This window comes from Cucumis melo, chromosome 2 (genome assembly GCF_025177605.1).
Source record: "Cucumis melo cultivar AY chromosome 2, USDA_Cmelo_AY_1.0, whole genome shotgun sequence".
Lineage (NCBI taxonomy): Eukaryota > Viridiplantae > Streptophyta > Magnoliopsida > Cucurbitales > Cucurbitaceae > Cucumis > Cucumis melo.
Genome location: NC_066858.1, coordinates 8,038,747 through 8,110,835, shown reverse-complemented (window position 1 = coordinate 8,110,835; position 72,089 = coordinate 8,038,747). Strand labels below are relative to the sequence as shown.

At 32.2% G+C, this 72,089-nt stretch overlaps 3 protein-coding genes across 4 annotated transcripts; all 3 read left to right on the top strand.

Annotated features, from left to right (window-relative positions):
- Window positions 1-19,072: 19,072 nt before the first annotated feature.
- On the top strand, window positions 19,073-22,737 carry LOC103491957 (IQ domain-containing protein IQM2-like). The gene is made up of 9 exons (XM_008452086.3): window positions 19,073-19,254; window positions 19,901-20,425; window positions 20,508-20,622; window positions 20,714-20,779; window positions 20,865-20,953; window positions 21,036-21,126; window positions 21,221-21,460; window positions 21,585-21,686; window positions 21,773-22,737. The coding sequence occupies exons 2-9, from the start codon at window positions 19,944-19,946 to the stop codon at window positions 22,508-22,510; spliced, it is 1,923 nt and encodes a 640-aa protein (XP_008450308.2). The 5' UTR covers window positions 19,073-19,254; window positions 19,901-19,943; the 3' UTR covers window positions 22,511-22,737.
- Window positions 22,738-34,591: 11,854 nt separating this feature from the next.
- LOC103491958 (IQ domain-containing protein IQM2-like) lies at window positions 34,592-39,221 on the top strand. Of its 2 annotated transcripts, none has more exons than XM_051080687.1 (9): window positions 34,592-34,853; window positions 35,839-36,365; window positions 36,448-36,562; window positions 36,650-36,715; window positions 36,816-36,904; window positions 37,551-37,641; window positions 37,727-37,966; window positions 38,096-38,197; window positions 38,286-39,221. In XM_051080687.1, the coding sequence occupies exons 2-9, from the start codon at window positions 35,881-35,883 to the stop codon at window positions 38,829-38,831; spliced, it is 1,734 nt and encodes a 577-aa protein (XP_050936644.1). In that variant the 5' UTR covers window positions 34,592-34,853; window positions 35,839-35,880; the 3' UTR covers window positions 38,832-39,221. The 2 variants fall into 2 exon arrangements, with proteins under 2 accessions (XP_050936644.1, XP_016900868.2); XM_017045379.2 differs by having other exon boundaries at window positions 35,823-36,365.
- Window positions 39,222-54,508: 15,287 nt separating this feature from the next.
- On the top strand, window positions 54,509-63,256 carry LOC103491959 (succinate dehydrogenase subunit 6, mitochondrial). Its single transcript, XM_008452092.3, has 3 exons — window positions 54,509-54,863; window positions 56,249-56,351; window positions 62,939-63,256. The coding sequence occupies exons 1-3, from the start codon at window positions 54,678-54,680 to the stop codon at window positions 63,091-63,093; spliced, it is 444 nt and encodes a 147-aa protein (XP_008450314.1). The 5' UTR covers window positions 54,509-54,677; the 3' UTR covers window positions 63,094-63,256.
- The last annotated feature ends 8,833 nt before the right edge of the window (window positions 63,257-72,089 follow it).

Genomic DNA, 72,089 nt, shown 5'->3' with positions numbered 1-72,089 from the left:
CATATTACCTATAGTCTAACATCAATTTTCCTAAATTTTACGCAGAGAAAATTAATAGAAATGTCTCGACTTAAATCCATCCAGAGAGCATAATTCACCTGGTAATATATATGTATTAGTGACCAAAAGATCTATAGTTTAGTCTTTGTTTAAGTGTAAAAAAAAAAAAAAAAAAAAAAAAAAAAACCAAAATTTATTTTTATAAATATTTATTTAACATAAAATAGAGTGAATTTCGATAAATTTTGCGGTTCATATTTGGCTTTAACTTAATTCCTTATAATATTTCAAATTTTCATTCAGTTCATGACCACAACAAATATTATTTGTATGATGAGCATAGAATCGGTAAAAGTGGCTTGGTTGGGCATATTGGTGAAGGATGATAGATCCATAATGGTAAGCAGCCACCTCTTTTTACCTCCAACATTTTTTGGGTCAATAACTCATCATCTTAATTGTGCAATTTATATTGTCACCAACTTCCATGCTGAGAGAGATTGAAGTGACTGGTTTGATTTATATATATCTAAACTTTCAATGCTACCATTTTAGTTTATATAATTTCAATATATCTTAAATTTACTCTTTAATTTATAATTATTTTTTATATAACAAAAGTATTGTTGTCCATTAGTATCTCTACTATAAACTCTAGGAAAATAATAGCATATTACATTTGCTTAAAGATTATTTAATAAATTTGGTAAAATAATGTTTCAATCCCAGATTTATTCAAACTAAAAAGAAAAAACTAAATTTGGACAAATGAAAGTGTTACGAAATCAATTATCAAACAATGCGAAAAATGTAGAGAACGATACATAGATATACGTGATTCACTAACAATATATTAGCTAGTACAAAGGTAGAGAGGAAAAATAAATATTATTAGAGAGGATATTTCATAATAAATACATCACCCCACTAGGTTACAGAGTTCATATATTACGTTCCTCTAAATCTTAAGATCAAAAACATAAATAACTACGACGTATGTTCTCAATTGAGATCCTATACCTAGATTGTTCGTAGTGTCAAATAATGAATGCTTGTATAGTTGCTAAATTTGGAAGAAACTCGGATGAAATGGACCGAATGATATTTAAACCAAAAATATTCAAATGATTCAATAAACAAAATGGATGAGTTTCAATTCTTTTCCAAAAAACGAAAATAAAAAAAGAAATTATCATTAATAATTTGATTAGATACTATTTGAATATTAAATAACATAATTTCTTAATTGAACTGTTAGGTTGGGAACTCAAATATTTAACCTTTCAGATTTTTTTATTCTAAAAAATGTATACTTAAAACAATTAAAGTATATTTGAATTGACATGTAAACTACCTATAAACTTCTTAGTTATAAAATATTTAATTAAGGATAAGATTAAGAATAGATAGTTTGGATGAATTTGAAACAAATTTTTATTTACGTTTTTTTTCCAAGAAAGACACTAAATTAGTCTTAAATGCATACCTTTGATCAATGATAAAACAATAGACAAAATTTAAGGTGTTGAAAAATTCAATATAAATTTTGAATGTTGATGAACACAGCAAACATTTTTTATATGAGTGTTTTAAAAGTATAAAGTTTTCAAAAGCATTGTCAATAAAATAGGTTTTTATTTTTTAGAATAAACTATTCCCTATCCAAAAAAGAAAGGAAAAAACGGGGACGAGAATTTCTTGTAGAGACAGGATAGGAGAGAACCCATCTCCATATCTTGATAATTCCCTATCCACGAACCACAGACCGCACCTTAGTTTCACTTGATCAATTGAAATCTTGATTTTCCAACCAAACTATCAACGAATGGACTATGGTTCAATTACAAAGGAAGGAAGGAGAGTGACCTCTAATAAAAAAAAATCTCAAAATTATCCTAACAAATATCAGTTATGATTAATCCATAAATTATATTAAGAATAAGCAAAAGAAACAATAGTATTTAGAAAGAAAGGCCAACTTAAGATTGGAGCTTGAGTAAGATATTATTCCACACACTATTCATGAAATAAATTATATTAATTACTTCACAAACAAATTCCAAAATGTAGAAATGCACTTTTCCCCCCCCACCAACCATAAATAATAAAGGTAAAATAGCTTGTCAAACTTTCCCAAATTTTCAATGGTTTATAGTCATTTTATGGATAATTGGGGGAGTGGAGATTGCCCCCACCAACCCTAAATGGAGATATAGAGTTTTCTTCTTCATCCTTTGACTCCAAAACCAACAAAATTTGGTCTCACATTTAATTCCTATGAAAATGAATAACTTTTGTGATCAAATAACCTTCAAAAGTCTCCCTTGTTTTCTTTTGACACTGATTTCTTGATGGGACACATTACCCTTTTCTAAAAAAAAAAAAAAAAAGATTATCTTCTTCTTTTCTTTTCTTTTTTCTTTTTTTTTTTTCAAATTAGAAAAATAATCCATAAAAATTGTCTTTTTAATAATAAGAACACTTGGTGGCCGTAATTTAAAAATATATTCTTTACGGTCTTTATAATTTAAGTTTGGAAATTAAAAATATATAAAAAGTTTTTGAATTTTTAATATTATTTTGGAATATGAAATTAAAAAGTGTGGTACCATCTAATCTCTCTCTTGTGATCTCCACTATCATTTCGTCTTTTTTACTCTCCCATTCTACCCTCTTCTTCTTCTTCTTCTTCTTCTTCTTCTTCTTCTTAGTTGATCATTAGTCATTTCCAATGCTTTGCAAAGACCGAGAGAGAAACGTTTCCGTCGGTGGCGATCAAATGAATTTTAAGTCAGTCAACTTCTTTGACACTTTTTTCTAACTAAGTCTACTCTTAATTAACTCTCTACTGCATAGGATAGGTAGTGAGTATTATCTTTTTTTTTTTTACTCTATTTTCTTGTTTGATAATTGTAATGGAGAGTAATAATTAATTATAAGATTACTAATTATAAATATAATAAAATATTTGAATTTGAGATTGAATTTAAATATTAAAACAACTTTGTGTTGGGCTCTTTAGAAAGGATATAGTGGTGCGTGTGTGGTAAGAATGTCTCACCAAATATGAATATAATCTTAACTACCAACACCAAATCAGTTTAGGTGAACCTAAGTAACAAATTTTAATTAATAAGTTTTGGGTTGTTAAATTCAACCTTAAATTTATTGAGAGGTGAACCTACAAACAACTGCATCCCATAAAATTCCAAAAACTTTAATTCATTTATACCCTTAAATTAAATTTCAAATTAAAACTTTCAAGTAATAAATCGAATCAATTTAAATTTAACATAAATTTTCATAAATATAACAAACTATTAAAATATGTATGACCTATCTAACAAAGTCGATAAAGTTAACCATCTTTTAAATATTTCAGGTCTTTCTTCTTCCCTCAATTGCGATTTTGTTCTATCATCTTTTTCTTTTTCTCTCTCTTTTTTACGTCGTTTAGATTTGAGTAACCGAATTTGATTTCTTTATATTGTCTTTTTTTTTTCTTCTTTCTTTCCATCCTCTTTCTTCTCTTCCTCATCTTTTTTTACGTCGTTTAGATTAGGATAACTACATCTAAAAGATCGTGTTTAAAGAATCTCGTTTAGATTAAAGTAGTTAAATTTAAACGATCATATACCAAAGGGAAAATTTTTCGTTTAACCAAATCTAAACGATCATCTACCAAATTTTGAAAAAAAAATCGTTTAGATTTGGGATAGCCAACGATCGCGTAGTCAAATTGACAAAATCTAAACGATACTGTAACCAAATTAAACAATAGAATTGAAAAAATAAATCTAAACGATCAAATCTAAACGATTGTGTAACCAAATTAAACGATAGAACTAAAAAAATAAATCGTTCAAATCTAAATGATCGGCCAAATCTAGACGATCGAGTACCAAATATATTACGTGCGTTGTTGATCAGACATTTTTGGTATTTTTCATCCTGGTCTGTGAGCTTTTTTTCGTTTTTGGAATTGTTATATACAGTATAAATATTTTGTTGTTTTGTTATATTTTTTAAAAGACCACTAAATCTAAGGTATATTCGTTTAATTATTTCATTTTTTCTATTTTATTTAAAAAATAACTAAGGAGATTTATGTTTGAGTTCAACTTTTACGTTGTCATCTTTATAAAAAAGATTAAAAAAACTCATACATCGTCGTTCTTTTTTTTAAGGTTTCATACAACAACTTAGGAGTGGTGGTTTTGAACCGAGACCTCTCATCCATGGATACAAACAAATACCAATTGAATTAAGCTCAAGTAGATAATTTAGATACTTGGTTTTAATATATTTTTTTTTAATTAAAGACTTGAACTCTTAATCAGATTTGAGAGGCAAAAATAAATATTAAAAAACAGTTTTTATAACGTGGTTTGGTTTCTTTTAACCATTCTAAAAGGTAAAAGGTAAAAGTAGTTTTTACAAAGGGTATTTTTTAAATATAGCAAAAAATTAAAACTATTTACAAAATCAAAATTTATCAAATATTCTCCAGCCCATTTGAGTTTTTTTTTTCTTTTAATCTGCTAGCTAGTTTCATTTTTTTTTATTTGCCATATATAGAATTTCTCTTTTATTTTTGAACTTAACTTTAAAACTAAAAATTGAAACTAAATATTTATGGAATGGGGCTTAAAATTTTAATATTTTTGTGTTTCATGTGTTGCTTAATCTTAAAAATTGATTTTACATAAACTTCAATAGTGTGTTTTTGTAATGAGGAAAGTTTTAGAATGGATGAATATGTTAAAGAAAATAACGAAATGTTATATGATTTATTAGTAATTTGATAGTCTAATAAATTTTGCTACATTAATATTTTTTTTATTATATTTTAATAAATATTAATAATTTGAATCTAATTGTTATATTTATAATTTTTTCACTGTTTAATATAAATTCAAATTACTTTTATAATGTCTACATCTAACGTTGCATTAATGACCATTATATCGTATCATCCAACAATTTTTTTAGAGATCGAGATTAAGGTTTTAAATATTATTATTGTTGATAAACATATATATTTTGAGGTCCAATCTTATAAAGCATCGAAAAAGCACGAAATTATTGAAATAACAATCTCGACCCATGTGTTTTTTACAAAATTACAAGTTGTTTCAATTAACAAAAAAAAATAAAAAACTCGTCATTTTGAATAGGTAGAATATTTATTTTATTATTAATATTAGTTCAATAGTGATATCTTTTTCCTTGACAAAAAAAACATTAACGAAGTTCTCTCATTCAAGTTAGCCTCTCGTTGAAATAACATTAGTTCAATAGTGTTATTTTTTATGAAGTTGGCCTCTCATTCAAGTTCTCTCGCTCTTTTTTCTTTTTACACTTTTCTCTAGTATGGACTTGACAATTGAAGTATACTTACAAAAGCACACACATTCATTTGGTGCCGAACTAAGTGGACTATGATGCTACGGTAGACATATATAATGTTTAATTTAACTTAACACGAAAAGAAGTTTTTACACGGTGTGAATCTATTTATCAGATTTGTAGGTTCAATATCGATAACTTTAAGATTGGTCTCACCCACAAGGTTGCATGGTACTTGAACTTCACCCGTTGTCCTAAACTTTGATGTTTAACTTTTTCTTTTATATATGCATAGACCCATAAATACTTTTAAAACTTGGGATTACTCGTTAAGTAAACTTCTGACACATATAATATAATCAAAATTTTAATTCACTCAGATGTAAATATATCATAAGATCAACCAAAATTGAAGGAAGAAGAAAAGAAAAAGTAAAAACATGTAAAGAAAATTCAAAACTCTAATAAACAGGAAAGACGGAGAAAAAGGAAAAATAGAAAATAATGGACTTTTTGAGAATAGATAGAAGTTAGAAGAAGGGAAAAAAAAAGAAGCGTCGGTGACGTTGGGAAAAAGAGGCATAAACAAAAAAAGAAAAAAAGAAGAAGAAGAAAAAACAAACGCGTTCTCTCTAGATGAGTGCAATGGGAGTGTTAGCTGTCTGTCACTCACTTCTCTGACGGTTACTCTGTCTGACAAAACCCATGCGAAAAAGAACAATACGACGTCGTTGACATTTCTCAACCAACCCCCTCTCATTGGACCGTGACCCACCATATACGTGGTTTTATCATATCTACAGCCTACTGCGGCCACCAGATTCTGTTCTCTCCGTATTTTTGTAAACACGTGGTGAGTGATATCCTGACACGTAGATATCCGCTTCACCATTCCCTATACACACTCGGTTCGTACGACTCAAAAGTACCCTTTCGCCACTTCCCTTCTCTACTCTTTTCTTTTTTAATTTTGCATGGGGAGGGGATACCACGTGGTGACAGTTGTATTCCCCTCCCTCCTTTTGAAGTTCGGTGGTAAATGAAAATTATTAAATTTCTTCTTTTTTCATTTATTCATAACACCAAAAAAATATATATATATATATTTTTTTTTTTTTACTAAATTTCCTCACGTGTATTTAATATATTTAATACATACGTTTTTAAATTCGTTCATTTTCTTCCTAATATCATTTTCCTTTTTTTTTTTTTTTAATTTTGAAGTTGATAGAATAAGTATTTAATTGACCACTATACTTCATCTAACTATACTTTAAACTTAAATAATTATACCCATTTATTCTCTTCCACTAATTTTAGTACATAACTATGTAAAAAAATTTCTGGTTTGAATAAAATAATCTTGATTAATGCATAAAATAATGTTGAATAACTTAATCAAAATGTATGGATTTCATAGTAATAACAATAACAATAAATACAAAAGTTATTTTTTTACCCTTTTATTATTTTTAGTTTTTGTATCGTAAATATGTTTATATATTGAATGCATAGATGAAGAATATATATTTTGAAAACTATTTTGAGGATATTTTGTAGAACCATTTATTAGAGGCCATAAATAATTGTAACCCTTTTCAAAGTTTATAGGTAAGGTCGTTACACATTTTTAATTAATTAAGGTAGAATTTAATGAAATTAAAAAAAAATCCCTAAAATTGAAATTATTAACAATTCTATGTTAAAGTTATTTATTTATTTCCCTTAGAAATAAAAGAAATGGTGTGAAATGAACTTAATTACTTTAGGGCATATTTTCTGTGTTTTCTCCCTGATTCCAAATCAAGCTATCGGAATATTTAAAAGGTTTATTTTTTTTCGCTTTAGTAACTTTTTTTATTATTATTATTTTAAAAAGGTAATATAAAAAGAAATATTGGAAGATCATATTTTTAGTAATTGATACATTATATAAAAATTACAAATTAATTTATCTTAGAAATTTTGTAAATATTGAACATTTAAATTGTGTAATATAATGTAAGCTTTTTTTAAAAGGAACCCTAATAACAATAATGAATTAAATTTGACATTTAGGAAGAAGAGTTGTGTTGATTCCATTATGTAAAAGGTGTGGGATCATTTATTTTATGGATTTTTTACTATCTTTTGGTTAAATAAGTAGGTGAAGTTAGGATTTGAAAATTTTACAATTCTATAAATATAACTTGAGAATTTATTATTTTTATTGTAGTAGAAGTTTCTATTTCTTAAAGAGGAAAAGTTATATTTATGTAGTACAATAATATTTGATATTGATTTGTCAAAATTGTGGTACAAGAAAGAAATAGTTGTTGGATTTTTAATATGCATACAAAATATTGCTATTTTGTTGAATATTTGATAATATTAAATTTATATGACCTATGAGTAGTTGCCTAGGTAAAATGATTGTTTAATCCACTTCTTATTCAACTAAAAAATAAATTATGAAAATGTCAAATATTAAAATCCTTCCTATTCTATTATATATTCCCACTTCATATAATAAGTAACAAATTGCATTATCTCCTGCTAATTATATAGTAATTTCTACTCCATGTCCTATGCATACTTTTCTGTTTGTGATACGAAGTAATTTTTAATATGTGTGGAGTTTTGATTAAAAAATGAGAATACTGTTCAACTAATATAAAATTATAATATTATATTCATATTGAAAGTTCTAATTTTAATTTATTCATTCTATTCTTCCGTACAATTAAAAAAAATGTTATACGTACATAGAGAAAGTGATGATCTATTGTTAGGTTAAAAGTAAATACTTAGTTTAGTTTGTAAAGTAACTGGCATGTTTTACCTTATTTAAAGTTAGAGTTCAAATCTTCGTACTTTTATTTGTTGTACAAAAACATTCGAATAGCTAGTTACGTTACTTTATTTTATTTAATTATTTTAATTCAACTAATATAATTTATCGTGTGTGTTATTGAATATAAATATTTCATCTCTAATATGTCATGACGTGACGGTCGATAGAATTTATTAGTGATTAAGATATTTGTAGTTCGAATTTTGATCCTATTATATTCAAAATATACATACACACAAATAGTTTGATAAAAAGTGAAATATAATTATAGAATGAAGCATTAGATTGTGTTTGACTAAGGTAATGATCATGTTCACACTTCTATTGCCAACTCTCTCTTCACATGCTATCTTATCCATGTTCTACTCGTCTTGACGTTTAATTTCTCTTCAAAATGCAAGGCTTGGTTGATTCAACAACTCGAGATCAACCTCTTCATTCTTCCATATTTTTGCTCTCTAATTTTTATCTGCAATCAAACTCAATTCTTCTAATTAATGTATATTTAAACATCTTATATATTAATATACGATAGTAGAAGAATAAAGTCAATATGAAAATTGAAGTTGGTTCGTACGTGGTTTATTTGACATCTCACATTAATTACTTTTAATTCAATTCAAATAATTTATGTCATGATAGTGTTATTATTGATAATATTATTTGTTGTTTGATTTGAAAATATATATAATATAGGCTAACTTTAGAGATATATATATATATATAGTATATGAAAAAGGCAAGGAGGACAGCAAGAGAAAGTTGTGATATTAATTGTACGTAGTACGAAAACAAAACAAAAAGGCAAGGCCTTGGCTATCGAGCTGGGGTTTGACTTTTAAGTTATCTTCTTTTTTATTTCTTTATTTTACTCCCTGTTTGAGACATGTGTGATCACATAACAATAGGCATAAGAAAAGAGGGGTTTTTATGACTTAAAAAGAAGTAGCTTCCTAACCCATTTTAGAAATCTAAATCTAAATCAAAACAACACCTCACTTTTTAATACCAAACTTTCCAATTTCCATCCATCACCATTATTCACCTACCTACTGGGGGGAATCAGGATTATTCAAATATTACATCGTCTAATAAAACATTCACTTATAACACTTTTTTTTTTTTTTTTTTTATAATTCAAATACTTGCTTTAGAAACAAAATTAAATTAAAAGTTTAAAAACATTTTAGAGAAGAAAGAAAAACCACGCGCTCTTCCACTGCACTCTACAGATCATCATTAGCAGTTTTTATTTATTTCTTTCTTTTCTTTTAATTTTCCATAAATATGTGTGAACACATAATATATGTACATATACTCACTATTTATTATTCTTTTTTTTCTTGATTTTCTTTTTTTTTTTTATAAGTAGTTTAATAATGCATGGTTCATGTGGGTGGAGATGCACATTTGTCTACTTTCCGACAATTTAAATTATATATGATTTTCTCTTTCGGTTACACTATTTAATACATTTTTCTTCATTTATTATTTGCTTCATACTATTTTTCTATTGTTTTCTTAATAATTTTTTTATATTTTCATCAACTATATTTCTATTTTTTATTTTCAAGATTTTAAGCCTGCTTTCGGAGTGTGATATCTTTTCAAATTTTATTTTTACGATCATTATAGACCAACTTTTTATACACTAGAGATTATGCTATATTTTCTAAATAAAAATAATATTACTATTTTCATTTTTTAAGTACTTTAATCAACCTTGCTTTTTACAAATAATATGGCAATGTACTTTATTTATATATATATATATATAAAAGGCTTTAACTTTGCAAATTATTTGATTCCTAATTTGATTAGAAAGTTACATCGTAACGTAGTCATTTTACAAATATGATGAATATTTTTATTAACAACTTCGAGTTTAGAGATTTAATTTTCCTCCTCAAATAGAAAAATGATATTCGATCAATTTAAAAGTAATTTATTTTATATTGGACTTTTCTAAATAAATAGACCAATAATGTAATTATTGTGTTATTTTTCTATTTTTGTATGTAGAACTTAATCCCCAATTATTTTACATAAAAGTTTAGCTTCATTTATTTTTTTAACCATACTTAATTACCATTTATTTTTAAATAACAATACCAATAGAAACAGGTGTTGTGGTTATAAACTTTCCAAAACAATTTTTTTCAAGACCTAAGGAAATTTAAAGAAAAAACATTAAAAAATAGTCACCCTCATAAATGGAAGCACTTGTGTTCGCAAGAAATTTAGAAGATGTATTTGATATATAATTATATACAAAACTCTGTATTTCAATGTTCTAAAATATAAATTATGATATAATTGATAAATGCATTATGATATATTTGATAAATGCATGGACAAGACAAATTGTACAATTATTGTTAGAACAAACTATTTACCCTCAACAGGAAAAGGGCTTTAAAAGATAAAGAAAAAACCATTACTGTCCTTTGATATTTTATTGAATAAAATATTCGGTACATTTATATCAAGGGAAATAAATACATAAGCCAAAAAGAAAACAAGTAAAATGAAATAAAATAAAACATTTTACTCCTAAGTACGAAAGATATTACACATTAATAATTACACTTAACTTTTTCATGAATTTTGTTCATTTTTTTATTTTTGAGATTTTCTTATATTATATATCGATGTACATTATATTTTTTAGTATACTTGTAAAAATACTACAAAATATAACTATGATATATGCGATATATATTTATATTTTTTTAATATTACAATATATTTGATATATATTTGAGATTAAAAAAAATACTTGATATTTTTATATATGAATATCAAATAAAATAAACAAAAACCCAATAATTCTACATCAAATGAATTTAACTAATGACAAAAATAAATCGAATTCTCTTGTCAATAAGTAAAGGATAAAATATTTTAAACATTAATCGATGATAGATAATAAAATTAAGGGATCTTTTAAAAAATATAACAAAACGGTAAAATATTTATGAACAATTTTGAAAATGGAAAAAGCTCACAGGCCAACATTAGAAAATACAAAAAAATGTTCGGTCAACCACGTCGTCAACAACGTACGTAATATATTTGTTATACGATCATTTAGATTTGACCATTGTGTGACATTTAGATTTGGTTATCCAAATCTAAATGATTTATTTTTTCAATTTTATTATTTAATTTGGTTGTACGATCGTTTAATTTGGTTACACAGTCGTTTAGATTTGGGTAACTGTTTAGATTTGGGTAGCTGTTTAGATTTGGATAGTCAAATCCCAAATCTAAACGATTTTTTATTTCAAAATTTAGTTCACGATCATTTAGAGTTTAGATTTGGATAAATGAATTTTTTCAAGATTACACAATCGTTTAGATTTGTCTACACAATCCTTTAGATTTGTTTACACGATCGCATATTTTTTTTACACGATTGTTTACATTTGGCTACTTAATCTAAACGGTTTTCCTTAAGATTCTTTATACACGATTTTCTAGATTTTGCTATTTTTTGTACACGATCGTTTAGATTTGGTTACCCAAATTTAAATGACGAAAAAAAGAGAAAAAGAAGAAAGACGATGGAAAGATTAAATAACGTAAAAAAAAAAAAAGAGGAAAAGAAGAAAAGAAATCGCAGCGGGAAAAGGAAGAGGAAAGGAAGAAAGATGATAGAAAGAAATTGCAGTGAAACGGAGAAAGACGAAAAGACAAACCTAAAATAGTTAAAAAATGGTTAACTTCATAAGATTTGTTACATGGACAGTAAATACTTTACTGATTTGTTATATTCATGAAAATTAACCCTAAAATTATTAAAATGGTATTTAAAAAAACAAAATTATTATATAATTAATAGTAAATCCAAAAATGAATATTGTCTTTGTTTAAAAGTACTACAAAATAAAGGAACAGAGAGAATATGAAAAGGTTAAAAATGTCCTAAAATGTTAGTAAAATCTAATTCTAAAATACTCCTGAATTTTAGAACATTTATGAAATATTAGTTCAATAATAGGCTAATTCTATTAAAAAAAAAATTATATCTATATTATTGCTGTAAAGATCTTTAATCCCACCAAATTAATGACAATAGTAATAAAATGACTTTGACTAATTTATGTTAGTGGTCTAATTACTAATAGTTAGAATAAAAACTTTATCATTGCATTTCCTTGTTTATACTTCTAGTTGTTAATGTGCATTGTAAATACTACTATCAATAGAAAATATATAGCTTATTGTCAACATATTGTAAATATTACTATTTTTGAGATTTGATCTGCATAATTAGAACATGTTATATGTAGTTAAAATCTTAAATTTTTCATCCAATTCGTCCTCTATACAAAGACTATTAGACATAAAAGTTACACTACAAGATTTTACAACTTCTAGAAAAACTTCTTTTAATTCCCCCGTATCTTTATATATATTGGATGTGTTGTAGAATTTATAGTGGCATTTTTTCTTTCTTTTTCTCAATTTACATGTTCTAACGTGCAAATGTTATTATTTTAAATTTTATATGGATAAGTATTCGTAAATATCACTAATACTCAAACATACAATTGAACAAAAATGAGTGATTTCTACTTTCGTGTAAAATGTTTGATTCTTTCACAGTGAATATTAAACGATTTCAGTACAAGGTTAGAGACAGAAATTTGAATTATAAACTTTGTAATCGTTAACTTATAATACAATACTATGAATGTTGATTTGGAGGAAGGAAAGTGCATAATATACGGTGAAGCTCTATCCTAAGATAAGAAATGCAATCAATGTATTTGGTAAAAAAATTTTATTTAAAAAAAAAAAAAACAGTCTATAAACAATGATTTCCACACTAAAACATTTTTGTTTTATTATCTACTCCCTACTAATTTCCTTTTTAAAAAATCAAGGCAAGTTTTGATGCTTATATGCTTTTTTTAATCTTTATTTTGATATTTGATTTAAAAATCAACTATTTTATTTGATATAAATTTATATTTCGTGGTAAAAAATGAAGGAAGTTTAACTTTTAAAAAGGAAAAATTTAAAAATTTAAAATTAGCATCAATATAACCTTTATTTAATTTTAATTAGCGACAAGAAAGATAAAAAAATTATCCATCTTGTAATATCAATATATTATATATATATGTATATATAAATAAATAAATGGATCCTTCCAAGTAATAAATGAAGTACAGAAATTTCATTTTTTTATTGAATACACAAATTCAATTATTTATTTTTTTAGTAGGTAAAAATATGTGGATTTAATGATTTGAACCTCTAGTCTCATATAAAAAATATACAGAAATTATTACCCAATTATCCCATTTGGTCACACACATTTAATTTGGACTTTGGGATTAAATTCCGATGAGGCTTAATTAAATTCCAAAATGTACAATACAAATTTGTAGTTAAATTTATACTAATTGAACTATGTCTATATTCACAATTTTAATTCTTATCTGATCTCTAAATTTAATATTATATTTTAGTATTACATTTTAAGTTTATTTTTATTTGGTTTCTAGCTTTTATTATTTATGCTCTATTTTGATTTTAATGGTAATGTCTGTTAATGAATTTAAAATAATTAAATAAATTAAAATAATTTTTCCAAAAGTTAGAAAAAAAAAGGGTAAAATACTAAAATTTAAAGACCCGATAAAAATTAAACTTAAAACATGAGAGTGAAAAAACATGCTATAAAATTGAAATTTTAGTGTATATATATATAAGACAGTGAGAAAGAAGATCTAGAAATGAAGCACACACTATTTCTGCATCAGAAAAAGAAGAAAAATGAATGAAATAATGTGACACATAAATATGAGATATAGAATAATAATAGAAAAGAGCAAAGAAATAATAATTGAGGAGACCAAATTAGATTTGTCCAAGAATATAATAATTAAAAAAAAAAGGGTTGGTTGGCATATGTATTATGTAACCAATGGGGGGACACAGTACAGGTCACTCCACACACCATTACAAAAAGCATTCACAGAGAAAAAGAAAAAAAACAACTTTATCTTTTATTCAAAATTAAGCATCAAAATTAGTTGTGGAATATATATATTATATATATATCCATAAAAGAAAGTCTTTTGAATTGAAAGATCAATTCAAATGCCCTAATTGCTAATTTACTCTTTTTTCCATGTAAATAATAATAAATTGATACTTTTTCTCTTCTCTGTTTTTGTCCCATCTATTGATTACAACAATACTTTGTATTGGAAAACTAACTATATCCTTTGAAGAGTTCTTTAGTTTTATTGGATGATTACTACTTCAAACTTTCATTTCAATACATTACAAAACAATATGTCAAACTTTTCTTTCATGTTTTAGAATTGTCGTTTTTGTAGAAACCAACAAAACTCCATTTTGAATTAGTTAAAATATGTTTTCTTTCCCTTGTGAATAGGAATATAATTTCAATTTATATAAAATTTGTATGTAATATTATATACATGTTTTTTTTTTTTAGTTAACGTGGGAGAGAGTTAAACTACGGGACAAAGATAGTTAATACTACTTCGGTTTCTAATAGTTTAATTTCTTTATTCTTTTTTTTTTTAACTATTCTCACATTGTTGAATTTGGAAAAAAGAAAAAAAAAGTTGTATCTTCATGGTAAAAAATCTTTAGGAATGTTTAGTTTACGAGTCAAGCTTTTGTCACTCAATGAAAAAAAATTGAGGAATCATTTGTTAATGTTATTAAACTTGATCAATTTAGGTCGTTCATAAACTAACACGAGTAACATTCAAGTTCATAAGGATGCATGCATAAATAAAATCAAAAATCACATATGAATGAAGCCCTAAGGATATGAAAGTTTGGTTAAGAGAAAGACTTAAAAGAATTGATAACTATTGCATATATTAACAAAGTTTTTACTTTTCTTTTTGGTGGTTTCATTCCTAAGAAGTCCAAAGTGTGAAACGTGTTTAACTTGGAACAAATCTTTTAATCGGTGAAGAGTTGCATATTTTTTTAGTTTTTGTACGTTGTAAGAACTCTCGTTGATTTATGGAAATACTCAAGCAATTAGCCAAGCTTTCCTTAGCCGTCGATACATGAACAACTCGACCTTTTTAAAAATCTTGAATTAGACAAGCCCACCACTATAAATACACATTAGACGGTAGATTTTAATTTGGAAAGTTGGATTAAGTCAGTAGAGCATATTAAGTTGGAAAAAAGGGACTCAAATGACAACAACTTGTCAATACAAGAATTTAAAAGCTTAAGACTTTTTTGACTACATACTCTCCCACCCCTCCTTGTGGTTTTAATTATTCAATCTCTCTCAAAAGCCCTTCCCCTTCAACTACTTTGGTTTTGGTTTTGGTTTTTGTTTTTGTTTTCAGTCAACTTGTGGGCCGTACGACAACGCCACTAAGGAATCTTCCTACAAACTTCCTAATTATTTCTTTTAAAATATTTAAACCTAATTAATTATTGTTTATATCAAACTTGTTATATTAATATTAATTTTGGACTTTTAATTAGATGATGATTGGAACAATTTTCCTATAACATATTTTCTAGGAGGTGGGTATCCTTAAACATAACGTAATCAACAAGTAAAAAATAAAAAAAAAAAATAAGAAAAAGAACGATGCACGAACTTACGCGGTTCACTAATAATATGTTAGTAGATCAAGAAAAAGAAGCTTTGTCATATTGAAGAAAATAGTCAATAAAATATAGCGTACATAGATAATATACATGTATGATAGAGTTAAAAGAAAATTTATATAAGACACGTCACTGAATTAAATGACTAAACAATTAAACTAAAAAATAAGGTTCAAAATGGAAAAAGATAATCTTAATATATAGATTAGGTTTTATCTTAGTTATTAGAAGTGTCAGAAAACAAATTCAAGACACAATTCAATAATAAACTTGAAAATGACTTGATGGTATATAATTATCGTTCTTATAGGATTGAATGCTAGTTATTTAGCCGATCTTAGATTTTGTTGATGTGTAATATCCCGAAGTTGAGTTAATTTCGTCTTAATTATGTTGAATATATTGATTAGTGTCAAGGTTAACCCTAAACCATATTTTAAATTTGCATCGATATGACAATATTTTTTATTGACATTTTTACATTTTCATGGGTTTAATATTGATAAAAGGAGTGAATCTTATTACATTGTAGAAAAATCCACGAATCACAACAAATAAACATGAAAATGACACTAATATAAATATAATATAAATAATAGACGTGTTACTAATTTGAAAATAATAAAATATTTATTTATTTGTTATAATTTATTTTTTGAATTTTTTAAAAATATCCATCAAAATCGAAATTTATGTAAAATCTAGACTTCGATATATCTATCAACATCGATGTTATTTAAGTCTACCTTAAAACATAAAATTCCACGAAATATTCTTATAATTCCAAAATAAAAATTTCTCAAAACATACTACACAATAATTAGCGGAATAAAGAAAATCTCACACCGATACTATTTTTTAACTTTTTTTTTTAGTTTAAGGGTGTTTATGTAACTTTTTAAGAATTTAAGTGTATTTTTGACACAAACTACAAATTAGTTTAGAGGCATTTTGTTTAATTGAATATTTTATTTATTTATTTATTTGAACATTTGATTTTTAGTTGAGATTTTTTTTTTTTTTTTTTTTTTTTATGTTTATTTGTTTAACCAAATTGATCTCAAGTTTGCTTAGTATTGAGTGTTAAAATTAATTTTTATTTAAGAGATGACCTTAGTTTAAGTTGAGTGAACCCTCTCTTACTAAAATATAATTTGGAATACAGAGATGATGGAGAACACCTTTTACGTACTAATATCATAACCAATATTAGCACATAAAATTTGGAAATGATGTTTTTTATTTTTTATTTTCCTTTGAAGGTCTATGAATATTGTAAGGGTTTGAATTTTGTAAGTTTTTATTTTGCTGAAGATCAGACCCTTGTGATTCAAGTTACTACAATGAGTATCATAATGAACCAGTCAACTGTGTTGATGTTTCTCTCATTGATGAGTGACATTTCAAATCTCCTCTCTCCCTCTAATAAACAAATCAACAACATATTTGTTTTCCAAAAGTAAATGCAAACAAATAATATATATATATATATATATATATATATATATATATATATATATATATATATAATGATGAGAAATGTTGAGACGAAATTGAGATATATGAGATGGTGAAAATATTAGACGTAAATTCACATAAAAACCACAAAATTTCAACAACTATTATATGTAAACTAGAAAAGAAGATTTAAACAAAATAGTATTTGGATTTTAATAAACGTAGGCTACTTTTATCTAAAAAGTGCATCATAGCCTATGGGTGGGGACGACCTTCTTTTTTAGTATCCATTTTATATTTTATTTCTTATTTCTTATTTTCAAACAACTTTTTTAAAACCAACCAAATTAAATTTCTTCTTCTATTCCTATTTTTTTAAAACATACATAAATCTATTGTTTTCTTTTAACTTCAAAAGTTATAAAACAAATTCATAATCGATAATAGATACTTATACTTTATACTTTATGATACTTTTTAAATATGTATCTGACATGCGATTCAACGTTAATTTTTTTTGTTGCAACCTTATTTTTAAGGAAAGTATAAGTAACTCATCTAATATTCCTCAAAACATAAAATTAAACAGCATATTTAAAATATTCATTCCTCGTCTAAAACTAAAAAAAAAAAGATAAATAAAAGACCGAATCTTAGAATCATTTGATTGATATCGTCATTTTTAGTCCTCGCAAAGTTTTATAAGATATAACTCTCTTTAATATCTTCAACAATATAACAAAATAGTTCTTAATTTATTTTCATACTTTTCCTCTAATTTTTTTCCTATGCTATGATGAATTTGTGTCTATTTTCTATTGCACTCTTTTGATTATTATACCTTCAATACTTTTTGTAATGTACTTCAATGTTTGTATTGTATTTTTTTTATCATTGTCATTAATTTGATATTTTATGCTTTTTCATGGATTCAGCACATTACATTTAGTATCTTTATGTTAAACGACTCATCTATATTTTAGAGTTTTTTTTTTAAAAAAAGAAATCTATCTTTAAATGTATCAATATCCAATTTTTAAGAAATTGGCATATTATCATATCCTATTGCATCCTCCATACTTGTATTTGTGTTTGTTCTTCATAGGTTATACCTATTTAAAAATGAATAAAACATATAAATTACTTCTAATATATAATTTTAATTAAAGATGAATAAAACATACAAATTACTTCTTATATATAATTTTAAGAAAGTAATTCCTTATCTTTTACCTCTCAAATTCCAAACTTGAGAGAAAAAGTTGTATTAAATAATAACCAATCATTAATTTTAATGATGAAATAGAAAAATAAGAAAACAATAAATAATTACCGAAGACAAAATCATCTTAAAAAAAGTGAAAATAAGAAATAAAAACACCAACAAAACATGGTGTTAAGAATAAAAATGAAACAAATATGTGAAGTTTTACATTATTCAATCCACATAACTTTATTTAAAACTATAAGGTAGTATTCAAACAAAGAGAAAAAGTTGATTATTATCAATATTGCAAGTTCACATTGGAGTTGGGATGAAAATTGGAAAATGTAATTTTCAATTCAAATGTATATGATATCTTGACAAATTAAACTATGCTATAGTGCACTTGGCATAAAAAGAAAAAAGAAAAAAGAAAAAAGAGTAAGAGAGAGAGAGAGAGAGAGAGAATAGAAAAGGAAATATTCAAAAAAGGGAAAACCAAGATACCAATTGACTTTATTCCCAAGAATTTGTGTATTTAAAATATGGTTTTCCTAAGAGTGGCATTCAAGCCGTCCTCGCTTTCTACTCTCTGCCCCGGTGGAAAAGTCCCTTTCACTCTCCTTTCCGCTTTCACTTCAATCCCTTTATAAATCCAAACTCATCCCTCTTCTCAAATCCTCTTAACATTTCCCATTTTAAATCTTACCCATTCTTTTATTTTCTTCACAAAATCCAATACTCAAACCCCCAAAGCTTCTCATTCATTGAGGTAAATCTGCCATTACAGCCTTGTTTTTCCACCCCCTAAGCCATTTTTGTGCTGATGAAATGAGCATTTCCCTTTTTCTGCTTTCTACTGATCTTTAGTTCCATTGCAATGTACTGCTAGTTTGTTTGGATTTTGATTTCTTGAAATGGGTTGTGCATAATGGTCTCTTTCTGTTTTTTTTTTTTTTTTTTTTTTTTTTAATTCTTGAATGGGAATGGTAGTTGCTTACTTTGTTTGGTGGGTTCATTTAGAATCTGGGTTTTCTTTGAATGAAAATGGGTCCTTTTTCTCTTCCTGACTTGTTTTGCAGATCTATGATTTTAGGAAGTTCTCTGTTCTGGTTTTAATAGAAATATGCTTGTTCATTTTCTGTGGATGGTGGTGTTTTCTGTGTTTGGGCTTGAAAAAGAAGAGAAAATACCCTTGGATGAAGAGAAAATACCTCTGGATTTCAGCTTTAGCAATCGTTACTCTGTATTTCTTTGTGTGTGTGCGCGCGCGCGTGTTGGAGTCTTTTTTTAAGCATTAATTCTACTTGTTTGTTAAGATATTGACTTTGTCTATTTTTCTTGAGAGACATCAATTCGTTAATTCTACTTGTATGTTACATTTTTCATCCTCATTTCTGGGTGGCTTCTTGTTACAGGAACAAAGTGTTCATTATCCACGTATTGTTGAGCTTTGCTAAAATGGGGGCTTTCTTTTCCTGCCCTTTGGCAAAATACATTGATGTGGAAAACGGGTTAGAATCCATCACTGTGAAATCCATCAGTTTTGGTGATGATGAAGTAAAAACTCCCGTGCGATCCATTAGTTTCAATAGTAGAGATTTGGAACCTATGATAATGAAATCGGTTGGTTCGGGGAGGATGTCATTAGAAACATCTGTTAGCTTCAAAAGAAGAGAGTTGGAGAAGATGGTCTCAATGGAAGCTGGAGCTGTTCCACTAGAGGACAAATTGCTTGTTGTAGCTGGTAGTCCAAAGAGCAAAGAGATGGAGAATCAATCTCCTAGATCAGCGAGTCATGATCACGATGGGATCAAAATGACGATGGATCTCAATCCAACAAATCCGAAGCACATGGCAGCAATGAAATTGCAGAAAGTTTATAAAAGTTTCAGAACAAGAAGAAAGCTTGCAGATTGTGCAGTTCTCGTAGAGCAAAGTTGGTATGAGTTCGGCTTGGGTCTTTGTTTTTGAATCTAAATGGTTCTATTTTGAGTTTGTTCACAATTCTTGTCTTTGTTGTAGGTGGAAACTCTTGGATTTTGCTGAGCTCAAGAGGAGCTCCATATCATTTTTCGACATTGAGAAACATGAAACTGCCATTTCACGGTGGGCTCGAGCAAGAACCAGAGCTGCCAAGGTAAACTTTTGAAATGATTTTACTAGCTTTTGTCATGAATCTACAACCATCACAAAAGTTTCTAACCTCATGTTTCCAAACACCATTACAGGTTGGAAAGGGTTTGTCCAAAAATGACAAAGGTCAGAAGCTTGCTTTACAGCACTGGCTTGAGGCTGTAAGTATATTAAACTTGAGAAATAAGTAATTACATATTTCATATTTTCGGTCACCCTAATTGTTGTTTCTTTTTCTTTCGCCAGATTGATCCACGACATCGTTATGGCCACAACTTGCAGTTCTATTATGCCAAATGGCTTCATTGTCAGAGTGGACAACCCTTTTTCTATTGGTAAGCATTCTTTGACAAAAATTTTAAAGCATCATTACTAAAGTTCAGATTTTCTAGAAACTAAAGGTTTTGAGTAAAACAGGTTGGATATAGGAGAAGGAAAGGAAGTAAATCTTGTTGAGCAGTGCCCCAGATTGAAACTTCAACAGCAGTGTATCAAGTACTTGGGTCCAGTGAGTCTCTCAAACCTTCATCGAATTGTTCTTTATTCACATAATTTGTTTTATCTATTAAATGTTGAATCATTCCCATATTTTTTATTTTCAGCTGGAAAGAGTAGCATATGAAGTTATTGTGGAGGATGGGAAGTTCATGTACAAGCTATCCAGGGAACTCCTCCACACGACCGGAGTCGATAAGCATGTGAAGTGGATATTTGTTCTCAGCACCTCTAGAGCCTTGTATGTTGGCAAGAAAAAGAAGGGTAAATTTCAGCATTCTAGTTTCTTGGCTGGAGGAGCCACATCAGCTGCTGGAAGATTGGTTGTGGAAGATGGGATCCTAAAGGTACATGTCACAGAACTTGTAGAATTTTCTATCATCTTTTCTCTCTTGATTTCTTGCCATTTAAGTGGCTTGTCTTTAATCTTGAAAATGTTCATTTAATGATGATTTATTGTGTTTTGAACAGGCAGTTTGGCCTCACAGTGGTCATTACCGTCCCACTGAAGAAAACTTTCAGGAATTTATCTCTTTCCTTACAGAAAACAATGTCAACCTCACTGATGTCAAGGTGAGAATTGGAAAACAAAGTTCTAACATGTTCTTTTTTTGGTGAAATCAGTGCATAATTTGACATGTTTCTTTTATTAAATTCAGATGAGTCCTGATGATGAGGAAGAAAATGGACTACAAATGCAAAAGAGCAGTCTCCATGTTCGATTCGGCTCAACCGAGGAGGATTGGGCTCAAAAGTTCAGTGGTGGTCCAGATGATGGCATTGGTGAGATCATGGCTGAAGAAATGACTGGCAAGGAGTCAGATTTGCCAGATCAAGAAATGTCATTGACCGGCAAACTGTTTGAACAAAAGAGGTCAATCAACCTGAGTAGAAAATTAACCAATCTTCACATCCCAGATAGGGGTAACCTGATCGAGAAACTCGAGATGGAAAACCAAGAAATGAGATCTGAAACGTTTGTTTCGGAGTTAGATGCTGAAGCTCCAAAGAAAAGCAATTTAGAAGAGGAAAAAGGAAGTTGTGAAGTAGAGATCATCCCTGATGAATCAATACTGAAAAGAATAAACTCACACAAAGAAACAAAATCATATCAACTGGGAAGGCAACTATCTTGCAAATGGACAACTGGTGCTGGCCCCCGAATCGGGTGTGTTCGTGACTATCCAGTCGAACTTCAACTCCGAGCCTTGGAGCAGGTGAGCTTATCACCAAGGAAAGTGGCTGCTCGATCTGAATTTCATTGCTCGCCTCGGATTGCCAGTATGTTGAGCCCAAGGGTATCTAGGCCAATGGATATGATTCACCAAAACAATACACAAACTTCTTCTCCTTTGTTCAAGGGAACATCAGCTGCAGACATTGGAAATCACAGTTGATTCTTAATTCTTAATTATTCTATTCATTTATTATTTGTGGATAGAAGAAAATATGATACAAATATTTGTTATTCTTTTTGTTGTTAAGTGTACATAAATCTTTGTACTGATAATTAATTTTTATTTTGAGAAATGAGAAGAAATATGAAGTATACATGAAAAATTATATCTAGAAGCATATAGATATAACACATGAATATGGCTATTACTGGCCATTGATTTTACAATTTGTATTGTTTCTAAAATGATATTATAATTTTGAGTTCCTCTTTGCCTTTTCTGTTTTTGTGTTTTTAATTTTTTATTACTAAGTCAAGGGGTCGAGGAAAAAGTTCAAACAAAAAAGGAACCTAGTTAAACAATCAAATTTATGTTTGGTACCAAACATTCTTAACAATGATTTTTATATATTTTGAGTTGATTTTCACTTATCATGCAAGGGTTTTTTTAAAAAATATAACAAATTGACAAAATATTTACATTATATAAAATAATTACAAAATGAAAAAACCCATAGGCCCATGATGGAAAATACCAAAAATACCCTCGTGAACACATGATTAATTGGCCACACGTAATACAAAAAATGCCTCAGTCAACACGCGAGTATTCGACAACATGCGCATGTGTAGTTCTTCTAAACAATCATGATATGCTATTCTTTTAAACGATTGTTAACCAAGATCGTTTAGATATTGGTATACGACTGTATACCAAGAGTTAATCTATCGTGTACAAAATCTAAACGATTGGTTCACGATCGTGTACCAAGATCATTTATATTTAGTACAAGATCATGTACCAATATCGTTTATCTTTGCTACACGATTGTTTAGATCTGGAAGAGAAAATATATGAGAGATGACGAAGATCGTTTACCAAGTGGAAGTTTGAAAAAGTGAAAAATTAAATCGAAGAAGGAAGAAATTCTAAAAGAAGAAATGAAGAAATCACGAACAAGAACAAGTGGGAAATGAAGAAGAAGAAGTAATAATATGAAAAGGAGATGAATAAATCGCAAAGAAGAAGAAGAAAAAAAGTAAAAATTCGTCTACAATATTCAAGAGCAAACCTGAAATTTATGAAAATATCATGAGTTTTTTTATTTTATTACACGAACCGTAAATATTTTTGTGTTTTGTTATATTTATGAAAATTAACCTATTATGTATGGTTCCAAAAAGGATTTAGTATCATTTTAGGCTAGTTTTAAAAAATATATATCTATAAAAATAAGGTGATCGACAAATTATTTGCAAAAATAGGGTTGATTTCTTGTTTTACTCAACTTAGTCTCTCCAAGAAACTAATTATTTTTCTGGCTTATTTTATTCAATCCTATTGTACATTTGTTTCCTCAAATTAATTATTTTTTGTTTAAAGTTTTTACATCATTGTTACTTAATTGTCTTTTTTACATTTTTATTATATATATATATATATAGTTGGAATTTATGCCCTAAAACTCATAGTTTGTAGTTTAAATTATATTCTATTCAATAAAGTGATAATTGAGGATTTATTAGTGAAAATAAAATACTATAATCATAAAGCCAATAAACTAAGATCCCAAGGTTATTTTAATGTAGATTTGACCTTTATGTGGATCAAGTACGAGTATATAGCCTAAACGGTCTATAATATATATGAATAAAAGCTGGACACCTTATTTTAGAGATACTATGGATGTGATCCGCTTTGTAGTTAGTACAAACGATGTGATCCTGAATTATTCATGTAGAGACATGGATGGAAGTGAGGCATCCTATTTAAAGAGTTTATAGAAGACTGTAACCATAAAAATGGCCACTTTTAAGTTATAACATCGATGACTATATAAAAATGACCATTTCAATTATGAAGACCTACATAACTTATTCTTAACCTTGATCTAACTATGAACTTCTATTCACACGGAATTATCCTTGGATCTACATAGATGAGGGCAGCTCAATAACACTGACCCAATAAGCCTCCCATTTTATGGGTAAGACTGGGTGGATAGATAGAGATATATGGTGCAAAACGAAATTCACTCCTACTCGCTTTAGGGTTAGTAGATAGGTTGTTTTCTTAAAAACTAAATCCAGGACTTGGACAAGGGACCCCACCCTTTCATTGACCCGAGAAGGATTCGGTATATAGGTTGGACCTAAAATCAATTATTCAATAATGGATCAATGGGACCTAAGGAGCAAGATGTAGTCTCGGGGTAAAACGATACTTTGACCCAACCAAGGTTACGAACAACCTATGAAAGATTAACTTACTGATCATGGTTATATCACATGGACACATATATATCTATAGTGAGGGGAGTGCAACTATGGGACTTTAATGAAATGACCCGTTAGTTAATGAATGTTGATTAGCTTGGTCTAAAGAGTTTAGCCAGTTACTCTCGGATCGTTGGAGTCCATGATCTATAGGTCCATTAGGTTCCCCTGCTAGTTCATAAGGAATTAACTTAGAACATTATGATGGAATAATTTAAATTGTTTGAGTTAGATAAAGAGAGAGAAATCGATGAATATATTTGATATAATCGATGAATATAAGTTAAAGATAGAGCTTTATGTTTAAATATGATTTAAATATTAAAATATGAATACAAATTCATATTTAGAAGCTCGGAATGGATGGAAATGGTCAAAATTGTGAAAAGTCAAAGTGTTGACTTTTTACTTAAAAAGTAACTTTGACCGACTTTATATTCAAATGAGATTTGAATTTCGGAAAAATGAATGTGGATTCATGCTCGGAAAATCGAAATTAATCAAGACGAAAAAAATGGTAAAAAGTCAAAATGTTGAATTTCAACTAGAAAAAGTGAAACTTTGAATTTGACTTAAATGTCAAATTACAATATTGCCCTTAGACTAATTTAATTAAGTTAAATAAATTAATAAAACTTATTGAGATTTGGCAAGCTTATCACATGCATGTGATTTGTAAGTGTTTTTATGCATGCTAGATGTCAGGGGCATAATTGTCCAACGTATTATTTACCGTTGGCCGTATGCCCGAAAACCCCCAAATCACTTTATCTTTATGTCTTGAAAGTAGTTTAGGTTAATTCTTTCGTTTAGGTGTCGCCGAGTCACAGTGTGACATTTCGGCTTTTTCATATGCAAGCCTGCCAAGGCCAAAATTCTCAATATGTACTATAGGGGGTACATGAACAGTCCGACCCCCGCCCAAGCCTTGTCGCACTCTTTGCATGCTGAGTTATTTTCCTTGCAATTGACAGTCTTCAATGCTTTCTTTATGACGTTTTCAACTATTTACTTTCTCTTTCCCGTTTTATAAAAAAACATTTTTCCAAGAACGGGGAGGGAGGCTAGTCATACCGCGAGTTTATCCGCGGATTCCGATTTTCGAACGGCTGACTTGCTGATTGAGCTAAGCAAGTGCCGCACAATCGTGTTGAGAAGTTACGATTGTGACAAGTGGTATCAGAGCCAAGTTGGCTAATTGACGATTACACCGAAGCATGTCGTCGTCGAATCCATCGGGCAAGGCCCAGAGAGACTGACTAGTAGAGATAGAAGAGCAGATGCTCTACCTAGTCGAAGTTCCCGACTCCATCCGCTACTTGGAGTCTCGTGTCGACGAAATTTCTGAGAAAGCTAACATGATCGATGCGGTAGCTGGCCGTGTCGAAGGGTTGCCAATACAAGAGTTGTTGGCAAGGGTTGACGCCCTAGAAGAAAACACCAACGCCAGAAGAACTATTAACTACGAGCGTGGGGAGAGTTCCTCAGGCTTTGCTGCCCACATGGAAGAACGTGTCGGCGAGCTTGATAACGCTCAGAAGACACTATTAGAGATGATAAACGGCATGTCGGAGGATTTTAGAGTCACCCTCGATGTCGTTAGGAATGAAATCACAGACGTGAACGCAAGACTGAGTCTCACGATGCGAGCAATGGCTAACCAAGCTCCAGCTGGAGGAGCAATTTCGGTTAGCAAAGTAAAAGTCCCAGAACCAAAGCCCTTCTGTGGGGCAAGAGATGCTAAGGCCCTGGAGAACTACATTTTCGACCTTGAACAGTACTTCAAGGCTACAAACACTGTCGCCGAAGAAGCCAAAGTGACGTTGGCAACGATGCATCTGTCTGAAGATGCAAAGTTGTGGTGGAGGTCCCGATACGTAGACATACAGGAAGGACGTTGCACTGTAGATACGTGGGACGCCCTGAAGAGAGAACTCCGCTCGCAATTTTTCCCCGAGAATGTGGAAATCCTGGCTCGGCGAAAATTGCGCGATCTAAGACACATTGGCGAGATTCGGGAGTACGTGAAGCAGTTCGTAGGGTTAATGCTAGACATCCGGGATATGTCAGAGAAAGACAAAGTTTTCTACTTTGTCGAAGGGCTGAAACCGTGGGCGAGGGCCAAGTTGTATGAACAAAGGGTCCAAGACCTCACGTCGGCGTATGCAGCAGCCGAACGGTTGTTCGATCTGACAAGTGACACTCAAGATGTGAGACGTCACAAAAGCTCCTCACCTGGAAGGAACAGGAATAGTCGTCCGAGTTCCCCCAAAACTGTCAGGAGAGAGGAATACACTGGTAAAGACCGAAGATCTCACCAGTCAAACACAGAGAACACATGGCAAAGGCCGAATAATCAAAGCCCACCCAAGCGCCGCCTGAGTTGTTACATATGTGGTAAGCCACATATGGCAAGAGAATGCCCGAATAAAGTCGACTTCCATGCGTTTCAGGCCTCACTAATTGCGGATTCAGACGATAAGTCAAATCGTGTTGAGGACGAAGCGGACCTGGTAGATGAAGGCGAGAAGACTCGGATTGGGGCCATAAAGTACATGTCGTCTCTCCAGAAAAAGTCAGGGGAGAGACATGTACCAACAAAAGGGGGCCTAATGTATGTTGACACCTGGATCAATCAAAGACAGACTAAGAGCACAATGGTTGATTCTGGTGCAACCCACAACTTTATTACGGAAGCAGAAGCCAGACGTCTAGGGCTCCGTTGGGAGAGGGATTCAGGAAAGATGAAAACCGTGAATTCCATTGCCCTACCTATCATCGGATTGGTGAAGCGAACGACGATAAAGTTGGGAGGATGGAGAGGCCCCGTAGACTTTGTGGTTGTAAAGATGGACGACTTTGATGTAGTGCTGGGAATGGAGTTCCTCCTTGAACATCAAGTCATTCCAATGCCGTCAGCCAAATGTCTAGCGATTACCGGATCCTTCCCCACGGTAGTACAAGCAGATATTCGGCAGCCTAACGGGTTCAGAACGATATCGGCCATGCAACTGGACGAGAGTCGCGCCCAAGGGGAACCACCATCTATGGAGATCCTGCTTGGGGCGTTGGAAAAGCCGGGGGAGACAGTCCCCAAGGACACTCTGTGTGTCCCAGAGAAGTGCCATGGCGTGATGCCAAGTAGATGGCCCAAGTCCTCGTCGATGTGGAGGAGAACCGACCATGGGGTAGAGTCGCCATCCGAAGCAAACGCGCTTGCGAAGAATGCTTATCGCATGGCGCCGTTGGAGTTGACCAAACTTCGGAAACCATCAGAGATGTTATCAAGTACAGGGCGCAGTATACCTGTACAAGCTCCGTATGGAGCTCGCGTCCTTTCCCTGAAGAAGAAGGACAGAAGCCCGCAACTGTGTGTTGACTGTCGTACCCAGAGTAAGCTCACAGTCCGGCGTAAAGGTCCACTCCCCATGCTCACGAGGCGGGTGGACTGCCGACGTGGAGTGAAGCATCTCCCAAAGTCAGATGACCGACTGAGGCAATGTCGAGTAAGAACAACGAAGGCAAAGGGACTCGAGAAAAATTGTGCCACTAGGCATGAAGCATACGAGTTCCCCATGGTCCCGTTGGGTCTTACTGATGCCAAGGGAGGAAAGTGTTGTTCTGTGCAGGACCAGGTGAGCGCGCTGATTCATGTGGGGGAGTTCCACCAAAGTGGTTCGTCGAGAGAAGAAGACACTCAGTGGAGCGAGAACCTCGAGTGTCGGGTCGCCTTCAATGGTTCGAAGCAAGCCATGATCGAGGGGCCAAGTCTTGGGGTCGTCAACGCGACCAAGACTCCTGATGTCGAAGCCGAGCAACTCAGCTGTGTGCTCGAAGAATACCTGCATCATTGTGTTGATGGCAGACAAAAGAATTGGGTTCAACTGCTAAAGGTAGCCCAATTCGGTTATAGTGCTCAGACCGACTCGCTGATCAAGAAAGGTCCGTTTGAGATTGAAGATAAGAGGCATTCTGTATTGCCGTTCATCGCTGATGGCCCTTGTCTAGGGGACCGCCCTCAAGTCCACCGAGTGAGAGAAGAATGTGAACAGATGGCCAACATCGCTCGAGTTTGCCTAGAAGAAACTTCAAGGCCGATGGAGGAGAGGGGAGATCAAAAGCGATGCCCTCTCGAGTTCGAGGGGATGACCAATCTTCCAATTGACGGTGCAACAACGCCGTATGATTATCTGTCAACCTGGACCTGGAGGAAGACAGAGGAGTCGAGCAAGCCCTTGCTGACAGAGTAAGGGTTGGTAGAAGGCCCACGAGGGAGGTACATAAATTCCTGGTGCAGTGGAAGAAGCCCTCGTGGAGGCAACCAGTGGAAGACCTGTCGAAGATTTTGAAGCGTGGATGCAGAAGACCGAAGAGCTCCAGCTTCGCCAGTTGACGAGGACGTCAACCGTTTAAGTGGGGGAGAATGTCAGGGGCATAATTGTCCAACGTATTATTTACCGTTGGCCGTATGCCCGAAAACCCCCAAATCACTTTATCTTTATGTCTTGAAAGTAGTTTAAGTTAATTCTTTCGTTTAGGTGTCGCCGAGTCACAGTGTGACATTTCGGCTTTTTCATATGCAAGCCTGCCAAGGCCAAAATTCTCAATATGTACTATAGGGGGTACATGAACAGTCCGACCCCCGCCCAAGCCTTGTCGCACTCTTTGCATGCTGAGTTATTTTCCTTGCAATTGACAGTCTTCAATGCTTTCTTTATGACGTTTTCAACTATTTACTTTCTCTTTCCCGTTTTATAAAAAAAACATTTTTCCAAGAACGGGGAGGGAGGCTACGTCATACCGCGAGTTTGTCCGCGGATTCCGATTTTCGAACGGCTGACTTGCTGATTGAGCTAAGCAAGTGCCGCACAATCGTGTTGAGAAGTTACGATTGTGACACTAGACACCTACTCCATCAATAGTTAGTGGAACGCCAATTTTTGAGAATGGGAAGCTCATTACATGCAATCTTGGATGTAGTTTGCTTATATATTGGTTTATTACAATTGTGTAAAAGACTTTTTGAAAAAATTTATATCAACTACTTCTATTTTTAATTTCCTCTCTAAATAAAGCATCTCCTCTCACATTGAGAAGTAGATTATATATTCAATAAAATAAGAATATTTGGTTTACACCAATATATATATATATTAATTCGGATTGGGTTGGATTGACCCAAATTTTTCGACCCTCCAACCCGTGACTCAATCCAACCCGAAAAAAATTAAAGTTTTCAACTCAACCCAGCCTACATTTTAAATTGACTCAACCCAAACCATATAATATGAGTTAGTTTGAGTTGTTGAGTTATTCGAATTATTATTACACACCTACTACTAACCCCAAAATGGGTAAGAGTAAATTCTGTCTTGCACCCTATGTCTCTAGCGATCCACCCGGTCATTAAGTAGTGTCGTTGAGTTGCCCTCACCTATGCAGATCTAAGAGTAATTCCATTTGAATAAAAGTTCATAGTTAGTTTAGGATTAATATTAAATTACCTAGGTCATCAATAATCGAAATAGTCAGCTTATATACAATTAAAGGTATTACAACTTAAAAGTGACTATTTCATGGTTCCAGTCTTATGTAAACTCTCTACATAGGATGTCTCCACTTCCATGTCTCTAGAACGATTCAGGATTACATCGTTTGTACTAACTACAAAGTGGTCCACATCTATAATGTCCCCAAAATAAAGCGCTCAACCTTATTCATACACTATATACTATTTGGGATACACACTCGAACTTGATCCACATTTATGTCTCTATACAAAGTTCAAGGCTACACTAGATAGTCTCGGGACCTTAGTTTATTGGATTTAAGATTACAATATTCTATTTTCACTAATAAGTTCTCAATAACTACTTTATTGAATAGAATATAATTTAAGCTACAAACTATGAGTTTTAGAACATAAATTCTAACAAATTATTAATTAAATCATTTTTAAAATTTTTCATAATTCTGGTAATGATAATGGATATCAATTTTAGGAATAATAATTAAGTATGTAGCAACATCTTAAAAAAATTGTAAATATTGTAAAATCTATTAATGATAGACTTCTATGACTAATAGATTCGATCTATTAATAAACTTATATCATTGATAGAATTTGACAAAATTTTGTTATATTTATAATTTTTTTAAAATGTTGATATATATATCAATATTTTGAATTTAGGGCTGACTTAGGATATAACATTTGAGTCTAAATTAATTAAGGACATAACAAAAGTTTAAAAAAATTACAAATATGGCACACTTCATGCTTTCGTCGCTTCGTATTATGATTTCGAACACAGGTTTCACTCTCCACGTTTTCCTTCCATCTTCCACTTTCTTCTCATTTCTTCGTATTCTGATTTGGTTTTTCGGTGTCGGCGCTTTCGTTTTTTGCTTCGCTTCACGTTCTCCACTTCATCATCTACAAACTTCTTTGCTTTTCGTTTGAAATTGTAAGTTATTTTCACTCTTCCGATATCTTTATTTTCCGTTTGGTCGTAATCTGTTTGAAATAGGTTTTCTTCTTTTTTTATTTGTTTGAAATTGATTTCTTCATTTTCTGTTTGGTTGTGCTCTGTTTTTCAGTTTGTGTGTTGTTAATTAGGGTTAAGGTCAGTTATCAATGATATGTTTATATATGACTAATAGACTTGAGGGATGTTTAGCTTGTTTGCATTGGGATGTTAGTAGATAATTTAGTTTAATGTACATTTTTATGTATTGTTGTTTAGGTTCTATAATGATATGTTTCTATCAACTCGAAGGATGTTTAACTTGTTTGTGTTGGATTGTTATTAGATGTTTTAGTTTAATGTGCATCTTTTATTTGTTGTTGCTTAGTGTCTATCGGTGATATGTTTCGATTCTTGATAGACTTAGAAGATGTTTAGCTTGTTTGATTTGGGAAGCTAGTAGAAGCTCTAATTTAATGTGCATTTTTTTGTGTGATGTTCCTTAGGGTTTATCAGTGATATGTTTCTATCACTGATTGAATATATTTAGAGGATGTTTAACTTGGTTGTGTTGAGATGCTTAACTTGTTTGTGTTTGGATGTTAGTAGAGGCTTTAGTTTAATGTGCATTTTTATGTGATGTTGCATAAGGTCTATCGATCATATGTTTCTATCAATGATAGATTTGGAAGATGTTTAATGTGTTTGCATTGGGATGTTAGTAGATGCTTTAGTTCAATGTGCATTTTTCTAGATGTGTTGCTTAGGATCTATCAGTGATTTGTTTCTATTACTGAAGACTTGATAGACTTTGAAAATGTTTAGTTTCTTTGCACTAAGGTGTGTTAGTAGGTGTTTTAGTTTAGTTTGTTTGCACTAGGGATGTTAGTAGATACTTTAGTTTAATGTGCTTTTTTTTATGTGATATTGCTTAAAGGTCTTTTAGGGATTGGTTTCTACCACTTATAGGCTTAGAGGATGTTTAACTTGCTTGCAATGGGATGTTAGTAGATACTTTAGTTTAATGTGTATTTTTTGTGTGTTGTTGCTTAGGATTTATTAGTGATAGGTTTCTATCACTAGTAGACTTGGAAGATATTTATTACTTGCATTATAATATATATTTATAAACTCTAATTCAATATTATCATTTCAAGTTGTTCAAGAAAAGAAAAAAAAATGAAAACTATGGAAATAGCGAAGATCATTAAAAATGTTAGGCCGAAGAGACAATTTAACTAATCAAAGAAAATGTTGGAGAATGCAAAAGACTAGAAAATTGTAAGAGACCAATTGATTCTTGCCTAGTTTTGATTTGTAACTCTCTCATTGAGTAAATGAATATTGTAGTATATTAGTTTTGTGGATATTTCATGATAGATTTCACGTTTTATTTGATTTTGTTCTCTTGACATAAAAAGGGTTGGACCACATGTTGAATATTGCAAATTATGCCCCTTTATATTCTTAAATAGTCGTGACTATTTAATGGATGTTGAAGTCTATTAATGGTAGACCATAACGGTGAAAGACTTCACAATGACATTATCTCTTTATATTTAGCTGATTTTACCATATTAATAGAGAAAAATGTTGGATCACAAGTTGAATAATCATTGCAAGTTATGTGCTTGTATGTGCCTTTGAATCGTTGGTTGAATCAAAGAAAATTAGTACTAATGGGTGCATTTTATTGAGAAAAAGTTTTGTTAATATACATGTTGAAGTCTATCATTGATAGAAGCTATCAACAATAAAATTCATAGTAAAGTCTATAGCTGATAGAAACTATCACTATAAATTAAACTCCATTTATGACAATACTTCATATTACTACTTTACAATAAAGTAACATGTATACACTTGAAAATGTATTGTTAAAAAATGTGATTTATTATTGAAAGGTTTGAGTCAAACAAATAGAAATTATTTCTTGCTAGAAAAAATGTTCTCTGTCTTCAAGAAAAATGATTCTTATCAACAATATAATGTCACATCATTGTAAAAATAGTGGAAATGTGCATTTTCTACGGTTTTGACCAGCACGACAACAATGACTACATTTTGAGTGACTTTTCTTCCCATCAATCATTTTTTTTCGTGGTCCTTTTGCTCGACACTTGCAAACTAGAGGTGGTGTTACACTCATATCATTGATTAATCATAATTTTGAATTACTAAAAAAAAAAAAGATATATAGTTATCATCCTAGTTTTACGCTCATAGCATTGATAGAAGACATAGTTTATTATTAATTTACTTGGACTAGGATACAAGTCTATCATTGATATACTACTATCACTAATAACTTAGGATTAATATCAATGATGTACTAGGATACATGTCTACTTAAGATTAATATCAGTGATGCACTAGGATACAAGTCTATCATTGATAGACTAATATCACTATGTTCATATTAACTAGTCTAACTAATAGTCTATTAGTGATAACTTGTATTCATCAATATTTTCAGGAAAAAAAATCTCGATTTCTTTTAACCCAAAAATGTAAAATTGATAGAAAAATTCATAATATGATCAATTTCTACAAAGCCTTAAACCGATGAAGTCCAATACAAGTAAGATCAACACATTTTATTTTATAAAAATACTAGTAGAATCATCCGATTGAGAAATTAAATCAAATTGTAAAAATTGGATGAAGTTGAATGAAAAATTTAGGGAAGAATCACAACTAAAAACAAATATCAAACTAAGATCATGAATATAAATTAGATGAAAAACTCAGAAAGATATGCAGTTTTTTAAAGAAAATTTGATTACATACCAAAAAAATTGATATCCAAACCGTAACATTGACCTAGCGAAGTAGAAGTAAACGAAAAACTGTAGAAAATTGCTAAAGGCCGAAAATTGTTATACGTAGGATGATGATTGGTTGGAGGCGAGAGTTGAACGAAAAATCTACCAATTGGAGGCGGAGACAAAATCACAAAAGAAAAAGAGAGAGGAGGAATTGTGAAAGACAGAAAAATTGCTTATGTTTGAGAGAATGAAAAAGATTGATATCATAGAAGAAGGAGAAGATTGTGGAGGGGAGAACATCACATGATGCATTTTCATCTAAAATAGAGATATTTTAGATCTATAAAAATTAAATAAAATTTTTGCTATATTTACAAATTGTCGAGAAGTTGCTATATTTTTTATATTTTATATTTTATGTCGAAAAGGGCTATATTTGGAAGTATGCGTATGATTTTCTATGGATGTTGTTAGCCATTATCAAGGCTATTCAGCCCATGTTGTTTTCTATTGGGCTTTTCCTTGGCCCAACTGCAAGGAGGAGGTGTTTCATCTTCTTCATCGCGAAGCGAGCAAAGCAAACTAACGAATAGCAAAGTTGCAGAGATACAACAACCAACCCATCCCATCACTCAGGATTCTGCTTTCAATCGCATTACTTATTTCTAAATTCTCTTTCATAATCTGTTCCCAGCTCTACAATTATGGAAGAATTTTCATCTCAATCCTTCTCTAGGGAGAGCTACAATGAATTTTGGTCCCCCAAAATCTCAATCCTCCACGACTATTTCTCCTTCGTCCCGCGCGAGACTCCCCCTCTTCAATGTCCATGGTAATTGTACAGCTCCCATGCCATCGAATTTATTGTTTTGTTTCGATCCTTGTACTGTCTGCTTGTAAATTCTCTTATATTAAATTTTCTATACTCATTAGTAATTGTATCACCAAATGCACTATGATTTAGGTAAATCCGCCATTTCAGGTTTCTCTTCGCTCCATGTTGGTTCTTGATGTTCGTTTCTTCATTTCAAGTTTTTCTGATGAAATGGATATTTCTTTTCACTTCCTTTTCTCTCTGATATTGGTCCCATGGCAATGTGCACTGCTTATTTCTGAAGTTGGGTCTGCGCTTGATGCTCTTTTTCTCTCTGTTTCTGAAGTCCCACTGTAGTTGCTTACTGGAATTTGGTTGATTAGATCCGATTGATAACAGTTTGGTTCTTGGTTTTGAAAATTATGCTTGATTCTTACTTCTTTACTACTGTTTCATAGTTTCTAATTAAAAACTTCTGAATTTTTAGTCAAATTACAACTACACAAAAACAAGTTTTTGAAAGTTGTTTTTCAAAATTTGGCTTGGTTTTTTAAAACACTCCATAAAACTACATAACACTGTAGAAAAATCAATAGATGGCTCGAGTGTTCATAAGCACCAAAAGGTTATCAAACAAGAGATAAGGAATCTAGTTTTCTTAATGAAATTGGTCTTTTACCGTTTCTGACCTGTCTCACAAATCTTTGGTTCTAGGCTACAGGAAATCATACTGGTATGTTTGCTGTTATTTTTGGGATTGAAAATTAAGGGAAACTCTTCTTGGACTTCAAGTTTAGTATTTATATCTTTCACTTTTTTTTTTTGTCTTCTTATAAAGTATTCTTGGATTGATTGTTTGCGAATCTTTTTTTTCTGGGCATAAATTCTACTTGTTTGTTAAGAGATTGACTCTGTCTATTCCTTGAAGATTTATGACTTCATCTGTGTTGGAATTTTTTTTTTTTTTTTTTTGGTTCTTATTTCTAGGAACTTCATGTTACAGGAATAATGTTCATCTTGGCTTTGCTGAACCATTTTTGCTAAAATGGGGGCTTTCTTTACATGTCCTTTGGCCAAATACATTGATAAGAAAAATGGGGGAGAATCTGGATCCGTTACTGTAAAATTCATCAATTTTGGAGATGATGAAGTAAAAGCTCTTCAGCGATCCACCAGTTCTGATAGTGGAGATTTGAAGCCTTCAGTAATCAAATCAGTGGGTTTGCACCGGGCAGCGTTAGATTCATCTGTTAGGTTGAGCGGTAGAGATTTGGAGAAGATGACTTCAACAGAGATAACGGATATTCCTCTACAGGAGGCAGAGTTGGATGTTGTTGCTAATTGTCCTAAGAGCAATGACATGGAGAGTCAATCTTCTAGGCCCGAGAATCATGATGGGACCCAAGCTGTGATGGATCTCATTGCAACAAATATGGAGCACATGGCAGCAACTGAATTACAGAAAGTTTATAAAAGCTTTAGAACAAGGAGAAGGCTGGCTGATTGTGCAGTTATTGCAGAGAAGAGTTGGTATGTGTGCTGGCTTATGTCTTTGTTCTGAATCAAAATGGATCTTTTTTGAGCTTGTTCTCAGTGGTTATCCTTGTTGAAGGTGGAAACTCTTGAATTTTGCCGACCTCAGGAGAAGTTCCATATCATTTTTTGACATAGATAAACACAAAAGTGCCGTTTCACGGTGGTCTCGAGCAAGAACCAAAGCTGCTAGGGTAAATTTCACCATGTTTTACTTGATATTGTCATGAAACCAACAAACATCTCAAAAAGATCAACCATATGTTTTTGAAACATAACAGGTTGGCAAGGGTTTGTCCAAAAATGACAAAGCTCAAATGCTTGCTTTACAACACTGGCTTGAGGCTGTAAGTCTAATGGATTTGAGAAAAATAGTGTTACACTGGACCAGTATTTTTTTTTTTAAATAACACTATTATTAGTTGTAATTCCTTTTTCTGTTGCCAGATTGATCCACGACATCGTTATGGCCAGAACCTACAGTTTTATTATGATAAATGGCTACACTCTCAGAGTGAACAACCCTTTTTCTATTGGTAAACATTCCTTGACCTAATTTTTGAAAGCTTTAGTGCTAAATTCAGGTTTTCTGAAAGCTAAAGGTTTAGAGTAAAAAATGTTGGATACTAAGCACTAAGAAGCATTGATATTAACTGAGATGACAGTCAAGCAATAGACACAATATCACACTATTATTATTATTATCACCATCATTATTATTTTTATTTTTAATCTAGGAGAGGACATTAGGTCATACACTCATAGGCACAACAACAATAAATTTAGGGAAATTGTCAAAAACAGCAAAGCGAACAAAATATATACACTTCATGGTAAAATCTAGTAGATTTTTGTCCTTTAGTGGTTTTTTGCCACGAAGTGTAGATAGTTTTTATTATTATTCTTTGAAAAGATCCCATAAGTTTATTAGAATATATATCAATTTTAATCCTAAAAAATTTGAAGCCAATATGTTTAAGAAACGAGGATGATATACTCCAGTCTCAAACTTTTGTCAATTTGTTTTGGGTCATATTTTACTATTTTTGCTTTTTTGTTGTACTTAAACGTTTATGCCCCTTTATTATGAAACTATTGAGCAATTTAAATGGCCCTAACAAACATGGGACATGCATTTGGGCGTTGACACATTAGTCAAAATAAAGTATCTATACTCCTTAGGTTGGATATAGGAGAAGGGAAGGGAGTAGATCTTGTTGAAGAATGCCCTAGAGTGAAACTTCAACAGCAGTGCATTCAGTATTTGGGTCCAGTGAGTCCCTAAAACCTGCATCGAATTGTTATTTATTCTTGTAGTTCATATGGAATGTTGAACCTTCCAAATGATTTTCTTTCAGTTGGAAAGAACAGCCTATGAAGTTGTGGTGGAGGATGGGAAGTTCATTTACAAGCAATCTGGGGAACTACTTCACATCACTAGAGTTGATAAGCGTGAGAAGTGGATATTTGTTCTCAGCACCTCTAAAACCTTGTATGTTGGAAAGAAAATGAAGGGTAAGTTTCACCATTCGAGTTTCTTGGCTGGAGGAGCCACACTTGCTGCCGGGAGGTTGGTTGTTGAAAATGGCATCCTACAGGTACGAGTCAAAGAGCTTGTAGAATTTTCTTTCATTCTTTTCTCACTGGAATTCCTACCATTTAAGTGGCTCATCTTCAAGCTTGAGTCTGTTTACCGTTTAATGACAGTTTCTCATTTCTTTAAACAGGCAATTTGGCCTCATAGTGGTCATTACCGTCCCACAGAAGAAAACTTTCGTGAATTTATCTCCTTCCTTACAGAAAACAACGTTGACCTCACTCATGTGAAGGTTAGAATTGGAGAACTTAGATCTAAGATGTTCTTTTCTAGTGAAATCAGAACATTATTTACATGTTTCCTTTTTTCATTAAATTTAGATGAGTCCACATGATGAGGAAGGCGAGGAAGACAATGAACTACAAACACAAAAAGGCAGTCTTCATGTTCGAAATGGCTCGGCAGAGGAGGATTGGATTGAACAAGTGAGTGGTGGTCCGGATGATGGCGTTTCAAAGATTGTTGCTGCAGGAACGATTGGTGGGAAATCAGATTTTCAAGAGCAATTAGCATCGTCAACCATCAAAACATTTGAGTCAAATAGGCCAATCAATTTGAGTAGAAAATTAACCAGTCCTCTCATACGAGAAAACATAGAAATGAGATCCTTGGAATATGTTTCGGAGTTGGATACCGAAACTCAGAAGAAAAACATGTTAGAAGAGGAAAATAGAAGTTACGAGGTTGATATCATCCCTGATGAATTAGTACTAAAAAGAATAAACTCACACAAAGATACAAAATCATATCAATTGGGAAAGCAACTATCTTGTAAATGGACAACTGGTGCAGGTCCTCGAATAGGTTGTGTTCGTGACTATCCAGTCGAACTTCAGCACCTAGCATTGGAGCAGGTGATGTTGTAGCCAAGAAAGGTGACTACTCGGTCTCAATTTTGATGCTCGCCTCCAGTTGCCTGTATTCTAACCCATAGTGATTCACCAATTAATATGATTCACCAATGTACTACACAATCTTCTTCACCTTTGTCCAAAGGGAACATCAGGAGCAGATATTGGTAATGCCGAGGTGATTCCTAATTGTTCTATTGATTCATTATTTGCGGATATAAGGAAATATAATACAAATATTTTCTACATTAATAAAATCGATTGTCATGTTGGTAAAGAGGCGCTTCTGTAATTGAAGTTTTCCTCGTGGGGTTGGGTCGTTGCTTCGAATTACATTGAAGGGGTTTTTTCTTGTATTTTGTAATATTTTTTCATTTATATATTTGTTTCATTTTGAATTTAAAAGGTCTGTTTATATATTTATCTCTTATAAAATAAAGAATTACATATCTATTTGTTATAAAATAAATAACAAAAAAGCTAAATAAGAACAATGAAACAACACAAAAGATGGATAGAGAAGAGAGAAAGTAGAGAATAAGCTAAATAAGAACAATGAAACAATGCAAAAGATGAATAGAGAAGAGAGAAAGTAAAGAACAATTGAACTCAATTCTGTTGTGTCTTACAAAGACATCACATACCTCTAGTTATAGCGTATATCATGATATAAGTTACATTATGAAATTCAATGAGATGAATGTTATAACATGAAATTAAATGAGAGTTATATGAAAATTGGTAACCTATGTATAAGTTATAGATATCTATAATTATATTTACAATACTTCTCTTAGATATTCATATTATATAAAAATAAATGCCTCATTAAAATCTTACTAGAAAAAAATTCGATGGAAAAAATCCTAGTGAAGGGAAAAATATAAATTTTTATACATTAATAACTGCTTCATTAAAAATCTTGCTAGGAAAACTCAACGGAGAAAAACATAGTAAAAGGAAAAATACTGTGATATCTATATTCATTAAAGGCAATATTTCTACTCCCCTTATCAATATAGCACTTGAGTTTTCTGAGTCGTCGCATTCTAATATTGTGCACCAGTTTTTCAAATGTTGATGTGGGTAATGTCTTTGTGAATAAGTCTGCCAAGTTTTCTTTTGAAGAAATTTGTTGAACACTGATGTCATCATTTTCTTAAAGGCCATGTATATATAGAAACGTTTTGGTAAGATCTACTTTGTTTTATCTTCTTTTACATATCCTCCTTGCATTTTGCTATACATGCGGTATTATCTTCAAATAATATTGTTGGTAAATTTTTACTGAAAGATAAATCATATGTTTCTCAAATATGATGAGTCATTAACCTCAACCATACACATTCTTTACTAGCTTCATGAATTGAAAGAATTTTTGCATGATTCGATGAAGTGACCGTAATGGTTTGCTTTACAGATCACTAAGATATAGCAATTCCTCCACATGTAAACAAATAACATGTTTGAGATCTTGCTTTGTGTGGGTCAGATAAATATCCAACATCTTAATTCCTCCCCCTAATATTGGAAAAAGTTGTCTCATTAAAATGATAATTAGCAAATCATGTAGTAAATATATCCTCTGTCAGGGGTTCAAGATATCTAATAATTGATGAGAATTTAAATTCGACATATATTTCTAGCTTTCCTTAAGGTCCCATTTTAGTACTTTCTATTGGGGAAATTTGAATATATATTGCACAACAAAAAATTCGCAAATAAGAAATATTTGGCTACTGGTCATAAGCTAATTATACTGGAGAGTACTTAAGATAAGATGTCGATCTTATGCGTATGAGTGACATAGCAGCAAAATAGCATGACCCCATATAAATAGTGAAAGCTTTACTCTAAAAATTAACGATCTAGAAATCAATTGTAAACGCTTGATAAATGATTCGAACAAACCATTTTGTGTATGAACATGAGCTACATGATGTTCAATAATTATCCCAATTGACATGCAATAATTATTAAATGATTGGGATGTAAACTCACCAGCATTATCAAGTCGAATGTTTTTAATTGTATAATCAGGAAACTATGCTCTTAATTTGATTATTTGAGCAAGTGATATTGCAAATGCAAGATTTAAACTTAATAATAAACACACATGTGACCATCTATTTGATGCGTCATTTAAAACCATGAAGTATCTGAATAATCCACTTAGTGAATTAATGGGTCCATATATATGTTACTATAAATTCGTTCCAAAAATGTTGGTGACTCAACTCCCACTTTAGTTGGTGATGCCCTAATAATCAATTTTCCTTGAGAACAAGCAACACATGATAATTCATTGGATTGAAGAATCTTCTGGTTCTTTAGTAGATATCCATATGAATTTTCAACAATTTTTTCATCATTATTGACCTATGATGACCCAATTGATCATACCAAACAGTAAACATATTTAAATTCATGAACTTCAGGTTATGGTTCCATATGTTTCAATTACGTACTCGTATATGAGTATAATATAATCCAAAAGAAAAAGCAGATAGTGTTTCCAATATACACTTCTCATGTGAAACAATAAATGTAATATAAAGATATTTTATATTATTTTTATTATTAGTTTCAACATGATAACCATTTTGATGTATATCTTTGAAACTCAATAAGTTTCTTTTTAACTTACTATAGAACAAAACATTATTAATTATGAATTTTGTTACTCTAGGCAAAATAATGTTTGCTTTACAAAACCTTCAATCAAGTTTGTAGAACATGATATTGTATTGACATTTGCTTCAAGCATTGTCAATATAGAAAATTATTTTTTACTTTTAATTATTGTGTGCGTAGTTGCATTATCTGTCAAACATAAGTCTTCATTATTCATCTTTTAAGTCAGCCAAAATATGAGAAATGTTCATAACTCTTCATTAAAAAAAACGATTACAATAATCTCTCGATTAAAAATAAACAGAACCACCCTTGAAATGTAAATAATGTAAATAAACGGATAAATGTTGAATAAAGAAAACACTAAAACATAATGAAAATATTAGTTTTGGACATTATCATAATTAAATGAAGTATTTGCTACTCCTTCATTAACATTAGTTTTCTCTTTAAGAGACTCAAAAAAGTTAACAACATCCAAATATGCATGTTGGGATGGTTAAATACATCATCTTGATAGGTAAAATTTACTTCCACATTCTTCCCTTTTTCCTTCAATGAGATTTGGTAGAGGTCAACTAAGTGCTTAATGTACGACAAGTACGAGTCTAATGACCATTCATACCACAATGGAAACGTTGATTTTCACAACTTTTAAATTTCTTATTTTGTGAAATCTTCCCTCTATGATCATCATTTGTGTTTTTCTTGAAATCAGAATGATTATTACCATGGAACGTATAATTACTTCTTCATCTACCACGATCATGACCTCAACCATGACCACGACCTTGACCTCGACCTCGGCCATGACCACGACCTCAACCTCGACCATTATTATTTCTGTAACACCCCAAATTTAAGAGAAATTATTTGTAATTTTCTTAAGTGTAATCTTTGAATTTTTTGGTGTTATTTAATTGTTGAAATATTTGATTGGTAGAAATTGGAACTTATTAAATATTTTTCCATCTAATTGTTGTATTTCTGGAAATTTGATTAATTGTATGATTAACTGATTGTGAAATTAAAATAATTATATTATAAGGATATAATTATTTAAGGGTACATGTTATTCTTTGAAAGAATTTTAATTAATTATATGTTTGGGTATATAATTAATTGAATTTAAAGATAAAATAATTATATTATAAAGATAATGTAATTATTTAAGGTTATTATATTTTTTGGAATTTTTTTTAATAATACAGTTTTAAAACATAATGTCAAAAATAGGGTAGAAGGCAAACTATTGACAAAAATAGAGTGATTTTGTGGAAGTTGTATACTCGTACACGAGTTTGCTTGGAAATCGTAGACGGGGTCCACGACTTCAATGCTATATATATATTTATTCAATATTTAACACGTGGGCCCCACAGGTATTAAATATATATTTATCTATTTATTATTTATTACGTGGGCCCCACAAGTTATTTATTTGTATGTATGTATGTATGTATGTATGTATGTATGTATGTATGTATGTATGTATGTATGTATGTATGTATGTATGTATGTATGTATGTATGTATGTATGTATGTATGTATGTATGTATGTATGTATGTATGTATGTATGTATGTATGTATGTATGTATGTATGTATGTATGTATGTATGTATGTATGTATGTATGTATGTATGTATGTATGTATGTATGTATGTATGTATGTATGTATGTATGTATGTATGTATGTATGTATGTATGTATGTATGTATGTATGTATGTATGTATGTATGTATGTATGTATGTATGTATGTATGTATGTATGTATGTATGTATGTATGTATGTATGTATGTATGTATGTATGTATGTATGTATGTATGTATGTATGTATGTATGTATGTATGTATGTATGTATGTATGTATGTATGTATGTATGTATGTATGTATGTATGTATGTATGTATGTATGTATTTGTGAGGCGAGGAGGAAATCGAAAGGAGATTGCGTGGAGGAAGTGGCGACGAGCGACGGAGTAGGAAAATGGAGACGACAGCGATTGAATCGGAGTAGGGCAGAGCGACGATGGCGTATGAAAATTTATCGTTCGTCGACCCAAGTGGGAAAATGGAGACAAATGAGGAGAAGATGATGGGGTAGAGTGGAGGACGACGAGGAGAAGATGACAAAGTAGGGTGCGGCGATGGGGTAGGTTCCGGCGTCTTCTTCCCACGGTGATTGAATCGGAGGATTATAAATTTAAAAAAAAAACGAAGGCGCTTCTCCATTTTCCCGATCTCTTTTCGATTTCTTCCTCACCTCAATCATCGCACAAATATATATATATATATATATATATATTAAATACTACATAAATATATATATAATATCTTTAAATTTAAAAATAAATAACTTGTGGGGTCCACGTAATAAATAATAAATAGACAAATATATATTTAATATGTGTGGGGCCCACAAGTTAAATATTGAATAAATAAATATATATTGCATTGAAGTCGTGGATTGAACCAGGTTAGTATGGGGTTAGGGGTATAAGGTTAGTTAATCGAACCAGCTCGTGAGTTTTATAAATCATGTAATTTTTTTTCTTTTTTTCTTTTTAGTGTTTGTAAAAGGGAATATTATTGGAGTTTTGGTGCTGTGGTAGGAGGTGGAGAAAATGGGAGAGCAAACAATGCAAAATATACAAGGAAATTCTTTTGATGGATTCGAACATGTTTGACGTGGGTCTTTGCGTTTAGTTTTTGTTGTTTGTTCTTATGCCTGCAAACTGTTTGAGAAAATGACTGATAGAGTGTTTTTGGTCAATATGCTTTTGGGTAACATTCAGTTTAATGACATAGTGAGCATTCTACATTTTTCTTCTCATTTGTTCTTCAAATTTGACTAGGTTGAGCACAACATATGATGACGTTATTGTGTATTCTATTCTTGCAGCACTTTACCTTGTCAAGAATTTGCTCCATTTTTTTTTTTGCCCTTTTTAAAGCGCTTTTATTGTTTTTATATGCCAGTATTACATTTTTGCTTATGTAAAATGGAATATTATTGAGTATTAACAATGTCTAATAGAATGTTGTGTTTTTTTCAGCAGTAATGATTTTCAAGCACAAGGTTGTGTGGTAGATATCAGCTTTTGACTCATTTCTTAAGGTGATACTAACCATTATCTGCACTTAAACAGTGTGTTGATGGTGAAACCTTCCTATTCAATTTTTTTTCCAATAGTATTTTTTAGTTATGTACATAATATCATAGTAGGATTGGCATTATTGTTTCCTTCTCCTTTTACAATATCATAGTAACTTGACAACGGCCATCATTTTTCATGTTGGTTCCAGTACTCCTTGGCACACATTGTTTCCTTCTGCAGTTGATCTCTTGCTGCAACTCTTTCTTCATATGCTGTCTGCAATAGAAGAAGTAAGCTCTTCACTTTCTCTTTGTTCTTAATACTTTCTTCATTTGCTTCCATGTGGTGGAATGTTATGGATCAAATATTTTTTTTGTTTGCTTCATTTGCTTCTCATTTTTTTCATTTTTCGATCTCGGTTTATTATTTTTGGATTTTATTAAGTGGGATTTCATTTGTTTCTTGGTGGCTTTCTTCAAATTACCTTGATAAATTCACTGCATCTATAACTGTTAGCCTGGTTGTAGGGTTGTCATTTGTAAATATAAATGTTTTGTGGAAGTGTTTATGTGTTGTGTTCTTGAAGTGAATATGATGTATTGTCGAATCAATTTTGTTTCATTTTATTTTCTTACTAGGTTTTGCTAGAATCCATTGGAGCAACGAAGCCATATTTGCGACAATTTATTGATGTATAGGCATTTTTGTAGGAAAATTTCTGGTTTAAATGTAGTTATTTAAATAACTTGTTTGTAACAAACCATGTATGTACCAACACTTAAAGCGATATTATAAAGTGTATGTTTCTTTATATTAAAGCGTTTACCGTTTCTTTCCATATGTGATTGTATTGGTCTATGTAATGGCAGAGCAACATGAAAAACAGAATTCAATAAAAAATAGTGCAAGAAAAAAAGTGACTAAAAACAAAATTATGACATTTAAATGTAAAAAAAACTATCATCGAAAAAGTTTTATTGACAGTTAATTAATGTCATGGAAAGTGAAATGATGACAGTTAATAAGTGTCATAAAAGATAAATAATGACATTTAATATCTATCATATAATATTAACAATGGCAGTTATCCGATGACATAAAATATAAACAATGATAATTATTAACTGTCATCGAAAATAAATAATGACAGTTATAATTTGTCATAAGATATCAAATTCGTGACATTTATTCTATGTCATGAAAAACCACATTTCGTGATAGTTTGGAGAACTGTCATAAAATACTTTCCATGACTGCTGCATCAATGACTGTAAAAAACTGTCACGAAAGCTTTTAATGACAACATTTAACTGTCATCGTAGGCTATTTTTCTACTAGTGAACTAACAATATTTTTAACAAACAATAATTTTGTAAACATAATATGTAAAATTACAACATGTCAATAGGCATAAAAGATTATATACTCAAACTATGCATAATGTATACATGGAAGATTTCATGCAATGTTTACAAATACAAAACAGAAAAACAAACTAATATTATAGCCTACCTTTTGCAAATGATAAAAATGTAGAGACTTGTGCTAATAACGTGTTATAAAATAAAGAATAAATAAACAACACAAAAGATAAATAGAAAAGAGAGGAAGTAAAAAACAGATGAACTCAATTATGATGTGTCTTACAAAAACACCACACCTCTATTTATAGGACATATCATGGTATATTCTACATTATGATGTGTCTTACAAAAACACCACACCTCTATTTATAGGACATATCATGGTATATTCTACATTATGGAATTCAATGGGATGAGTGTTATAACATGGAATTAAAGGAGAGTTATATGAAAATTGGTAATCTATGTATAAGTTGTGGATGTCTAAATTATAATTACAATATTATTTTATTTTAAAATTTTTTAATATGTAAATTAATTTCTTTAATTTTAGATTTTAAATTGGGGTCTTTTAAAAAATATAACAAAACGACAAAATATTTACACTATATAGAACAATTCTAAAAACAAAAAAAACCCACAGGCCTACCATGGAAAATACCAAAAGTGTCTCGTCAACAATGCACGTAATATAATTAGTATATCATCGTTTAGATTTGGCTATTATTTGGTTTACGATCGTTTAGATTTGTTCATTTAGATTTGGATAGACAAATCTAAACGATTTATTTTTTCAATTAGATTTGGATAGCCAAATCTAAACGATTTATTTTTTTTAATTATATCGTTTAATTTAGTTACACGATCGTTTAGATTTGGTTACACAATCATTTAGATTTGGTCGTTTAGATTTGGCTACACGATCGTTAATTTTTTTTAAAATTTGATACACAATCGTTTAGATTTGGTTAAATGTTTTTTTTCTCAAGGTTCTTCTTTATACACGATCTTTTAGATTTTGTTATCCTAATCTAAACAACGTAAAAAAAAAAAAAAAAAAAGAGAAAAAGAAGAAAGACGATGCACGCAGCGAACGAAAAAAAAAAAAGAGAAAGAAGAAAGACGATAAAAAGAAATTAAATTTGGTTACCCAAATCTAAACGATGTAAAAAAAAGAGAGGAAAAGAAGAAAGACGATGCACGCAGCAAAAAAAAAGAAGACGATAGAAAGAAATCATATTTGGTTACTAAAATCTAAACGACGTAAAAAAGAAGAGGAAAAGAAGAAAGATGAAAAGAAATCGCAGCGAAGAAAAAGAAGAGTAAAGGAAGAAAGAGATAAAGAAATCGTAGAGAGGAGAAAAAGATAGAAGGCAAACCTAGAATATTTAAAAAATGGTTAACTTTGTGGGCTTTGTTACACAGGCCGTAAATATTTTAGTAGTTTGTTATATTTATGAAAATTTTTCTTTTAAATTTGAAATATTCATTTTTATATTTCGAATTTTTATTGCATTTAAAATTAGTTACAATGTTACAATATACAATTTTTAATTCAACCAACCTAAACAAACAAGTGAGCAATTAAATAAAACAATTGTAATTATTTTCAAGCAATAAAATTTAAGAACAAGTTAACTGCCAAAATTAAATAGTTAAGAGATAGAGAAATTAGCACCGAGAATTTTATAGTGGTTCGACACAACACGACCTACATCCACTTTTCAAGCTCCTCTTAGGTGTATGTCACTCAAATTTTGAACCGACTCTTTCCATGGATTAGAGATAATTGTTATACTGTTCTTTTTACGAGTTTAAAACAAACTCAAACTTTTCCACGAATCACGATCAAATCGTCACAAAAGACTCTTTTTAGGGATTAAGTTCTTCGTATCCGAGAATCAACAAATTCGACTCCGAATTGTTCTTATAGGCCAAAAAATTCTTGATAGATCAAATAAATAAAAAAAACGACTTCTTATCCTTTTTCAAAAAGGTCACTGATCTATGATGTTGTAGGAACTTAATTGCCTTTATGACTAAAGGAGGGGTTCTATTTCGAACAAATCAAAAAAGGAACTCTTAATTTTTATTCACTAAATATTTTAAATGAGGAACAGAAAAACTCTCCCAAATAATAAGATGAAGAGAAGAAAATTTAAAGCTTGGAGAGAGCAACAATTGATTTGAATTTTTGGAAAGGATTGAAAATATTATATAATTGTTGTTTCAAATGTATGTGTTAATTTGGAGAAAAATGTATCTTTAAATTAAGAGAGAATATGTTGAAATCTAAGGTCAATTTGGTCCCTTGGATTTTGTAAGAAAGAAAATTAAGGGTGCGTTTGGGGGAACTAGGGAAGGGTTAGTGTTATGATAAACCTAGTTTTATCATTACCCTTGTCTGGGGGAAGTATTTAGAAATGTAGTTTTAGGATAAGAGGTGTTTGGGGCAAGGGTTTTGTGGGAAGGGTTATGATAGTGTTATGAATAAGATGTGTTTAGAGGAAGGGTTATAAGGATTTTATGATAAGATGTGTTTGGGGGAAGGGTTAGGTGGGTAGGTTTATGTGAAATTTATGATAAAATTTATTTGGGGAAAGTGTTATGTGGGTTGGGTTATGAATATTTTTTTATGTAGTAATTTCTTTTTATGTAGTAATTTTTTTAAATGACATTGTAAATATAAGTAAGAAATTATTATTGCATATTTTTTTACGAAAGCGTCGAACTCGTCTTATTGGAAATAATTTTTTGTATGTGTACCATTATTAAATTAGTAAAGACAGTTGTCCAATCTACTGAATGTCTTCTATAGCGATGGTGGTGGCGTATGTGGAGTCCCCCTCATCGAGTTCGTCTATGTCGTTGCAACTGACCATTTCTTTGTTTATCAAATTATGGAGTAAGCAACATGCTAGGATTGTGTGACACTGCACTTGGAGTGGATAGTAGGACTTCCTACGAAGTATTGTCCAACGATCCTTAAGAACACCGAATGCGCACTCAATCACATTTATTGTCAAAGAGTGCTTCATGTTGAAGTATTCCTTTGCAATTGTTGGGGCATTTCCATCACCCCGACAATCTTACAAGTGGTAGCGTTGGTCTCTGTATGGAGCAAGGAATCCCTCAGCATTTGGATAACCCACATCGCATAGGTAATAATATCCTGTACCGAAAACTGGTACTCTATTGGTATTCCATATGTAACTTCCAAAATGGCAACGAAAATGAAAATTATAAATATCCTTTGGCACTTGCAGTCTGTTTTCTCGGCCAAGGGCGTCCTGGAGAATTCGTGAGTCTGCTGCGGATCCTTCCGAACCGGCAAGGACATATACGAAATCCTCTTTCATGTCGCAAACGTCGAGTACATTCGTAGCAATTTCTCCCTTCCGCGTTCTGAACGAAGGTCATTCTGCTGCAGGCACATTCACCTTTTTGTATGTCCCATCCAATGCCCCAAGGTAATTCTGCAGGTCCATAGAAAGTGGCTTCAATTACTGTGACGTTCTGATACTTGACAAACTTACCACATAAATTAGGCACACCTCGAAACACTTCTAACGTTGATCAGTGCAATTGTTTGATACCAGCACAGATTTCTTTATCAACTCGTCATGGAGTCATACTGCAGCTAAAAGGACGAGGTTAAAATGTCGTGAGATTGCCTCGCCTGATCATACAAATTCCCGTTGCATTACGCGATTCTTCACGTCATGCGCAAGGACGTGCAAGAACATCGCAATCATTTCCTTGACATCGACAATCTCTGTCAATGAAAGACCAACTACAGTCCTAAGAAGTGGCATAGAATTGCAAATGTGCGCCTGTCCATGCGGGTGCTTTTCCGACACATAAGATTAGACTCGTGTATCATCCAAAAGTACATAAGCTGCCTAATTCTATGCCTTGGATCGAACAATGTTTGTGGGAGATGCTTATTGTCGTTCATTAGTAGCTCTAACGTTAGGAGCATCTGACATTGGGAAAATGTGAATGTGGTTAGTACTCTAAAAAGTGTTTGTTGATCCATGTCAAATGACCTTAACTGTCGTATAAAATATGTGCCTAAGTATGATATTAGAATGGTCATTTACAATGGACATAAAATTTAGTATATGGAAATTAATAACAAGTATTCGAAGAGAAACAATGTGAAACCATGCAAACAGATGTTTGCATAATGTATCAAATAACTATTTCTTCTTTAGTACACATAAAGTGGTTCATATTTACGATAATTGAAAAAACCGTCCTTGAAAAGAAATACTTGTTTTTCGTTAAAAGTTATATTCAAAATTATATGAAAAGTTACAGTAAATTGATTTTCCAATTAAATTACATTAAAAAATAGGGGTTACATTTGTGAAAAAAGTTATACTATTATGTTTGATAATGAATTCAATATTTTCTTTGTAATTGAAATTACAATTAAATGAACCATGAATTTGAAAACTTCTTTTTACACATGTGACAATATGTTACTTTAGCTAGTCATGAAATAACTGAAAACTATTATAAAGACATTAACAAAAATTACACTAAAAACTTGTTTGAAACAAATTAAAGAAAAAAATTCGAGTTTAATTTGAAAACCTCAACATTCATTTGACATATTCTTTTCATGATATTAACTAATTATGAACAACTAACATGTGTACACTTTATGCAAATTTTTTTGTTACGAAATTGCAATTTTATTTTATTAACTTTGTAACTGCACTTGGACCCCTCATTTACATGTTTCAATTGATGGCTATAAGAACTGATTTAAATTTGTATTTATTATGGAAAGTAGGATTTTACGTTAATTAATTTTGAAAATACATTACTCCATTACTGTGTTATGCGTACCCTCATTCTCGTTATACTAATTTAATTTCCTATATAGTCGTTAATTGAATGATATGAAGATAGACGAACGTTGCAAAACATATATTCATTTTGCATATGTCAAAAACTACGTAAAGAAGATTTTTAAAGTAAACAATGCATACACCTTATAAACCAAACAATGTTTAACACAATGTTCATAATAAATTTATACAAAACCCAAAAAAATAAATAAATAAATGAAAGAAGTTTGTAACAATAGAAAAGAAATTTCAAACGTTACTTATGTGACGATAATATATGAAACTAAACAAAAGAAAGCCTACAAATGACCATTACAATAGTACCTCTTAGAAGAGTATACTCGTGAACGGCAACGTCCTGCATAAGATAAACAACCTTGTTAACATTTGTATATAAGACACGATATAGAAGGAAAAAAATGAAAGAATATTAGGTATAAATACCTTCTATGACGACAAGTACGACCCGAAATCAACATTGAATGAGTAAAGATATTAATAATCAACATGGAAAGCATAAGAAAATGATTTTTTTTTTTAAATTCGTAACCACAGAGTTTTGAAACCCATTCAACATAATGAATGGAATTTTATGGTTGTAAAAACATCAAAAGTAAATGAAAAAAATACAAAAAAGATAGACGAATAAACAAAACATGTGTAAATAGAAAATAACAAAGAAGTTATGGACAATGGTAATACATTAAAACCATGAAAGGATAGCAAAAAAAGATGACAGAAACATATAAGGTAAACATCAATACAATAGATGAACATAAGTACATACAAAACAGTTCGTAAGTGAGAAAGGAGGACAAAAGTTAATTGCAGAAGATAGAAACAGAGAGAATAATACAATAGAGGAAGGAATGAAGTAAAAAGGAAGGCAGATTAAAAGGAGAACGAGAAAAAAAAGTAACTTACGAAGGAGAAGATAGAAAAAGAGAGAAGAATGCAGTGATAGAGAAATGAAAATGATAAATGAAAAGAGGAAACATTGTGTATATATAGGGGAAGATGGGGAAAGTTAGGAGGGCTTTAATGAAGAGAAACCAAACAATAAAGAGGGAAGTAATACACTGCAAGCCTTCCATCAATAAAATCAAGAACTCAAAGATAGAGAATCTCTGCTACAACTGACTAAAAGCATGGAAAAGTCCAAGCAGTCAAAGGTTATATACTGGAAGCTATACCAAAAACATACAATTTGAATAGATGGAAGAGACAACACAATGTTGAACTACTGATTCTATGCAGCCACATATTTTTAACCCAAAATATCAGTGATGCAAGAAATTTGTGTAATGCACTTGAAATATATTTTGTAAATCCAAAATCAGGTAACAGAATTGATATGAAATTAAGGGTTGAGTGAATATAAGGAAACATAGAAGCCATTGCCAACATAAATTTATGAAAAAAACAAAGTAAACCAAGAAGACAAAATGGAAGGCCAAAATAAAGTACAAAACAGAATGGACAAAAAGGTCTACATACATATATGGAAATAAAAATTCAGACATCAACACAAACAGTGGGAAATCATGGAAATAATATAAGTAAATTATTATAACAGAGAACAGAATGCAAACAGATACATATATTCCAAAACGAAATCAGTTTGTATTCAAAGGAATGGGAACTTATCATCGACTAAAAATAATTGGATTCAAAAGAGTCCAATACCTCCCTATCAAGCTCGATCGACAAGCATTGGCAGACAATGGTGGTGAAGTGTCTATCTTATCAGTGAAGGAAATTACGAAATGGCAAGCGAAACGTTTAGCTACAACAATGGAACGTCGAGCTGCAAGGAGAAAATTAGAGGGCCGCCTTCAACAAAACGTGTTTGGAGGCAAAACCCTAGATTTGAAAAGGAAATTGTATTTGGAGCTAACATCGTTGAAGGGACGGCTTTAACAAACACGAGAAAACATTTGAGGACTGAGAGAGATGTAGATAGAGATTCGGCATCACGAAATGAGGGTTCATCAACAAAACGCAACGGACAAATGAAGGAATAAAATATATAGAAAATGCAGGTTAGGGTGTTACGAAAATCGATAGATGTGAGAAATAAATGGCGAACAGGGAATCAAGGAAAAAATGGGCAAATGAGGGTTTATGAAACACATTTGAGAACCGAAAAATGGTAATGGAGGAGATGAGGAAGACAACACAGAACGAAAGAAGGAGGAATCGAAGGGGAGAACCGAAAATGCAAATGGATGTGATGAAGGAGAGAACACAGAACGAAAGAATGAGAAATCGAAGAGGATGAAGACGGATTGAGCGTAGGGTTAACATAGGTTGAAGACGCAAATGGATGAGGAAAATCAGTGGATTAAGGGGTAAGTTTTAAGGGTAAAATCGGGATTAAGGAAACCCTACTAGGGTTTCCTTAATCTTGGGCCCAAACAGGGGTTAGGGTTGGGCTAACCTAAGTCCCCAGTACTAACCCTAACCCCAAACGAGCCATAAATATTTGAGATTTAACCCACTAACCCTTACATAAACAAAAATAATAACATGATGGTATATATCTTTATAAAATATATTTTTTTAAAACCCAACAAAAACAAGTTTACCATCTTAAAAAAAACTAGGCCTTAAACGCAAGCGTAAAATAATATTAAATTTATTTTCTTTTTAAAACCAATACAAAAATCAACCATGTGTTCCTCCTCTATTTTTCATTCACTAATTGAATTCAATTTGATGATATGGATGCCACGTCACTGCCTCAGATATGTTTACGTTAAGCTTATTTCGACTATAACTTCTTCGTTTGAGCTCTGATTTAGTTGATTCAAATTGTGTTGGAATTGTTGTTTTGAGTTCTACGTTATAGATTCATGGAAACACTCAAATTGTTAAAAAAAATTAATTTGAATTTGTTGTCATCAAAATATTGATTAAATAATAAATTAAATTAATTACTTTTAGATTAAAGACAAAAAAGGCAACAAATACATCTAAAATTGGTAAACTCAACATACAGCCCAAATTAAGTATGAAAAAGATATGTATAAAGAAAATAGGAGAATATCTCCTAATATATATGTCGTATATCTCAAGGGTGAGATGGAAGGCATTTCGAGATGAAAAGAAATTTGGAGAGAGAAAGAGGAGGGAAGAAGAGAAAGAAATTGGAGTTGGGAGAGAGAGTATGCAGAGGAAAGAGTTTCAATCTAGTGTATTCATTTATTATTATCGTTTGAAAATTCTAAAAGAGGGAATGAACATCAAACTTCAAAATTATCATAAATATTTAATGTCAATTGAGTTATACTCATTTTATCGATTAGTACATGTTCGTTATATAGAAAAAATGTCAATTGAGTTATGTTCGTTTTAGCAATTAGTGTATTCGTTCTACGAAAATAATATAATCTTTCTTTTTCGTAAATTATTATTGTTTAAAGAAAAGTTTGACACCTTATTAGTTATTAAGCTTTTAAAGAAAAATGTTGTCACCTTATTAATTACGTAAGAAATAAGAATTTGACATCAAAATATAGGTCGAGTACTACTATATATACATATATATATATATATTAGAAAGTCGTGAAAGATGAGAGATTGCTTGAATAAACATAGTTCAAGACTTCAAGTCATGTAATGTTTGTACTGTTGAGCTTAACGTTGATTCCGTGATCGGAGAGACGACGAATTTTCCATGGTGCAAAAGAATGGAAATGCAGGGCTTTTCTATTGGGCTTTGGCTTGGCCCAAGTGCAGACAAGTCCAACAACCATCACTTTCTTCGCAAACACAAAACAAAACGAGCTTTGAAGAGCGAGATTGGAGAGCTAGAAGAGAGAACAGTTTTCAGGATTCTGATTTCAATCGGATTTAGCTTCTAAAATCTCAATCTTAATCTGTTTTTTGAGGGAGCAATCATGGAAGATTCGTCCTCTCAATCCTTCTTCAGGAAGCACTGGGAAGGCTACAAGGAGTTTTGGTCCGAGAGATTCTCAATTCTCGACAACTATAGCCCCTACGTCCAGCGCCCGACCCCTCTTCCTTCATGGTCTTCCTCCGATGTCGAGGAATTTATTGCTTCTGACCCCGTTCATGGCCCCGTTGTAATTCATCCTTCACTTCTTTCCTCTTTTACTTCTTTTACTTCTTCTGTTGCCTGCTTCTGAGTTGATGTCACTCGGTGTTTCATATCATCTCGTTTGTTTTTTTGATCCATGCATGATGGGGTTTGAGGGTTTTGCTGTTTCTTGAATCCCACAATTAAATTTTCCTTTGAGGGTGAACATATCCAACTTGAGTTTATTCTTAGATTCGTATATCTGAAATTAAATGTGTTCATTAATATTTTTGTCTGGAGATTAGGTAATGGAGTTTTTTTTTTCCTTTGAGCTTGGGATAATCTGAAATTTCCTTGCCCAATGAGTGTTGGTACCCGATGGCTTGAGTTATAATATTGTATGACTCTTAGTAGGGAACTGGACTAAATATTTCCTTTTAGAATGCTTTTTATGGTCTGTTGCTGCCAATTTTACAAGTACATTTTTTAAAATGAAAAGTTGGATAGAAGGGACGATTTCGTTGATAAACGAAATAAAGGAGTAAAAACTCCAAGCACCTTATTGGTGAGTTACAAGAAAGAAGATCAATTGGAGATGAAAAAAGATCAGCTATGAAGTGCAAAACAGTGCTGATTTTTACGCCAAAAGAAAACCCTATTCTCAAAAGAAGAGAATACACCATTTCGTTCTCCCCAAAGATGCCACAAGAACATACGGATTTTGGCAACCAAAGAGTCTTCCTCAAACCACAAAATGGGTTCCCGCCCAAACAAAGCAAGGAGATCGTGCTTCCAAAAGTATGTACCAAAAACAAGATGACTAAGAGATTTAGCATTTGAATTGCACATAACACACCAAGAAGGTGTCAAACACATAATAAGGAGATCTTGCTTTCATTTTAGAAGTACCTAATAGTAGTCTTTTGAAACCGTTTCTATCATAACAAGTGAAATAATATTTTCCTTTTGAACTTTTATTTATAATCATGAGTGTCCAGGCCAGTTTACGCAAATCCCGACTAATTTCATGGGACAACTCGCTTGACCCTACAACATTTTGGGTCTCAAAAAAACTTATAGGAAATTAATTCTTAAGTAGGTCACCGCCATGAGTTTTATGGTAAATAGTTAGATCATGGATTCATTATATGATCTTCCTTGCCTTCTTAAGTTCACTACTTGGCCGGGGTGCTTGCTCTATTCTTTTTCTGTTTAGTTTATTCCTACACATTCTTCTGTATGAAATTTTGATAACTACTTAAGTAGCATATCACCTTAAAGACAGGCGGGTTAAGCATGGTTGTCATTTTGTTTCACATTTTTCCAACGTAGCGGGAAGGCAAAGGCAGATTCCTCAAATTTCTGTTAGTAAGAGTTCATGTACATGCTTCTAGATTCCTCATTCATTGGCTGCTTATTGTTCCTTTTCAGTTAAAGACTGCCAGAGAGGCTGTAAACTTTGGTCTCACAGGAAGTGTTATTGGAGCTGTATCGACTGCAGGTGTTGCATGGAAATACTCAAAAAGTTTACATGGTATTCAACTCCCTTGTCTTTCCATTTGACTGCCAACTTCATATCTGTAAAAGGCATACCAGTAGCGTTCAAAATATCCTCTTACTTTACTACTGCTAACATTAACAATTGTTTCTCTTTTTGAATTTTTAAGTATAACGTGGTTCAACCATATCTGCAATCATATCTCTTCAAGTTACATTCCTTTTCTTGTTTCCATCTCTATGCAAGTTCCAATGTCCTTTTCAAACCAATACAGCACATTTTTATTTTCATTCGCTAAAAGTAAAACTTGGGTGGTACTATACTGTACTTACCACTCAAATAGGTCACAAGTTTGGTTGACATGAACGTATACAGTATACTTGCTTAAAGCAATTTGTGATTTATTTAATAGGGTGATTGATAGAACACCAAGTAGTGTGTTCTATTTGTTCATTAATCAACCAAACTTTTACAGAATAACAGTAATCAAACAAGTCTTGAAAACACAGAACAACTTAAGAACAAGTACAGAATTCAACCAATTCAAAATGAAACATCAAACAGAAAGTTACTTTCACGTAAATGGAAACAACTTCTAAACACTATGGTAACTGACACTCTCTGTAATTCCTAGACTCCAGGAAACTACAGCCCTCTACTTCCAGAAACTGATTAACCACCCCCATCTTCCCTTCCTGCTTTCCCTTTTAACTCCATCCCATGTAACTAACCGTGGTTCCCACCAAGGTGGTTTCCACTTCCTCCTCCATTTCCCTTTCTCTTTTGCACGTGTAACTTCTCCCTTTTTCTTCCTACTATATTGTAAAATAATTGGTGGTCTATCAGTGATATATTGATTAGTCTCAAGTTGGAAACGTGCAATGTCCTGTTGTAGAATACTGACATCCTTAAGGCTCCAATTCTTGTTTTAAGAGCTGGCTTTGTTTGTCAAGATCTTAAGAATCTTTTATGTTTAAATCTGCTGCGTCCAAGCAAACAAACTAGCTTGGTTCAATGTTTATTATGAGCATTGTGTTCTATATCATACCAAAGCCACATGATTCATCATACCAAAACCAGAAGATTCCGATGATGGTTCCAATGTTAGTGTCAGCAGTGAAGAGTTAGAGCAACATAGCATTCATACAGTAGAAGAAGAACAATACAGTGATTTATTGGGGGAAGCGTATAAATCAATCCTCCTTCAGCACGAGCAACTTCCACCCTCCCGAATCCCTTCTAAGTTCAGTTCTCTCGTCAATAAATGTGGTCTACAACTGCAGATAATCTCCTCCCCTTGACCATGAAGATTTTAACCTGGAATACAATGATAAATCTGAAGCAACAGCACTGAAGCACTTCTTACAATCTATTCATCTGGACATAGTTCTAATCCAAGAAACAAAGAAGTCGGACATTGACCACCAATTCATCAAATCAATTTGGAGTTCAAATGGAATCGGCTGGATGTTTGTAGAGGCTTTTGGAAGATTGGGTGGCATGCTTACAATGTGGGACGAAAGCAAGGTTGCTCAATTGAATTCCTCAAGGCGGGTATTCTCTTTCAGTAAAATTCAAGACTCAATGCAACAATGTCTGTTGGATGACAAATATATATAGAGCAACTAATTACAGAGAAAGGAAATTCTTTTGGCCAGAACTGATTTCTCTATTACATTACTGTTTGGAACCATGGTGCTTAGGAGAAGACTTCAATATAACCAGATGGGCCTATGAAAGATCACCATTGGGTAGGACAACAAAAGGAATGAAAAAGTTTGACAATTTCTTCAAGGAAGCTGCCTTACAGGACATACCCTTATCAAATGGACTGTTCACTTGGTCTAGAGAAGAAATTTCCAATTCACATTTTCTAATTGATCGTTTCCTTGTTACCAAGGACTGGGACGACTTATTTCCAATTCCACTGTCAATTGAAAAGCAAAAATTCTCTCAGACCGTTTTCCACTGCTAATGGAAACATGTTCGATAAGCTGGGCCCTAGTCCTTTTCGTTTCTGTAACAGCTGGTTGTTTCCAATTGCTCAAGAGAAATTTGTAAAGCGCTAGAGGAAGATCAATCAAATGGTTGCGCAGGATTTGTCTTAAATCTCAAACTTCGAAAAGTCAAGGGAAAAGTAAAAGCATGGCCCGCCGACTATGAAAAAGAAAGACAAGGGAAAGAGAATGATCTTATTCCGGAGTTGGAATTCTTCGATTCAAAGGCTGAACAGAGCACACTCTCTTCAACGGAGTAAGATATTTGTTTTGCAGTCAAATGAGGTTTAATAATATTGCATTACTTGGAAGAAAGAAATCTGATTCAGAAAAGCAAATTGAATTGGTTGAGGTTGGGCGATGAGAATACATCCTTTTTCTATCGTTTTCTTGCAGCAAAAAAGACGAAATTGTTTACTGAAATACTCTCTTTAGACGAAGTACCAATAACCTCATTTAGAGCCATTGAAGGTGAAATTCTGCATTATTTTGAACCCCTCTATAAAAAAGCTCACAGGCCCTAGAATCTTCCTCTCCAATCTATTTTGGAAACAGGTTGGTGCATCTCAAAATTCCTTCTCAATGGCATCATTCAATGCGGAAGAAATCCTACTAGCCATAAAAGCTCTTGGGAAAAATAAGGCACCAGATCCCGACAGTTTCACAGTGGAACTCTTCCTAGAATATTAGAATTTGTTCAAAGAGGTCTTCCAAAAATGTTCCACAAATTTGTGAAAATGGAAGGCTGAATGCTTGCATCAAGGAAAACTTTGTCTTATTCAAAAAAAAAAAAAAAAAAAAAGAAGAATCCCTCTTTGTCAAAGATTTTTGGCCCATTAGTCTCACCACATCTTCCTACAAAAGCATTACCAAAATCTTGGCAGAAAGAATGGAGAAAGTCATGCCCTCAATAATAGCCAATATTCAAAATAGCCAATATTCAAAGTGCTTTCATAAGAGATGCCAAATTTTGGATCCAATCCTTATAGCAAACGAGGCAGTGGAGGACTACCGAGTAAGGAAGAAAAAAGGTTGGATTCTCAAAATTAACCTCGAAAAGGCATTTGACCGAGTAAAATCTATTTTTCTAGACAGCATCGTCAAGCATATGGGTTTTCATCCAAAATGGATGGAGTGGATAAATGTATCTATCCAACACCTAAAATTCTTGATCTTGATTAATGGTCGACCATGAGGCTACATCTTAGCATCAAAAGATATACGTCAATGGGATCCACTATCCCCCCTTCATATTTCTTCTAATCAGTGAGGTTCTCAGCCTATTAATCTCACAGGCACATCAGAATGGTTTATTCGAAGGCTTTATGGTTGGGACAGACAAAATCCATCTCTCCATCTGATAAGCGCATAAAATGTGCTTAATTTTACTTCTTATTTAGGGCTGATTTTATTGGATTTAATGTGTTTTATAGTGTTTCTTAGCAAATTATGGCTAATTTATCATTTCGGATAAAAATAGACGAAAGCGGGCAAACCCAAGTCAATTTAGAACAAAAATGAAGGATATATGCGAGATTACAAAATTTTCCCTAGAAGAAGGGCTGCGTCGCATCACTACCTATAGAGTAGCAACGAGGCCCACAAGGAGATGATGCGTCGAGTGGTCCCATGCGTGTGATGAGTAGGCATCGAAAGTAGACAGCGTCACAACGTTGTGCAACAGACACCACATAGTGCACTCGGCAAACGACTAGTGCGGTTGGTGAAGATGCCCTACAGCGTCATAATGTGCCTATAGCGTTGCAAGGATATCTCCCTATCCAACATGTATAAATAGGGCTTCAATTTGTCATTTTAAGCTTCCCATTTGATTCCAAAACATCCCAATCATGGGAATCTCTCCTCCATACTTTCTTTCTTTTGTGCTACTTATAGTGTTGTGAGTTAAGGGATTTATTTTGGAGGCCATTTGAGTTCCGGAGGCATAAATCAAGGCATTCTAGGAGGTTTTCAATGAGAATGAAGTATTCAAGATTTGTTCTTTTTTGGTTCCTTCTATTCTTTTCACTATTATGCTTGATATTTCTTATGAGAATATGTCTTTCAAAGCAGCTAATTTTTCTAGTTTTAGGGTGTTTGATTTATTTTCATATGGATTTAAGATTGTAATTTGTGCTTTCATGGATATTGTTGAATTTTATGTTTTTTAATGTTATTATGCTTATCTCATATTAAATTGTCATCAATATATTTTAGGTTGAATGTTGATATCAAGAGATAATATGTTTGCCTGGACTTGTAACGTTAAATCGTTATTGAACCTTTCATGAAAATAGCTAGGTCGATAATGAAAGTTGTTGACGACAATACTGCCTTGCTCTTAATTTGGTATCAAAAAATTAGTTATCAATCAAGTTGCATGAGAATGGGTTGTTTCTTAGAGAAAATAATCTTGATTTAAGTTTCTAGACTTATGCATAATGTTCATAAAAGATTCCATGGTTGCATAAATTACAACTTAATGAAGTATTTAAAAAAATCAGTAGGGAACATTCCATATCTTGAATTTTCATTTTTATTATTGTCTTCTTTATTCAACTCAATTGAAACAAATCTAACCTCATTTTCCATTGCCTTCGATAAAATTAATTCAATTTTAGAATAGCCAAGTTAAAACCTAATTTTGATCCTTGAGGGATACTCGGCCTTCTAAGCAGTTTTATTACAACTTGACCACGTACACTTGCGTGACCCACATCAGCATCTTTCAATTTTCCAATGAAACCGCTTCTGTTTAGTAAATACAACGAGACATCTTTGAACAATCTTATTGATACAGTTGGTTTCCTTGAATGGTGTTCCAGTCAGAAAGTAAGTTGGGAAAAATCAGCTCTGTGAGCAGTCAACATCGATGCTTCCACTATCCAATCAACAGTTGATCGTATGGGTTGTACGACTGGTTCCATTCCATTCTGCATTCGCTTGCTTGGACTACCTCTAGGAGGTTATCCAGCAAAGCTAACCTTCTGGCAGCCTGTCATTGATAAAATTCATCTGAAACCGATCATTGGAATATGTATGATCTGTCTAGAGGTGGCTGCCTAATACTTTGCAATTTGGTTCTTGCTAACCTTCCAACCTATTATTTCTATTATTTATCTGTCTTCCAAATGTCGAGGTCAGCCAATTCTGTTCATTTTTTTCTGGGAAGGACAAAAGGGCAGCCAGCTGAACCACCTTGTGAAATGGAGCACCGCGTCAAAAGCTTTATCTGATGGGGGTCTTGGCTTGGACTGAAAAACGGGAACTTAGCCTTGTTGTTCAAGTGGAATTGGCGTGTTTTAAGGAACTGGAGGCGTTTTGCTGCAAGATCATCAAAAGTATACATGGCAGTGCCACTGATGAATTTCACTGGCCTCTGGGAAGTTTGGGCTTAGTTTATGCAGCCCATGGATTAGTATCTAAAAAGTATGGTCAAAATTTAATCATTTTGCAACCTTTAAATAGGGTGATGGAAGAAGAATTGCATTCTGGGAAGCTCCTTGGTGCTTGGAACAGCTACTAAAGCAGATTTTTCCTAATCTGACCATATTACCAACAAAGAAGGCAATGTATTCTCTCATTGGGACCCTGCAACTTCATCCTGGAATCTTTCTTTTTGACATGCTATAAGAATGAAGAAATTGCAGATTTCCGAGCACTTCTATCTAGCATCCATGGTAAAACTCGATCGTTTCTAACTGAGGCAAAACGATCTAACCAGTCATATGGAATCAAAACGATCGTTTCTAACTGCCTTGCATCCTCTCGAAAAGAACATCTATTGAGCAATATGGAAATCAAAAAGTCCCAAAAGAGCGAACGTTCTAATTTGGGTCATGCTTTTTGGATCCCTTAATTGCTCGGTCACTCTTCAATCAAAACTCCGAGGCCATGTCATTCCCCCTCCATTTTTCCATTTTGTAAAGCTTCTGGAGAGGATCTACAACTTCTTTTCTTTGAATGCTCATTCTCTGGTAAGTGTTGGTGGAAACTATTTTCCCTTTTTCACTTGCAATTGGTCTTTGGACAATCCTTCAAGGACAATGTGCTTCAAGTTCTCAGCAGTCCACATTTACCTCCAAAAGCACAAACGCTATAGTTTAATGTGGTTTAAGCCTTTCCTTCAAAAGCACAAACATCATAGTATAATGCAGTTGAAGCCTTTCTCTTAGAACTCTCGTTCGAATGAAATCAAGGAGTTTTTCATGACAAATTCTATGACTGGTTAGATCGTTTTGCCTCAGCTCGCCTTCTTGCTTCGTCTTGGTGCTCCGTATCTAAACTGTTTGGTGATTGCTTAATTTAAGACATTTGCCTCAATTGGACTGTGTTCATAACCTCTATCTAATTTCACTAGGTTCTTGTATTTTATGTTCCGATATTATGTTGGTAGGCCTCTTTTTGATATTCACCAGGTGTATTTTTCTTTTTCCTTTGAATCCCATTGTATGTACCATCTGAGTTCATGCCTCAGATTTTCATCAATACAATCTGTTTCCTTTTCAAAATAAATAAATAAAAATAAAGAAAGAAAAAGAAAAAGAGCGTTGTGTTCTATGTTTAAAGGTGCATAAAATGCTAGTTAACAACTGGTGTGCTTACCCTGTAGCTGTGTTTTGACAGGTGCTGGGTTGTCGTTCCTTGCGGGAGGTGCATTCGGTTGGACTTTTGGCCAAGAGATAGCAAATCATTGGTATCAACTCTACAGGCTGGACACAATGGCTGCACAAGTTAAGTTTATGGAGTGGTGGAGAAACAAGAGTGAGGGAAGTTCTTAAGACTCTGATTTGCAGTTGAAGCAGCGGAGCGCACACACTGCAGCTGCATCTAAAATAAAAATGTAAGTGCAACCTTGTTGAAATACAATGGTCGATTGGTTTGTGTTGTGATGAACTCTTCTTCCAACCTTTCAAGTTTAGAAAAGTACTGTCTCCTTTTTTATCTTCTGGAAATGACTCATTCATTTGCAAGCTCGTTAGAGAATGTACCCATCTTTACCAAATAACCCCAATTTTGGGTGGCTGTTAGGGTCTAAAGCATGTCCAAAATGGATACACATAGTTTTGTTGAAAGAATATTGGCTAAATTATATATAAATTGGATAACCTTGAAATGTGCTTAGGATAAAAAATAACTGCAAGGTTGCAATAATATGCTTGACCTTTTAAAAATGTTTTGAAACTATCCTTAGAGTAGAAGTTTGATTGAAAGAAACTGAAATTTGGAATGGTGTGGCAGAGATCTAGGATGAAAGTTGAGGCACTATTTCAGATCATTTTGACACAGTATCATATTTCAATTTTTGCTAAATATTCCAATGGCTGTCCATCCCAAGGTAGGATAAGTTTTGAAATGTTTTATGTAAAGTCAAATGTATTGTTGTAATTTTGAAATAATAGGGTTATTTTTTGAAAAAAATGACAGTTTGGACATGTTTTTATAATTTATCAAATTCTATACCCTCTTTCCACATATATATATAACCAACCAGTTTAGTTATGTGGGTTCGGACTCTATTGGGTTGATGAAGATAGAGGGAAGAAACTAAGGATCAAAATTCGAAAGAGAGGAGGAAATTAAAGAAAGAGATGTGACTCGATTTCTTTGTTGTAATAACTCTTGCAAGGTGAGAAGGTGACGAGATGGAGACAAACATAACACAGTGACGTTCTAAAGTTTCTTAAAGGTATATTAAAAACTTTGTGTTGGATTCACTTCAATTTTGGTTCGTTGTTGATAAAAAAAAAAAATCAAACCAAATTGATTTTAATCACTATAACGTTTATATTTCAAAGAGCATAAATCCTCCATCACCATCAAATAAAGAAAAAATAAAAAAATAAAAGAGTTCCAAAGCTATAGATACATGTAAAGACCTTACGTGTTGGACTACAATTAGTTCTGAATGAGAGATTAGTAGGAATAGCATTCCAAATATTCTTTTGACTATCACTCACAATTGTAAGAGGTTGGAGAATGCATTACTCACTTTTTAATATAAAGTATTCTCATTGTATTATGAGGCACATGAACTTTATTGTGTTCAAAGGCATCATTTGTCATCCATTTGGTTGAAACATCACTTACCAATGGTGGACTCTCTTTTTAACGTTGATATACATTGTTTACCTTAAATTGTTTTTCCTGCTTTGCTTTCACATTTTCAATTTATATATATAGAGAGATCAGTTATTAGATCATATTATCGGTGTACATACATTTGCGAATATGATAATCATGCAAAAAAGAATTAATAGATACAATACGATGAAAAAAATATGACAAATATAGTAAAGTTTATATCTAATTTTGGAGTCTATCAATGATAGAATTTATCGATTATATCACTAATATAAGTCGTGATAGATTTTGCTATACTTACAATTCCTTATATATTGTTATATATTTAATAATTATTATTAAAAGCACTACTTATTACAACTACTTTGATGCTATATATATGTGTGTGCGTGTGTGATGAGATTAAAATAATGGAAAAGATAGAATATCAATATTTGAAGACTTAGCTTTAGTGACAACCGTACCATCAATGAAAATATACAATTGATCTTTGAAGTGATGTTGCAAAGTAAAAAGAATATTTGTTAAGAGACTAAACTTAATATTAGTGTGGTTTGTTGAAATGATTTTAACAATGAAGTCAAGTATATCATATGCGGATAAAATTTCACGTAATTTTCTATATTGCACAAAACCAAATTTGCCTAAGTTGATACTAATAGGAGATAATTTGAGTATTATATGGTAGAAACTTTTTAATGGGTGAAAGACCAATAGTAAAACCGTGAGAAGTAGAGATAAGATAAGACCGTGAAATCAAGAATTACGAGTGATGATAGATATGTGGTGTGCTGAAAAAAACCAAGTAAAAGATTAGTTTGTACAGTAGTATTTACTCTAAAATAGGGATGAGTAGTAGCATTGCAAGGTGATAATGAACTGAGTGATTTGTGAGGAACAAAAACACAAAAATCATTGAGTATGCATACGCCTTGATGTGATTTCTAATGCCAAACTAAATTGAGTTGATATGGATTGTGTCTATTAGTTTGTGACATTGTAAAAGTATTAGTTCAATGATGTAAAATGTTTATAATTTTATTCTACTTTTTAATTTGTAAAAAGAGAAAGTCAAACAAAGATTAAAATAAAAAAAATAAAAAAAATAAAAAAAGAAGAAAAACTAAGGAGCTATTTGGATGTAGTGTTAATACTGTGGGGTTAGGTTAGGTTAAACCTAACCCCTGTTTGGACGTAGGGTTATGGAAACCCTACTTTTAGGGTTTTCATAAACCCAATTTTGCCCCTCCAATCCTTCCGCTCTCTTTGGTAGTCTGCCGAAAAGTCTCCTTCACCAATTCTTCTTCAACCCGTCTTCATCCATCCCTTCAACCTATGTTGGCTTTTCAATTTTCCTTCCATCACAAATCCCTTCTTTCTTTTGCTTTCTTCTTGTTTCTTCTTCTTCTTCTCCCTCTTTCCCTTCGATTCCAAGTTGAAATGCCTTTTTCTAGCGTCGGCCAAGTTCAACCCCCTTCAATTTCTGACATATTTCTTCTTCTTCTTCTTCTTCTTCTTCTCCCTGTTTCCCTCTTTCCCTTTCGATCAAATTGTTTCCGTCTCTACATCTCTCTTCACCATCTCTCTCACTTTTCGAAACGAGAAACAAATTTGTTGAAAGCTTGGCTGAAAGGTCTTGCCTCCAAAACGTTTCGGTTTAGGGTTTTTGAGTTTCGTTGATCGGTGGGGACTATTTCTTGCCTGTAAAATCCTCAATCACATGTTCAATTGGTGTTGTCCGTGGACATGCACGTTTAGGTTTAGCCCATTTGAAGTTTCCTTGCCGCTCCACTTGTTGATTTGTCACTGGGTGTTCCCCTTCACTGATTTCGGACTGATGCTACATGTCACATTGTTTTTTTTTTTTTGTGAAAATCGATGAGGTTGAAGCATGGTAGGGAGGTAACTTCAATCTTTTGTTTTTTTTTTGAAAGTCGGTGATGAGTATGTTACAGAATAGATTGATTTCTGAATTTGTTTCCTCATAGTTGATATTGTTTGCATTTTTTCTTTCATTACGTACAAGTTTGGCAGCGAAGATTTTGTTCCTTTCGGTTCATTCAAAAACATTTTTCTGTATGTTGGTAGTTCAGTCTTTTTGTTCCACTATCTTCAATTGTGTGCAATGGTTGTTATTAAATATATTTTCCTTCAATTGTTCTTGTTTCGGCTCTATGAGGATTATAACTCCATTGTTATTTCCCTTGTCTATTATTATGTACTTTCTTCATTGTTTTGTTTATTTATGTACTGACTACTTTTTAGGGGATAAATATTGGCCGCCTAAACCCTTTCCTTGCAGATTGTTTAGTCCCTTCAATATTTTTGACAACCTACCCTTCCTATGCTAAATAAGGTAGCTTGCAATGGTTAGGGTTTAACCACACATGTGACTTTTCTATGCTTTCACATTGTCATTTGCAGAGATTCCCTGATTTCTTTTGGTGTGTGGTCATTAAAGGCATCATAACTATGAACATTCCACCCTTATATATTCACATTTCCTCTTTTATTTTAGCACTTGCATTTTCGGACTTCTATTGCTCCCTTATTCTGTCTTTTGCTACTTTCTCTTTGGTATGTAATTTTTTTGTTTCCATATTTTCATCATTGTCCATCCGTTTGTGGCCTATCATGTATGACTTTTCCATGTATTTTCTTTCTTCATGTATTTTTTATGCAGAACGTCTGCAGACATCCCACCCTTCTAAGAGGTACTACGGATTAGCCGTTTCTAGATTCAATGTTCGGTTTGTAGTGCGTTTGTTTCATTTTTTTATTAGAAATGTGTAATCTAATTTTATTTGTAGGGGACAAACTTTCGGTTTTGTAATTTTTGAATTTTTGGTTTTCTATGAACATTTCACCTATTGAACAACTTTTGTATTATTATTTTTTATTCTATGCTTCCAAACTTTGAAATTATTGTTTTTTGTTACATGCACGGGCCTTAGATTTTCTTTCGAAAATTACCATCCCAATCTAAAGAATTTTACTAGTACAACTCACATTAATGTAACAAAGTATTTGAATATAAATTTTTTTCTCACTATTCTCTAATACCTTTTCATACCAATCATAGACGTCTACGTGACTTTGGTTAATTAAAACGCAATAAAAATTAGAACTTCGCATGAAAATTGGTTTTCCACTTTTGAAAAGTTAAAAATTGGTATGCCGCTTTTAAATGATGCCCTTAAGTGTTTAAAAAATTAAATTACTTCCAATTTCACCACATTCTAAAAAGTTTTTTAACTCATCGTTCTAAGTTGTGAACAAAATTGAACTTCGACGATTAGAAACATACTATAGTTGTAATTGTATCAAATTCTTTGGTTTACAAACTTTTCCATTATGACACATACTTGTAAAACTATAATAACATTTTTTGAAATGGCACCACTAATTTATTTTAAAACACTTTTTAGTGTAACTTTTCATCATATGTTAAAAAAATAAAGTAAATTGTTTTCGTTTGTTTGTACAAGTTTTCATTTCCAGAATGACTCACTAAAAGTAATTATTTTGCACAAGTTAAAAAAGATGTTTATTCACATTCCATTTTATCACACATGTTACCAATTGTCGTATTACACTTTTAAAAACTTCTCTTCGTTTTTTCATTGTTTCTTTCAAACATCACATGTAATACAAGTATTCATTGGTTTAAAATTTTATTTTCTTAAATAGTTGTAAGTAGCTTCCATATACGAACTTTATGCTGACTAGGAAATTATTTACCATGTATATGGACATCGTAATAACACACGTACGTAATCATTTTTAGGAAATTTTGGTACTTTCAAATGGATCCACAAATCCTTGTTGTAGTCCTAATTGTGTTCATAGTTTTTCAACGTTCCTCCTAACGTTGGAGCCACTCATAAACGACAATAAACGGCTTCCATATACACCGTACGATACTAGGCATAGAATTAGGCAATTTGAATACTTTCGCATGATACACGAGTCCGATCTAGTGTGTCGACAAAGCACGTGCATGGACAAGCGAACATTTGCTATTCTATGCCATTTATTACGAATTTTTGTTAGCCATTCGTCGACAGAGATTGTCGATGTTGAGGAAATGGTTGTGATGTTCTTGTACGTCCTTGCCCATGACATGAATAACCGCGTTATTCAAAGAAAATTTGTACGGTCCGGTGAGACTGTATCGCGCCATTTCAGCCTCATGTTGTTGGCTGTGGTACGACTCCACGACGAGTTGATAAAGAAACTGGTGCCAGTAACAAACCACCTGCACAAATCCACGATGGAAGTGTTTCGAGGTACGTGTAGTCGAAGTCATCTGTATGTCATGTATCAGTACGTCTCACTAATACATGGTCGTTTATTTAAAAACCTGCAGAATTTCCTTAGGGCATTGGACGGGACGTAGATAAAGGTGAACGTGCCCATAATCGATTGTCTTATGTTTTGAACGCGTAAGGGGGAAATTGTCATTGATGTACTTAGTGTCTACAACACAAAAGGGGATTTTGTATACAATTCTTTTAGAAGAGTAGCAAATTCGTGCATTCTCCGAGATGCGCTTGCACAACCAAACGAACTGCAAGTGCCAAAGGGTATTTACAATTTTTAATCCTACCACGCCATTTAACAATTCCTAATTGATCGCGCATAAATCATTGGTTCTCCTAACAGGATATTACTATCTGTACGATGCGGGCTATCCAAACGTGAAGGGATTTCTCATCCCATACAGAGGACAGCGGTACCACTTACAAGAGTGGCGTGACACTAGAAATGTATCAACCACTGCAAAGGAATACTTCAACATGAAACACTTATCTGCAAGAAATATCATTGAGTGCACGTTCGATTTTCTGAAGAGTCACTGGGCAATACTTCGTGGAAAGTCAAACTATGCCCTCCAAGTGCAGTGTCGCACCATCCTAACATGTTGTCTGCTGCATAATTTGATTAACAGAGAAATTACAAATGGTGAAGACATAGACAACATTGACGAGGGAGACTCAACGTACGCAATGACCACTGTAGGAGACGACATTATATTCAGTACATTGAGATCACGAACAAGTGGTCTTAGTGGCAGGATGAATTAACTGAAGTGATGTTCACCGAATGGCAGTTGTGTAATGCATAGCTAAAACCATTTCAAATTAGAACCCCCGGGTTGTATGACATTTTAAATTACCTTTATTCTTTAATTTGAATATCGAGTGTATGCGTGCATGATTTACAACAATGGGAAAATAGAAATTAGAATGATATGTCCTAATATTGTTTGGCCATTATTGTGTCTCTTGAATGTGTAAATTCAAACTTGCTAACGTGTTTCATGTATTTGTTGTCATTTTTCATTGTCAGTATGGCAAGCTCGTCTCGTGCCCCCAAACATGTAGGGACAAAGGAGGAGGAAGACACTCTAGTCGAGTGTTTAGTGGAGTTGGTATCCGCCAACGAATGAAAGTCCGACAACGGTACGTTCCGACCAGGTTACCTGACCCAACTTATCTGCATGATGGCAGAAAAGTTTCCTAGATGTCATGTCCAAGTGACCACTGTAATAGACTGCAAAATTAAGACACTGAAGCGGACCTTCTAGGCTATCGCAGAAGTAGGTAGGCCATCATGCAGTGAGTTCAAATGGAAAGATGAGGCAAAGTGCATCATTACCGAGAAGGAACTATTCGATAATTGGGTTAAGGTAAGGAAACTAATAAAAATGTGACAATACTTGTGCAGTGTACTTTCATTCACCATTTTTCGTACCGTAGTTTGAATTGCTTATGTTTTTTATGCAATCGCATCCTGCAGCGAAAGGCCTCCTTAACAAACTGTTTTCCTATTACGATGAACTTGCATATGTGTTCAGGAGAGATAGGGCGACAGGTCAGTTTGCAGAGACATTCGTCGACATCGAGTCTAATGAGCTTGCCGGGTACGAGGGGTTTGACATGTCGGATGAAAATGATATGGAGTTTCCATTCATGTATAGCCAGAGGATTGTCATGTCTCAAGATGATGTACGCGCCTCACGACCTTATAGCGTGTCCGATAGTAGAACCGGATCGAGCGGATCCAAGCGAAAGAGGGAAAGCCAGTGGGAGGGTGAGATTGAGATGATACATATGGCGCTGGAGTGTGCGAATGACCAATTGAGGACCATTGTAGAGTGGTCTGCGCGTGCCCTTGCCAATGACACCACAGTTCATTAAGAATTCTATGCCTATTGTGTGCGATGCCCAACCTAATTAGTTTGGACAGGGCGGTGTGTCAAAGGGTACTCATGCACAGTTTCGTAGAGATGACTAACAAAGAGAGGAAGAACTACTGCAGAGTCCTCCTATGAGACGGCTTCAGATAGTTTCTCTACTTCCACTGGCTTGTTTGATGTTTTCTTACTTCAATACGTATAACTGATTTGTACTGTTCTTCATAATTTTATTTTATCAAACTATTTTCGTATGTATGGTAGTTCGATGTGTATATGATTTCTACTATTTTATGAAACTATTTTTTTAATGTTATAGTATCTTCATTTGGTTTATGATGTGTTTCTTGAATTTTTTAATGTGTATATAAATTTTTTTTACATGTACAAGGTGAATTGAAAAAAAAAATTATTTAATAACTAAAAAAAAATTCATAACCCTACCCCGTTAACATTTCCTCCAAACACATCTTATCATAACACTATTATAACACTACCTACGTAACTTTTCCCCCCAAACACATCTTATCATATAATCTTCATAAACCTACCCAAATAATTCTTCTCCCAAACACATTTTATCATAAAATCCTCATAAACCTACCCATACAACTCTTCCCACATAATTCTTCTCTCAAACACCTCATATCATAAAACTCTTTCTAAACCCTCCCTCCAAATAAGGGTCATAACTTTAACCTCCATAACCCAAACGGCCCCTAAAGACTTATAGACTTATAGTGAAATACATGGATATGAATTTAAAAATTGGAAGAACTAATAATGCCAATAGTTTTTTTTCTACTCTTCTCAAAGAATTGAGGAATCTTTTAATCCAACCTAACTTCATGCTCATACATGTGATTATGTGAACAACTCCACAATTATCTTCTTATATACCATTCCACAAGTAGTGTGGCTACTTAGATTAATATAGAAGTGCTTTTTGGTATTCTTAATATCACAACAATGTCAATCAGATGGAAAAGAAAAATACTTTAAATACTATTTTGGTTTGAAAATGTTTCGAATTTAGTTCATTTTAGTTTCTATATATTGTTAAAAAGATTCTTTAAATATTTATTTTAGTTCATATATTTTTTAAAAATAATATTAATTTGGTTTCTTAAAAAAGAACTAAAAATTTACGTAGGTTCATTTTAACATTATACTTGCAAAATATTAGTTTTGATTCCTATATTACTTTCTGAAAGTGTCATTATGCTCTTAATAATGAAAGATCAAAAGAGTTCATATATGTTCGTTAAGTAATTCAAATTATGTCATATGCTTCTAATTTTATTGGGTTCAACCAAGATGTGTTTTGATGCTCATTAACATGAATTTTGTTTTCAAGATTTGTTTTCGAATTTTGTAATTCAATCATTGCAAATTCTAAAAACAATAATTTTCTATCTTGTCTAATCAATGAAGAATTATATTAAAAAATAGAGGTAAAAACAATAACTGTTATAAACAACACTTGTTTTTGTA

Excerpts from the sequence above, each read along its gene's own strand:
- LOC103491958 (XM_051080687.1), top strand. The coding sequence starts at position 35,881 with ATGGGGGCTTTCTTTACATGTCCTTTGGCCAAATACATTGATAAGAAA. Across the intron at positions 36,563-36,649 it reads CAAGAACCAAAGCTGCTAGG|GTTGGCAAGGGTTTGTCCAA; the intron begins GTAAATTTCACC and ends GAAACATAACAG. Across the intron at positions 36,716-36,815 it reads TACAACACTGGCTTGAGGCT|ATTGATCCACGACATCGTTA; the intron begins GTAAGTCTAATG and ends TTCTGTTGCCAG.
- LOC103491957 (XM_008452086.3), top strand. The coding sequence starts at position 19,944 with ATGGGGGCTTTCTTTTCCTGCCCTTTGGCAAAATACATTGATGTGGAA. Across the intron at positions 20,426-20,507 it reads GTTCTCGTAGAGCAAAGTTG|GTGGAAACTCTTGGATTTTG; the intron begins GTATGAGTTCGG and ends TCTTTGTTGTAG. Across the intron at positions 21,687-21,772 it reads TCAACCTCACTGATGTCAAG|ATGAGTCCTGATGATGAGGA; the intron begins GTGAGAATTGGA and ends TATTAAATTCAG.
- LOC103491959 (XM_008452092.3), top strand. The coding sequence starts at position 54,678 with ATGGAAGATTCGTCCTCTCAATCCTTCTTCAGGAAGCACTGGGAAGGC. Across the intron at positions 54,864-56,248 it reads ACCCCGTTCATGGCCCCGTT|TTAAAGACTGCCAGAGAGGC; the intron begins GTAATTCATCCT and ends GTTCCTTTTCAG. Across the intron at positions 56,352-62,938 it reads ATACTCAAAAAGTTTACATG|GTGCTGGGTTGTCGTTCCTT; the intron begins GTATTCAACTCC and ends GTGTTTTGACAG.